The sequence below is a fragment of the Tupaia chinensis genome, unplaced genomic scaffold (genome assembly GCF_000334495.1).
Source record: "Tupaia chinensis unplaced genomic scaffold, TupChi_1.0 Scaffold000404_1, whole genome shotgun sequence".
Lineage (NCBI taxonomy): Eukaryota > Metazoa > Chordata > Mammalia > Scandentia > Tupaiidae > Tupaia > Tupaia belangeri.
This window is the reverse complement of record NW_006159906.1, coordinates 94,689-162,116: the sequence shown is the minus strand read 5'-3', so window position 1 is coordinate 162,116 and position 67,428 is coordinate 94,689. Positions and strand designations below refer to the sequence as shown.

At 42.2% G+C, this 67,428-nt stretch overlaps 1 protein-coding gene and 1 pseudogene across 1 annotated transcript; one reads left to right on the top strand and one right to left on the bottom strand.

Annotated features, from left to right (window-relative positions):
- Positions 1-10,737: 10,737 nt before the first annotated feature.
- On the bottom strand, positions 10,738-30,475 carry LOC102495736 (FERM domain-containing protein 3-like; annotated as a pseudogene).
- An 11,872-nt stretch (positions 30,476-42,347) lies between these two features.
- LOC102495321 (spermatogenesis-associated protein 31D4) lies at positions 42,348-48,428 on the top strand. The gene is made up of 4 exons (XM_006154329.2): positions 42,348-42,572; positions 43,330-43,375; positions 43,977-44,037; positions 44,315-48,428. Exons 1-4 carry the CDS (start codon positions 42,387-42,389, stop codon positions 48,303-48,305), a joined length of 4,284 nt encoding a protein of 1,427 aa, XP_006154391.1. The 5' UTR covers positions 42,348-42,386; the 3' UTR covers positions 48,306-48,428.
- Positions 48,429-67,428: the final 19,000 nt, after the last annotated feature.

Below are 67,428 nucleotides of genomic sequence, written 5' to 3'. Positions count from 1 at the left end.
TGTGTGTGTGTGTGTGTGTGTGTGTGTGTGTGTGCACCCAAATGAGATGCACACATTCGAAACCTAGCCTATGGACTGTGATGCATATGTACGAGCGCACCTTACCTTTCTCATAGAGGAGTTGATGAATACTCTCATTATACCTGTATGTAAGCTTTCTGCTCACAGGTGGATGTAGAGATGAAGATTAGGGAGCTGGTATACCTGGTGTCTGTCATGTTTGAAGCAGTTTAATTTATCCCCCAGTCCATATTATTTTATTTCACCACTTGGTGACAGAGCTATCCAGAGCAGCTGTTTCTCTTTCTTTATCTCCCTGTGTTCCTCCTTCTCCTGCACACTTTCACCTCCCCCCTTCCATGAACTGTCTCTTGCAAAGATCACAGCATTCCACAAGACCAGTCTCCTGATGAGACACTCCGGTGTCTTCTGTGATTAGGCTTCTCTCCACCATCTGGAGTTTTCACTGGCATCAGTCCTCACTCAGGTATCCTAATTTGCCTTCCATCTTGTAGAAAGTGACTTTTCCATCTTCATTGCTGATATTCTTTCTGTGCTCATGCCCTGAATGAGACATGCCATTACCACATAAGATCGTGTGAAAAGACCAGTCTGCTAGATACGTGAAGGACTCCATGCCTGCCTTGAGGAGCACTTCTCCCTACAGGAGGAAGGAATTGGGGACAGAAGCTGAGGATGTCTGAGAGTGATAACATGAACAGTGTTGCACAAAGGTTGTTGGATCAGGCTTGACATAGAGTGGAGCAGGTTGAACTCTTTTTTTTAAAAAAAATATTTTGTTTTATTTTATTTATTCATTCATTAATTTTAATTTGACCAACAACACACACACACACACACACACACAGAGAGAGAGAGAGAGAGAGAAAGAGAGAGCACCACCAGGTCCCAGATTTGAACCGTGGTCAGCCATGTTGAAGTGTCCAGCACTTTCACTACCACTCCACCTGCTGGTCCCCAGGTTAAACACTTAACTCTAGGATTTGGTGTCATCATCTACTTGGTTCTGGGGAGCTGGGAATCTTCCCCAAGCATCCCTGTGTCTACAGAGCCATGGGGGAGGAGCTCTCACTGGATGTGTCCACAGCGAAGCAGGCATGGACAGGTATCTTCCTGAGCAAAAGGGACACTTCATCAGGATGGATTGGGCAGGCCCAAAGGTGAATGTGAAAACAGAGAGTAGGGAGTTGCTCACCAAATACCTTAGCTCTCCTTTCTGAGCACACAGTCAGGTTGCAGTCCACCTTTTCTCTCTGTGATGAATGTGTCCCATTACAGTCAATGGAATAAGAGCAGAAGAGATAGCTGTCACTCCTTGTGATACTTCATGTACTCCCCCTTACTCCTGCTGGATGTGGCAGGTTCGGAGATGTTGTCTTGTAGTCAGGGTTGGAGGCAGAGCTCACATTCTGGTTCCACAGGCTGGGCACCGAATGGCTGTGTACCTGGGACATGGTTTTCACCTCCTGGACCAGACAGTGATGAGCACAAGATGCTTCTGTGTTTCTTTGCTCAATAAGTAGCCGATGAGAAGACACAGGTCACAATGTAGGCCTGACTTACACTCAGGGTCAATTAACCTCAGCATCATCAAGTTTTATCATAAAAATACAACATGAATCAATTACAATGTCCAGACCCCTGGCCTAAGGGACACTAAGGCAGGGCCCCCTGCCCCAGCTCCAGCTTCGACTGCCCCAACCCAAACAACCATCTTTCACTGTCAGCAAGGACTGCCCCCAGCTCTCCAGCAGAGACCATTTCCATCTCCAGACCCCAGGCCTAGGGGACACTGAGGCAGGGCGCCCCGCTCCAGCTCCAGCTTCGGCTGCCCCAACACCAGTGAACTTCTTTCTCTGACAGCAAGATAGGCCCTTTTTCCCCTTCTTTCTTTTGTCAATTTCCCATTTCTTTTTACCCCACAGGACTGCCCCCAGCTCTCTAGCAGAGCCCATTTCCATTTCCACACCCCTGGTGAAACTGTGGGGCGCACTAGCATGCGACTTTTTCTTTATTCTCTTTCATACTCTTTTAAAACTTTTCCATCTTATACTGTCATCTGCTAATCCTCCATGCACCATAAGGGGCTAGACAGGTCTAGAATAATAGATTTCAAATACCCTGGCATTGTGAGGCTCTCTGGGATCCTCCCTTTTACTTAAACACTTGCAAAAAAGGAAAGATTGCTCTTCAGATTCCTGAATAGAAGACTCCTCCTGTGCAGACCACATTGTAAAACACAGCAGAAGAGAGACTTCGGCCCAATCAGTCCACAGTAAAAGGGAAGCACACTTGCTCCCAGTCAAAGAAACGTTCTCCAGAAAGGTACCCAAAAGTGAATTTCTCTTCCCATGGCTAGAAGTAGAAGAGCCTCAGGTCTGAATAAACCAGGAAATATGTCTCCATCAAAAGAACACAATAACTCCCCTCCATCTATTGAAAAAACAGATATTACCAAAATGTCAGAGAAAGAATTTAGAACACACATGGTGACACAATTCTATGAGATGGAACAGAAAAGACACAAAGAGTTACAGGAGATTAGGAAGTCCTTCCACGATATGAAAGAAGAACTGGACACTCTAAGAAAGAATCAGATGGAACTATTAGAGATCAATCTGTAAAACAGGAAATCAAAAACTCTCTTGAAAGTATTACAAGTCAGTTAGATCTGGAACAGCAGTTGGCATAATGGCTATGTCCTGAACTCCCATGTAGGTGACCAGAGTGCAAGTCTCGGACCTGGTGGCTTAAACTCATGTTGGGCATGTGTGCATGTGTGGCCAAGATCCCGAGAGGAGAATGGAGGAGAAGGGATTGTGACATGATTTCCCACCTGGGGCATAATTTCTCATTTTCTATCTCTCTTTCTGGCAAGCACATGTGCTGTATAACAAAAATCACTCAAAAAAAATTTAAAAAGTCTATTAGACCATGCTGAAGATCGAATCTCTGACATAAAAGATAAAACCTCTGACCTAGAATAAAACACCAAAAAGACAGAGAAAATAACAACAACAACAACAAAAAAATAGGATAATATACAAGAGACATTAGACTCAATTAAATGTCCAAACATCCGAATAATTGGTATCCCCCAGAAGGTGAAGAAACTAATAAGGCCATGGAAAATCTATTCCATGAAAACCTGAAAGTAAACTTTCCAAGTCTAGAGACGCACTCACACATCCAGACCCCAAGAAATACAAAGGACTCTGAATAGAATTAACCAAAGAAGATCTTCCTTAAGGCACAACTTTTTTTTTTTTTTTTTTTTTTTGCTATAGGGCACATGTGCTCACCAGAAAGATGGAGAGAGACAGAGAGACAGAAAGTGAGAAATCACCCTCCAGGGGGATGGCCATGCCGCAATCTCTTCTCCTCCATTCTCCTCTCAGGATCTTGGGCATGCACGCACACACGCCCGGCGTGAGTTTAAACCACTGGGTCCGGGACTCGAACTGCGGTCGGCTACATGGGAGTTCAGCAACATAGCCATTACACTAACTGCTGGTCCCCCTAAGGCACATCTTAGAAGGGCAGGCCAAGCCCACAGATAAAGACAAGATACCAAAACTGGCCAGAGAGAAACAAGAAGTCATCCCATCAGGATAACTCCAGACCTTTCAACAGAAACAATGCAAGCAAGGAAAGAATGGGAAGACATATAGAAAGGGTTAAGAGAGAGACAATTTCAACCAAGATTATCATATCCAGCATAATTATCCTTCATATGAGAAAAAAAAGATTAAAATCTTCTCAGAAAAACCAACCCTGAAAGAAACTGCCAAAACCAGACCAGCTATTCAAGAAACTCTGAAGACAGTCCTGTTTCAGGAAAACTAAGAATGAGCAGCCCGAAATAAGGGAATGAAAGACAACCAAGACAATGGCCAACTTAAAGGTAAGGACAAGTCCAGAAATATTGATAACAACATTGAATGTTAATGGATTAAATTCTCCTATCAAGAGACACAGACTGGCTGACTGGATTTAAAATCAGAAACCGTCTATCTGTTGCGTACAAGAAAGGCATCTCATGGATAAAGACACACATAGACAAAAAGTGAAGGGCTGGAAAAAGGTATTCCATTCAAATAGAAACCAAAAAACAAAAAACAAATCTGGAATAGTGATACTAAATTCTGACAAGATAGACTTTAAAACAAAAACTGTTCGAAGAGACAAAGAAGGGCACTATATTGTAGATAAAAGGTTAATCCTTCAAGAAGATATAACACTAATAAGTATCTATGCTCCTAACACAGGAGCACCCAAATATGTGAAGGTAAGACTGTTAGATCTAAAAGGAGAGATAGACCACAACACACTAGTTGTTGGAGACCTCAACACCCCACTATCTCCTCTGGACAGATCATCTAGACAAAAGATAAGTAAAAAGGTAAAGGATCTAAATAATACCATATATCAAATGGACTTAACAGACATCTTTAGAACTGTCCACCCAAAAATCAATAGATAAAATTTTTTCTCACCCCCACATGGAACCTTTTCAAAGACTGACCACATGTAAGGGCACAAAGCAAGCCTCTACAGATTCAAAGTCATAGAAACTAAATCCAGCATATTCTCCGACCATGACGGAATTAAACTTGATTTAAATTTCAAGAAAACTCTTCAAAAATAGACAAATACAAGGAAACTAAATAGCATACTTCTGAATAACTTTGCAGCTACTGACAAAATTAAGACTGAAACAAAAAGATTCAAGGAAACCAAAGACAATGAGGACACGAGTTTCCGTGATCTTTGCAAAAGCAAGATCTGCAAAAGCAGTCATAAGAGGGAAGTTCATAGCAACTAGTGCACGGAAGAAGAAGATGGAAAGAAGGCAAATGAATCACCAAACATCGTGCTGTAGGGAATTGGAAAAGCAACAGCAAAAAAAAAAAAAAAAAAAAAAAAAACCACTCCTCTGGACAGATCATCTAGACAAAAGATAAGTAAAAAGGTAAAGGATCTAAATAATACCATATATCAAATGGACTTAACAGACATCTTTAGAACTGTCCACCCAAAAATCAATAGATAAAATTTTTTCTCACCCCCACATGGAACCTTTTCAAAGACTGACCACATGTAAGGGCACAAAGCAAGCCTCTACAGATTCAAAGTCATAGAAACTAAATCCAGCATATTCTCCGACCATGACGGAATTAAACTTGATTTAAATTTCAAGAAAACTCTTCAAAAATAGACAAATACAAGGAAACTAAATAGCATACTTCTGAATAACTTTGCAGCTACTGACAAAATTAAGACTGAAACAAAAAGATTCAAGGAAACCAAAGACAATGAGGACACGAGTTTCCGTGATCTTTGCAAAAGCAAGATCTGCAAAAGCAGTCATAAGAGGGAAGTTCATAGCAACTAGTGCACGGAAGAAGAAGATGGAAAGAAGGCAAATGAATCACCAAACATCGTGCTGTAGGGAATTGGAAAAGCAACAGCAAAAAAAAAAAAAAAAAAAAAAAAAAAACCAAAAAACAAACAAACAAAAAAACCACTTCAAGAGAAAAGAAATAATAAAGATTTGAGCAGAGTTAAATGAACCAGAAAATAAACAAACTATACAGAAAAAAAAAGTAAGTAAAAAAAGGTTCTTTGAAAAGATAAACAAAATCAGTACACCACAAGTGAGACTTATGAAGAAGAAAGAAAAGAACCAGGTAAATTAAATTAGAAATGAAGCTGGCAATATAACAATAGGCATAATATAAATACAAAACATCATTAGAGGATAGTATAAACAACTATATGCTCACAAAAAAGAAACTCTGGATGAGAAGCACAAATTCCTTGACACATATAATCTACCAAAATTGAGTCTGGAGGGAAAAAAAATCCGAAAAGACCCATAACAAGCCAGGAGATTGAATCACTAATAAATAATCTCCCAACAAACAAAAGCCCTGGTCCTGATGGCTTGTCTGAGCTCTTTCGAGTTTAAAGAAACAATATTGAGCCTGGACCGGGTCCACGTTAGAATCCGATCTGCTATTTAACTGAACTGGCTTCACTTAGAGGGCTCAGGTCTGGGGAACACATTTTTAGACCTTGGGGGTAGCAGAAGGGACCAAACCCACACAGGTCTCAAGAAAGGAGTTGCTTCAGGTTCATTCTTTCAATGATCTACACTTAAGAGAAGGAAAGAAAACATCTTGGGCACAGAAAGGTGGAGTTGGGGGGGGCATGGTGGGCTTATCCACCCCATTTACTGAGAAGTGGACCTTGGGTCTGATTCTCAATAGAAAGAAAGCCGCTGAAGGGTCGGAAAGCCAGTGGGAGAAGCTTGTCATAGACCGAGGCTGGAACGTGGAGAGCCGAGTCCTGGCTGGGCCCACCACGGGCAGGTCCTGTTGGGTCTGTTTACTGCATGTAGCCTGGAAGCCCAAAGGCAGGTCCAAGAGAAAGGGAGAGAGAGAGAACCAGCAGGAGGACAAGTAAGCAGGGACCTTCAGCACATCATCTCCACCCAGTAGAGAAAGATGCCCAGAGAGACTCAAGCCCATCCACTGCTACCACCCCAAAAGTCACTCCAGACTGGAAACCTCTCCCCAGAACTTTCTGGGCTAACAATATTGGCAGGAGACCCTTTCTCTATCTGGATGAGCAGAAATTGTAAGAATAATGGCAAAAAAAAAAATTCCCTCAAAAAATGAGTTGGGTCAGAAAATCAATGAACTGTTTAATAAGTGAGTGGACAAGAACCATTTTGATGAGCCTTTCAACTCTAACCCAAACAAAGACACTGGCTAGAGCAGCCGGGAAAAGTACTCCAGATCTGTAAGTCACCTAGTACTTGAACACTAGCCATTTAACTCTTTTTCTTGCTTGTACTCTGGAGCTCATTCTTCTGAGGAATCTTGATTAAGAACCTGACAGATCTGTGAGGCAATCATAGTGGAGGGTAGGGGAGCAAGGGGGCAGGGGAGAGCAATTCCACTTGACATCAACAGTATTACTACTATAAGGAGAGGTGCCCTTTTGTTTCATTGAAAGTTACTAACTTTGTGTCAGACCTAAGCAGAAGACAGACTCAGGGCTACCCTATGGATGGAGTAGGGGAAGACAGAAATGGCATGTTCTTCCAGGGCCCATGAATGGAAAGAGAAGTGTGGTGCCAAATGTCATCCACTTGAGCTCTCTCTGAAATAAGAAGGCACGTTTTCTAGCCAGTAGTGATGACATACTAATTTCTAGTACTCTGAAATCCTCCTACCTGTCGCTCTGTTCTGTTTATGTTTTTCTATTTATTGAATTAGCTTACCACTCTCCACTAGACCATAGCCTTCTTTTGTGTTTGAAGGCATTTCCAGTGCTAATTTAATCCTGGATGACATCCACAGGGGTTAATCTCATCCCCTACCTGGGATTTTTTTTTTTTCATACTATCTGTATTAAGATTTCACCTCATGTCATGGTCCTAGAGAGACGATCCTTCTGTAATTTCCAATAGGCTGACTATGTAATTTTAAGTAAAACTATATGATTGCAAAAATCTTTTACCCCAGAGTATTTTTATTAGGGATTCCTGCCACCATATTAACATATAAAACAATCTAGTTGTTGACACAGAAATGCAAATTTCACTATACAAAGATAAGGCTCCAATCACAGTAACATGGCCCCGTATCTCTAGTATTTCAATGACTCAACTCATTGTGGATTCGCCCCAGAGTTGTTTTTATAAATATTCAACAAACCACAAAATATAGTTCAAATACATAACATTTTACCATATGTTCCAAGCACAGACAGAAATGCATGGTACTTTGCCTACATGGTTTCCATGATCCAGCTTGCATTAGCACTAAAGACAAGATTACGTGCGTATCTGTATTTGCCGTGTGTGTGTGTGTGTGTGTGTGTGTGTTTGTGTGTGTCTGTGTTCTACCACAAATGTACACACGGTGGTTTTCATGGAAAATTCAAACCTTTGAGTCTATGAGTATTACCCACCATGATCTCTGAGAGGGAAAGGAACAATATGTCAAATTCCCCAACTGGAGCAAAAAAAGCACAGCTATGTTGTGTCTATCAAATACACACACACACACACACACATATATATATATATATATATATACAGATTCATATATAAACACACATGTACCAACAATATGGAATATACATATACTCAACACACTTGCTTTGAACTCTGAATCTCACTGTATCACATACACTGCTCACCTTTAGAAGCAGTCTTTTCTTCATTTGGTTGCGGCAACTGGCGACTATCTTCTAACAAAACTGAAATGGGTGTTTCCTAAAAGGTTCTGATTCTATGCCGACCAGTGGCATTTTAGAATCCCACTTCTAATTTTTTTAATTCAGCAGACCTTATTCTGTCAGCTCCTTCACTTAAAAACATTTCTGTTCAACAATGGAGGTTTTGCCTAAGAGAAAAGAGATGTTATCTGGAAATGCTAAAATAATGCAGTTACTATTCCTTAATATAAATCTGCATGGTTAGATCATGTGTGCTCTTTACCCTGTTATATTCTTCAAATGATTAATAATGGAACATATATTACTATCATAATTTTAAAAATATTATTTAACATTATTTTCAAATGTTGAGGGCTAGATGATGTTATAGTTAGAATTTCAAAGAAAATTATATGAAGTGTAATAGAAGGGGGGCTAAGTTTGTGCACACTGATGTTGGGGCACCCTGACATCATAAGCAATGACTTGCGGTCATATGAGAAAAGAAGGGAAAAACAGAAACAGCAATTTCACAGCTGGCTATCTGAAAACTCCCAAAATAAATGGCTGAAGGTTTCAACCATCGAAAAGAGATTTCTGTAACAGTATCAAATTTCAAGTATTAAACATTCTTCATTAAAAAGCAAACTAAATCACCAAAAACCCATGAGAATGAAAACCCTGTAAACTTAATAGCAAATATAGAGTTTGTCCAATTGAAGGCAGGAGCCGACAGTAAAGTACTTAAGCTCACATTGTACGAGGGGGACCAGAACACCCGATTTGGAAAGTAAGCTAATGATAGGGCTGGAGTGTCGTTAAAGTTAGGGGGAAGTTACAGGCAGGCCCCATCTCTCTGGAAATGAAAGCAATGGAGCATCTTCACCCATGGAGCAATCCTATGCTCCATGTTGCTAAGTGCCATACTCTTCTTTCTCACTTACACCACAGTATTGGTTACGTTCTCTTCGTGAACCAAGATCAGATCCTTTCCACTATGGATTTAATGATATGATGAAAGGGACTAGAGCCTCTGTTCCCTCTAGTCTGGCTATTTCCCCCTCTACTGTTTATTTCAAGTTGAATTGATATACGAGCCCCTTCCTTTTTCTCTATGGAAGCCCCAATTATGCATAAATTAAGGTCTTAAGGAAACCAGGAAAGAAGAGAACTTAAGTATGATGATGATCACAAAGAACTATCACTGATATTTATTTTAGAAAATCATTCATTCATTCTCTTTGTCTATCTCTCTTCCTCTTTCTCTCTCTCACATACACACACACACTCATATATACACACACTTTTGAAGTTTCTTCCACAGAATCACAATGAATGGCATGAGGAACCGAATATTTTACCTTTAAGTTTCTCCACTTTTATTTAGATCCACTTCAACATGTTTATGTCAACCTGAACAGCGAATGCACTGTTCTTTACATTGTCAAACACCTTGCACCATCATTACTTTCACAAAATAAACCATATACCTACTGCCACTTGCCTACCAGCCTCACCAGAAATCTTTTTTGTTACTTTCCATTTGTCCAATTACTTTCTGCTTCCATTCAGGTAAAGTTGAAATAGTATGCAATTAACTGGTATCTCTTTGAACATTTTTTCCTTTAAAGTTTCACTTTCTTTTAAATACGTCCTGCTTCCCCAGACAAATTATATGGACAGAAGGCAAATGAAAGTAACAAGTCATCTTGTTCAAATACTTTGGAAAATGGACCACCCTATGTCCACTTGATGCGCTCAGTTTCTACATCCTCTAGTCCCATCACCTCTGTTGGGAGCTTATTTACTACAGTGTCTTTCTACCCATTTTCTATCTTGTATGCAGGTAATAACAAATTATGGGATTGTTCAGCCAAAAATATTTTTAAAAACAAACCAGTGCCAAAACATTTTTAAAAATTTTCAATATATCCTTTGTGCATTAGTCTTACAATCTGTACACTTAAATAACTCCAAGAGGCTTCCTTTTTCTTTTATTGCTAAAAATTTACCAAAATAGTTTGGACACATAAAAATATTTAAAAAAAAAAAAACAAAACCAAAACCCAGCATAAATTTAGTTGTATAGGCATTGGTTGGAGGACATTATTTTTACTACGGATTATATTAAAAAACTCTCTTGGGTTTTGACTAAAATTTTGATTCTGAATCTTATAGCCAGTAATGGTATCAACTACTAAAAACAGGAAAAATCTAATTCAATCCAATTATTATGTATTATGCTATAATAGATGAAGAGTTTACGTGTATGCTATAATAAAAATAAACATATTTTTGGTTATTTAAAGGCCATCTCCCTGACCTGTAACTAAAATAACAGTATTTCATTTAAGCTTATTTAAGTGCAGTGAGTTATGGAAAGCTAACAAAAAGTTTAAATCATCAGTTATGAGTAAGGAACACCTGTTGATGGCCCCATGGCCATTCAGAATCAGGTATTTACCAGAAAAAAAAAAAAAGGTCACTAGTATTGAATATAGCCCTTAGTTACACCAGATGTTAACTTCATGAGCAACCCAGCATATAGAGGAAGAGGCTGACTTTCCCAGCCACCCACTCCTTGAGGGGACAGTAGTATTCATAGTGAAACTGCTCAAACTCGGGTGTCTGGCGGATTTCACATAAGAAGGAGAGATCAATACCTGACTCCAAAAGCAGGAGGAGCAGGGGAAATACAAAGAGCAGCAGTCCCAGGCCCACCACAAGGAGCCTGGAAAAACTCCTGACCAGTGGGTTCACCCGAATATGGCCGGTCAGAATGTCATAGCCTCACGACAAAGCTCGGCGAGCCTCCTTCAGCTCCTCTTCTTCAGCAATCAAAAAGGCATTTTCATCTACTTCCAGTTCCTCAAATGAATCTGTGTCTTCTCGCTCCAACTCAAGCCTAGATGGACAATCAAAGAGCATGTCAATCTCATCGTCATCAACGGGAGTGGGGAGCAGGCTGGCACTTGGGTTGTACGTGAGTTCAGAGGTGGTTAAAGGTTCTTCTTTTAGTTTATCTTCCTCTTCACTTGGGGCATCTTCATACTCCTGGACTTCCTTCACTGGTGAGCTGGACACCAAAGGGGCAGAAACGTCGTCCTCTTTAGGCAGTGGAACACCTAAAAAGAGATCTTTTTTTCCTTAACTTTAAATTTCAGATTTTCTTTTTCTGCAAAATTCTATAGGTAGAAAAAAAGTCAGTAAAATTCAAGGAACCATGAAATTCTTTTGTGGAATCTCACTCGCAAAAAAGTCATGTTATGGAGCCAGGCAGTGGCACAGCAATAACAGAAACACAGGAAAGGTCCTGGGTTTGCATGCTTGGCCCTTCCTGAGCACATGGGGTACACGCACACACACACCCATGGTCTAGGCTGGCTGAGACTGAGGGTGGGTCACAGAATAAAGATCTTGCTGGGTTGACCAGCAGATGGTGTGGTGGTTGAGGCACTGGACTCCCATGTGGCTGACTACAGTTCAAGTCCTGGATTCATTGGCTTAAAACTGCACTGGGAGGGCGTGTGTGCATGCCCAAAATCCCATGTGGAGGATAGAGGAAAGGATCACAGCATGGCTATCCCCCGCTAGGGAGTGATTTCTCACTTTCCCTCTCTTTGTCTTTCTGCCTCTCTCTGACAAGTGCACACACCCTATTGCTATGACAAAACTGAAGAAGAATGAGAAGGAGAAGGAGAAGAAGAAGAAGAAAGAAGAGGAAGAGGAGGAAGAGGAGGAGAAGGAGGAGGAGGAGAAGGAGGAAAAGAAAGAAAGAAAAAGAAAGAAAGAAAGAAAGAAAGAAAGAAAGAAAGAAAGAAAGAGAAAGAGAGAAAGAAAGAGAGAGAAAGAAAGAAAGAAAGAAACTTTCTTCCAGTAAGTGAATAAACATTTTTAAAAAGAGGCAAGGGGCAAGCTTTCAGAAGAAGACTCCTCCATGGCTCCTGAGAACTAGTGATTTCAGTGAAAAAAGAGAAATGAAGATTTTCTACTGATAATTCAGCCTCCAGCCCACAAACTCGAGTGGTAGGGAGCCTTTTCTTTTTTTCTGCCTCTTTCTCTGTTTTTTTTTTTTTTTTTTTTTCTGTTTTTTTTTTTTTGAATTTTTCCTTTTTAAATTTTTTTTTTTTTAGAGGTTTTTGCTAAAGGGTGCATGCGCTTGCCAGACAGAGCGAAACAGAGAGACAGAAAGTGAGAAATCACCCCCCAGAGGGGATGACCATGCCACAATCCCTTCTCTCAGGATCTTGGGCACACACACACATGTGCCCGGCGTGAGTTTTAAGCCACCGGGTCCGGGACACGAACCACAGTCGACTACATGGGAGTCCAATGACATAGCCATTATACTAACTACTGGTCCCCCTTTTAAAAAATTTTTAAGGTAAAGTGTTCTCTGGTCTTCCAGCTCCTCCTTTTTCTTGCTAATAATCCCCTTTCCCCACACCCATCCAGGAGAGGCAAGGGGCAGGCTTTCAGAAGAAGACTTCTCCATGGCTCCAGAGAACTAGTGACTTAATGCTGCATGGTTTTTTATTTTTTGCTTTTTAACAAATAAAATAATTTTTTTCCTTCTTTTTCTCTCAGTTTCTTTGGGGATTTTTTGTTTCTCTCTCTCTCTCTCTCTCCCGCCCTCCCTCTCTCTCTCTCTCTCTCTCTCTCTGACACTTTTACTAATTTTATAGCCACTCTGTGTGTCTGTGTTTCTAGACAGATCTAAGGGAACCATAGTCAAACATCCAAATACTATTAGGGTTAACATATTCCTCAATATCCATTAAATCTGCTGTACAAAGGGATAAAAATGGAATGGCAAAGAGATTCCAGGTACCAGCAGTTAGCGTAACGGCTGTATCGCTGGATTCCCATGTAGTTGACCGCGGTATGAGTCCCGGACCTGGTGGCTTAAACTGATGCCGGGCACATGTGCGTGCATGCCCAAGATCCCAAGAGAATGGAGGAGAAGGGATTGCAACGTGGCCATCCCCCCTGGGGGGTGATTTCTCGATTTCTGACTCTCTGTCTCTCTCTGTCTGTCTGGCGAGCACACACGCCCTATAGCAAAAACCTCTCCAAAAAAAAAAAAAAAAGAGAGATTCCAGATCACATCCTTCTGCACGCTCCTGAACGCTCAGACTGAACTTCAAGAACTAAGAAGAAACACACCATCCAAGAGACGACTAGAAATCACCACAGGGCCACAAAAAATATGGGAAAGCAAGAAAATACCTCTTCTCCAAGGGAAAAGAATAGCACTTCTTCATCATCAGACAGTTCAATGGAAAGCATGGAAATGTCTGATAAAAATTTTAGATATTCATAATGATGAAGCTAACAGAGATGGAAGAGAGACAATGAACTGTGGAAGAGGCAAGAGATAGGAGCTGACGAGTTTCAGAAGGTGAGGGAATTCTTGCAAGATCTAGAAGAGGAATTACACATTTTAAAAAAAGAATCAAATGGACCTGTTAGAGATGAAGTCTATAATATAGGAAGTCAAAATCTCCCTTGAAAGTATTAAAAGCAGACTAAATCATACAGAAAATAGAACCTCAGACACAGAAAAGAAAATTGCTGGCCTAGAAAAATCCACAACAAAGACTGAGAAAATTGCCCCCCAAAATGAGAATAATATACAAGAAATACTAGATACCATCAAATGTCCAAACATCCAGATAATTGGTATCCCAGAAGGCAACAAGACTCATAAGGGCATTGATAATCTACTCCATGAAATCCTGCAAGAAAACTTTCCAAACCTAGAGAGGCACTCAAAGATCCAGACCAAGAAATACAAAGGACCCCAAATAGAATCAACCCAAGAAGATTTTCTCCAAGACATGTCATAGCCAGATTGACCAAAAGCACAGACGAAGACAAGATACTGAGATTGGCAAGAGAAAAATGGCAAGTTACCTATAAAGGAGATCCCATCAGGCCAACAGCGGACCTCTCATTGGAAACAATGCGAGTGAAGAAAGGATGCAAAAATATATTCAAAGTGTTAAGGGAAAAGTAATTTCAACCAAGAATATTGTACCCAGCAAGATTATCCTTCATATGGGAAGAAAAGACAAGAACATTCTCAGATAAAGAATTTACCAGCACCAGACCACATCTCCAAGAAATTCCCAAGGGAGTGGGAATTTTAAATGCAGACAAGAAAATTAAATGCAGACACATGGAAATAAGAGTTAAAAACTAAGAAAATGGCTAACTTAATCATAGGGACAAGTCTGGAGTAAAATATTATATCCCAGAATTTAATCAGGATGATCAAACCACAACAGAAGTACATGAGATGGAACTGGTGAAATAGCATTTTATGACTTTTGATTAAAACATTGCTGATTGTTTTCTAGGCTTTGTTTTCTGATTTTAAGGATTTTTGTCCTGTCTTGAACTGTAAATAGGTTCATGTACCTACTATTTGAACAGAATCCTAACCTGTTTCCTGGCTTTAAGTTTTTTGTTTGTTTGTTTTGTTTTTTAGAGGTATTTGCTATAGGGCGCGAGAGCTCGCCAGACAGAGAGAGACAGAGAGACAGAAAGTGAGAAATCACCCCCCAGGGGAGGATGGCCATGCTGCAATCCCTTCTCCCCCATTCTCCTCTCGGGATCTTGGGCAAGCACACACACACGCCTGGCGTGAGTTTTAAGCCACCGGGTCCGAGACGCGAACCGCGGTCCACTACGTGGGAGTCCAGCGACATAGCCATTACGCTAACTGCTGGTCCCCTGGCTTTAAGTTTTAAGCAAAGTTCTTTAGTATCTCTTTGATTTATTAAAGTTAAAAATACTTTTTTTGAAATTACCAGCTGAACTTGCTACTGAAAGTAGTTCTATTATATAAGAAATTGTGTGATCAATAAAATGTGTGGGGGAATGGAATGGGAAACAACTGTAGACACCAAAATATATATCATGCATGTTATTGTCCGAAATTAAAACTAGACATGGGAAATTCTGGACAATAACATGCATGATTAAGCCACTATGCAGTATATTCTGGATGGGAAACTACATTTTGCATGTTGTGACAATGCTTAGGGAATGAACGTAAATTAATCCATTAAAAAATGTTTCATAAAAAAGCTCATCGAAATACATGTAATGGGAAAACTATGAATTTCAAAAAGCTTTTGTACCAAAATAAATTCATACTTTAACTGTAAAATGTAGTTTAAAATAAATAAACAAATAAATAAATAATTTAAAACAAATTCTTTAAAAGAAAAAAGTCCTGTTGGTAAAAGACCTTATATCATAGATCCTAAAGCTAACATGCTAAACCCCAAATAACCAACATTTTTCAAATGATTGGCAATATTTACAACATTTTGCAATTCTGTTGTGCAAACCTCTAGCTCTGGTCATGTTTGCAAGAATAAAATAACAACAAATCACTATTATGTCACAATTATGAGTGGTATCTTCTAGAAGTTAACACTGTCACCCAATACAGTATTACAGTAAAATGACAGAATCTACCATCAGTGATAATCACTGCATTACACTGATGATGTGAATCAATAAAATATGGGGGGAAAAGGAATGGAAAACAACTGTAGACACCTAAGATAGTGTGGGAGGAGAGTGAGAAATGGCAAAGGGTGAGAAATAGGAGTAAAATACACACACACACACACACATACACACACACACACCTCTATATGTGAGAAACCAGAAATAGAAAATTAATGACAATAATATGCATGATTAAGCCACTATGCAGTATATTTTAGATGGGAAATCACATTTTGTATGCTGTGACAATGCTCAGAGAATGAATGTAAATTAATTAATTAATTAAAAATGTTTCAGAAGAAAATTACAGTGCATTTATAACTAGATTCTAGCTTTGTCCATAGTTTTAGTTCAAGGTACTTTGTGAATCAATGAAATGTGGGGAAAAATAAATAAATCATCTGCAATTCTCATTTAACAAGACTAATCTCCTAAACAAAGACTTTGGAGTGTGAGTTCCTGGGGTTTAACTCCAACCCACTAGACAATGTCTTTCCTAATGGGAATCTGCCACTGTTATTGCAGTCGTGGCTGAAATAGAACAGGCTCACTTTGCAGGGGGTGCTACTTCAGCCTTCATGCTCCCTCTGCCATGACACCCGATGCTCGCCTTGGGAGCATGATGTTCCGTGCTGGGATGCTTTGGCAAACAGCATCTGAAACCACCATTCTGGTTCCCTCTGAGGTACCCTGAGGCTCCCTGTCTGATTTCAGGTTATAGAATGCCCTTCAAAGTAGTGAGTGAAGGAAAGCAATACCACCATTTGACTGGGAAAAAGGTTGTTTCAGGAAAACACAGAAGCTTTTACAAGTCATCACAACGATTGAAGGGGCTAATGTCACTTCTTGGGTTGGAGTCAGGGATGCTAAGACATCCTGAAATGTGTAGGATGATTCCAAGAAATGAAGAATGATCTGGCATCTTACACAATTTTCAAGTGTCAAGTATCACATATTATCCAAGTTGACCAAAAAATATATTTACATTCATTTGCACCTAGAACACATCTGTTCTACATTTAAGTCTAAAGCACTTGGGCTCTAATTTCAACATATCTTGAATTTTTCAGGAATGTGACTACTGGGTAAATTAAGGAACTGTTTTTTCTGAGAGTAGTTTAGCAGTTCAGAATATCACATCATCACCACAAGGGATGCCTCTAGTGTCCGAGTTGCTGTGTAGTCACACACATCATCACCCTGCTTCTGTTGGGTAACTCCCTCGATGCCTGTTTCCCTGCTACTCTAAGCATGTCACTCCTTCGTTCTGCCTCCTGGTGAGTCATGCTTGAGAAAAACATTTGTATATTCTTATTATTTTATTATAAATTATTTCCTTTTAATTTTTCCTTATATTAATGACAATGAAAGTGTTGTTTTGACCTCAACATTATGTGCAGACTGTGTATCTTGTGAGTTGCATCTCAAGAAGGCAGAGAAAACAGTTTAAGATGACTATTATTAAAGGGAGACACTGGCAAAAAAAAAAAAAAAAAAAGAAACAAAAACCAGAGATACTACCAGAGTGAGGCCCTGCTCTCATCCCACCATGCACACACAAAATGCTACGAAGCTACAACATGACCTAGTGGTACAACCATGATCTTGGAACCAGAGAAAACAGAGCAGCCTGCACCTCAGGTAACAGATGACAGCAGGAAGGCTGTCCCCAAAACCAGGCTTTATGTTTGTTTTGTCTTCCTGACTGGATTATTTCAGATTTTTTTCCTTGATATAGTCTATTGTTGAAGCACTCAGTTGTATATTTTTATCCTATTCATGTAATCCTTTAACCCCAAGGTTGCTATTTAGTTCTTCTTCTTCTTTTTTTTTTTACTTTCAATGATACAAAGCTCTTTGTTATCAAGAATAACAGTTCATGATATGAATGACATACACTGACATGCACAACCCCCAGGACCTGAGGAATGACACTCTATACCCGCTTGACTAGCAGGACCATTACATGTCACATATGCCACCCAGAAACTGGGGAGCAACCTCTCCAGTAGCATCACCCCCTAGACTGATGGAACCACTGCATGCCAAAAACATATCTCTAGTCTGAGAAGCAGCCTTACTCCTCCACAACGTCTGATGACCCTCCTCCCTCCAATGGGAGACCCACTACTGATACTACATGCCCCCTCCCCCAGGGGCTGACCAGTGTCCCCATGCCTGCCACCTCCAGTGACCCCACCTCATGGCTCTCCCCCACATACACACAGGGCTAAAGGACTGGCTCTTCCAGCACCTCATGTCTCCCACCAAAGTTTTGCAACTGCCTCCACAAGCACTCACGGTCAAGATCACTGAAGTACTCACAGATACCTCACAATGTCAATCGCTGACATTAATTATAGTCAGAAAAATCACACAGAGACTACACTACCATGCCCACACAGAATCAAAACCAAAGTATCTACCCAAATGACATAATAGGCCACATTTTCAGGAAAAAAATCTATCCTTACAAAGACTACTCTGAAAATCAAAGAGTAAACAATTTTCCACCAAATGTGCAGATATCAACATAGGAACACAGAAACAAAAAAGCAGTAAAATAAGACTCCTCCAATGAACACAATAATTTATGAGTAACAGACTCCAAAGAAAAGGAAATCAATGAAGTGCCTGGAAAGGAATTCAAAATAATAATATTAAGAAAACTCAGTGAGATATGAGAATGTAGACAAATTCAACAAAATCAGAATAACAATTCATGATGTGAATACAAATTTAACAAAGAGCTGTATCATTAAATAACTATAGAGAATGAATGTAAATTAATTTTAAAAATGTTTCAGGAATAAATAAGTAAATACAATAAAAAACACTAAACAGCAACCTGAGGGGCTGAAGGATTAAATGAATAGGATAAAAAAAACACAACTGAGTGCTTCAACAACAGACTACAAGAAGAAAAAAGTTCTGAGATAATCCAGTCAGGAAAACAAAATAAAACACAAGAATATCAAAGAACAACCATAAAAATAAAGCCTATACGACCAATGGTATACCAGTAAGTGAACAAATAAATTCATTATGGGAGTTCCTGAGGAAGAAGAGATGCGAAAATGCTTAGGAAAACTAATGAAATATTAGCTTAAAATATCCCACAATGTGGAAGAGGCATGGACATCAAGATTCAAAAAACTCAAAGATTCCCAAATAGATTCAATTCAAAAAGATTTTCTAGAAGGCACATTGTAGTTAAACTTCAAAAGTGAAAGATAAAGAGAATCCTAAAAACAGCAAGAAAAAAGTGTCAAGTCACTTAAAATCTTCTTTAGTCAAACAGCAAGTTTTCTAGGAGAGACCTCACAGTCCAGGAACCAGTGGGATGATACATTGAAAGTGCTGAAGGAAAAGAATATGCCAACTGAGAGTAAAAGGGGACTAGAAAAAGTCATGGGGAAAAATGGAATTAATATACGTTTATTTTGCTGCAATAAATTTGAAATCCCTGCAAAGATCTTTTTCAGAGCATATGTTTTTCATGAACTTTTTGAAGATTTCTTGTACTATAGTCAGCAAAGTTATGCTTTGGAAATGAAGGAAAAATAAAGTCCTCACTAGACAAGAAAAAAATGAAGGGAATTTATCACCACTAACCAGGCTTCATAGAAAATACTTACAGGTGTTCTAGCTCTGGAAGTGAAAGACAGTAACTACCACAATGAAGACGGACAAAAGTATAAAACTCTGGCAGAACAGATATACAGGTGAAAAAGGAAAATAAATCAAACCTTATCTCTACAGAAAACTATCAAACAGTAAAGACAGTAAAGATAAAAGATAAGAAAGAAAGGCTTTAGACAGAAAGTGGAAGAATATGGAAGATTTACTGCTGAGTGAAGCAAGCCAGGCTATGAAGGAGAGACACTGTATGTCCCCATTTAATATATATCGAGTGTCTGCACTCTATGACTGAAACTGATTGACTAAAGGATATAGAAATACAGTAAAATGGTTGTGAATACCAGATATAGTGTGTGTGAAAGAGTAGAGTCTGAGGAAGGACATTTAGAAGAAAAATAGAGAGGCAAAGCATTAATGGGACAAAGAAATGTGGTATTATCTGTTTGAAGATACTTTTATAGTTTTATCAACTGGAATAGGGAGAAAGGTTCGCATGTTGAAATATTCAGTTTGTAAGCTAAATAATGTGATTGAATGTAAAAGAGAAAATGAAATTTTAAAATGTTAAAAAAATTAAAAATAAAGAAAGATTAATATATAATTTTAAAAAAGCACCCAGAAAACAACTGAAACAACAAAATGAGTAAATTCTCATTTATCAATAACACCTTGTATGTAAATGTATTAAATTCCTCAATTGGAAGATTTAGACTGCCTGGGCTTCCACACAATGGTGTCAATCATCATGGGCTCTTTGAAGATCCTGCCTTGGATACTTGGACCTAGGTTCTACCCATATCAACTTCTGGATTTGTGACTAAAACTCCTGCTTTACACCAAAATAAGGAAAAGAAGGACACCTCTGTGAGAGAGACATGGTGATGAGCACAAACCTAGGATTTGGAGTGGAATAGATGCAAGTACAAGTCTCCACTCTGCTAATTTACTCTATCATGAAACTTCTGTGGAGCAACTAAGGTGTGGAGGACATGGAGTTGGATGATGGAAAAACATAGAAATGGGATACTGCTCATGCTTTTAAGAAATTCAGAGTCTAGTAACTGTATTACTTAATTTCTCTGAACCTCTACTTTTTTTTTTGAAGAGGTTTTTGCTATAAGGCGCATGCGCTCTCCAGAAAGACAGAGAGAGACAGAGAGATAGAAAGCAAGAAATCACCTCCCAGGGGGGATGGCCACGCCACAATCCCTTCTCCTCTATTCTCCTCTCAGGATCTTGGGTACACACGCACAAGTGCCCGGCGTGAATTTAAACCACCAGGTCTGGGACTCAAACTGTGGTCGACTACATGGGAGTTCAGCGACATAGCCATTATGCTAACTGCTGGTCCCTGAACCTCTACTTTTTAACTGAAAATTACAAAGGCAATTAATTTTCTTTTCCTTTTCTTTCCTCCTTCTTACTTCTAAAGGGTCTTAGATTAAGAAATTAATTTCTTGGCACCAGCAGATGGCATAATGGTTACATTGCTGGACTCCCATGTAGTCTACTGCAGTTCAAGTCTCAGATTCAGTGACTTAAAATTCACGCCGGGCATGTGTGTGTGCATGCCTCAAATCACAAGAGGAGAATGGAGGAGAAGGGATTGCAGCATGGTCATCTTCCCTGGGGTGTTATTTCTTGCTTTCTGTCTCTCTGTTTCTCTGGTGAGCTCATGTGCCCTACAGCAAAATATCTCTCTGGAAGAAAAGAAAGAAAGATTAATTTCTAATGGTCTCATTTTTTTTCTTTAAATAACTACATGGTTTTAAAATGATCCAGGAAGTCAAATCCACTTGTAATTTTTTTTTTTATTTTAAATCACAAACAGCCACATAAACAAATGAGTCCAAGTACTTGTTCTGAAACTGATGTTAATACTCTCACTTATCAAAAGATCAGATTGTTTTTGTTCATTATCTTATATCTTTTCACATGACTGTTTTGGGGACCTAGTCTCAAGAAGATAACTTTAAAATACAGGGAAATGAAAAGATTGCTTCAAATGTAAAAAAGAAAGAAGATATAGACTCTCTGAATGGATTTTTTAAAAAAGACTCAGTGATAAGCTGCCTTCAAGTAACTTACATTTCCTGTAAAGATAGAAACAATTTAAATGTGAATGACTAGAAAAAGATACTTCTGAAAGGAAACTAAAGTGAACAGGAGTAACTATACTTACATCAGATAAAACAGATGCTAAATCAAAAACAGTAAAAAAAGAAAAAGATTATTTTATAATAATAAACTGAGCAATTTAGCAAGAGGATATAACAATCGCATGTTAAGTATGTGTGTATATGTATATATGTGTATATATACATGTATATATGCATATGCATGTATAATACACACATATACACAATTATATAAATACATATGTGTGTATATATACATATATATTATATATATTTATATGTTTAAAACATTGGCTTTAAACTCCATAGTAGGCCAAATGGACCTAACAGATATTTATAGACAAATTTCTTCCAACAACTGTAAGATAAAAATTCTTCTCATCAGCACATGGAACATTCTCCACAACAGACCCTATGCTAGGCCACAAAAATGTCCTAACAAATTTTTAAGAATTGAAATCTGTTCAAGTATCTTTTCTGCCTACAATAGACTAAAGCTAGAGATCAACAACAAGAGAAATTTGGAAACCATACAAATGCATGGAAATCAACATGTTCCTGAACAACCAATAGGTCATTGAAAAAAAAAAATAAAAAAGTAATTAAAATTTTTCTTAAAATAAATGAAAAGGGAAACACATAACAAAGCCTATGGGATCTAGTAAAAGCAGTACTAAGAAATGTATAGCAATAACAGCCTACATCAAAGAGTGGAAAGATTTCAAATAAAGAGCTTAACAATATAGTATCAAAAAGTTAGAAAAGCAAGAACTAAACTCAAAATTAGTAGAAGGCAAGAAAAGCTGGTGACTGTGCCTCCACCTGCTGGCCGAATTCATCCAGGGGATGGGGTGAGGGAATAGCAGCCTCTTTTCTTGTACAAAGGTCAAATTTGGAAAAACAACAAGTTTTAAGAAAGCACTAAAAATATTTTAGATGAAGACTACTACAGCTAATAATAACAATACATTGTTACTAATATACTAGAGGATTTGAAAAGTTTGTGAAAAAATGGAATTAACATGTGAATTTATTTTGATGCAAGAAATTTAGAAATTTACACTAGTTTTTCATATTACATGTGTTTTATGAACTTTTTGAAGACTCCTCATACTTGTTCTCATGATTCTCTAGCATAAGTATATAATCCCCATCTTATGTTCTTGGAAGAAATATATAAATTTATAAAAAATGATCAGAATAGATATAAATGAAATTGAGACTAAAAAAAGTACAAAGAGAGAAGACCCAAGTAAGTAAAACCAAGACAAAATGGGACACATTCAACTGATACTACAGAAATAAAAAAGATCATTAGAGACTATTATGAACAGCTATATATAAACAAATTGAAAAACCTAGAAGAAATGGATAAATTACTGGATAAATACAAGTTACCAAAAGTAAATCAGAAAGAAACAGAAAATCTGGACAGACCAATAGCGAGTAATTGGTAATAAAAAGTCTCATCTTCGAACAAAGCAAAGCCCAGGGCCAGACTGCGTCACTGCTAAACTGTACAAAACTTTTTAAAACAACAAATGCCAATTCTTCTCAAATTATTTCCAAAGATTGAAGGAGAAAAATTCTCCCAAATTCATCCTATGAAGTAAACATTACCCTGATATCTAAACCGGACAAGGACAGAATAAAAAAAGAACACTACAGACCAATATCCCTGATGAATATAAGCGTAAATATTCTCAACAAAATACTAACAAACCAAATTCAACAGTACATCAGAAAGATTATACACCATGATCAAGTGAGTTTTTTCCCAAGGTTATAAAACATATGCAAAGGATGTTAAACATATGTAAATCAACATACACATACGACACTTCACACCATCCAAATGAGAGACCAAAACCATATAATCATCACAATAAATGCAGAAAAGAACATTTGATAACATGCAATATTCATTTACGATAAAAACTAAGAATAACTAGATATTCAAAGAACACAGCTCAACAGAAGAAAAACTATATATAAAAATCTACAGCTAGAATAATATTTAATGGGGAAAAGTTGAAAGCTTTTTCCTCTAAGAACTGGAACAAGACAAGGATGTTCACTTTCACCAGTCTTGATAAACATAGTCCTGGAAGTCCTGGCCAGAGTAATTGGTCAAGAGAAATAAATGAAGGACATCCAAATTGGAGTGAAGGAAGTCAAGTCATCCCTGCTTGTACATGACATTAAAATATATATAGAGAGAAACAGACATAGATATATTTTTGCATAGAAAATATGTCATGACTTTTCTGATAACCCAGTAGATAGAGTCCTCTCTCCCAAAAGATCTGATAACTAGGCCCACAGATGGTATGGAAGTGGCTAGATCTCACATGGCCAACTGTGGGGTTCAAATCCCAGACCTGTCAGCTTGAAATTCATGCTGGGTGCATGTGCGTGCACACCCAAAATCCAGAGAAGAGGACAGAGGAGAAGGGATTGGGGATGCGGCCATTCCCCCTTGGAGATGATTTCTCACTTTTCCTCCTCTCTCTCTTTCCTTCTGGAAAGTGAACATGCCCTACAGAAAAACTAAAAACAAAAACCCTTAGAACTATATAATAAATGAATTCAATAAAGTTACAGTACACAAAATCAACACACAAAAGTGAGTAGCATATTTATACATCAGAAGAAACCTAGTGTAAAAAGAAATTGAGAAAACAATCCCATTTACAATATTTACAGAAATAAAAAAATAAATGAAACACCTACGAATAAATTTAGTCAAGATGAAAGATCTATATAATGAATACTACCAAATAAAAATAACTGATGAAAGAAATATATAAGCATACAAACACACACACACACACACACACACACACACACACACACACTGAAAAGCTATCCCATGATCATCACAGAAAAATTAATATTACTTGGGGCCAGCAGGTGGCATGGTGGTTAAGGCACTGAACACCCACATGGCCTACTATTGTTCGAGTGCCAGACCTGGTGGCTTGCTTTCTCTCTCTCTCTCTCTCTCTGGTGAGCACATATGCCCTATAGCAAAATAAAATAATAATAATTCATAAAATTAAATAATTCTTTGAAAAATTATTATTAAAATGTTCATGCTAAGTGATTTACAGGTTAAATTTAACTTCTATCAAAATACCAGTGGCATTCTTCACAGAAATTGGAAAAAGTATCATAAAATTTGTACAGAACCACAAAAGCAGTGACTAAAGTAATCCTGACCAAAGAGAACAAAACTGTACACTATATGTTTCAAAATACACTACAAAGCTATAGTAACCAGAACAGCATGGTATTGTTTATATTTGTATTATTAATATAGATTACATATAAAAATAAACATATAGACCAATGAGACAAAATAGAGAACACAGAAAGAAATTCACATATATATAGCCAAATGACTTTGCAAAGGTTCCAAGAACATTCACTGATGAAGCAAAAGACTGAATCAAGACTCTTATTTTTCATCATACGCAAAAATCAATCAAAACTGATCGAAGACTTAAACATAAGACCCCAAACTATAAAAGCACTATAAGGAAACAGCAGAAATGATTCAGGATATTGATCTGGAAACTTTTTTTTTTTTTTGATAAAACCTCAAACACACGAACGGACAAATGAGATTATATCAAACTAAAAAGCCTCTGCACTACAAATAGAAAGTAACAATAGAGGAAACAGATAACCTGAGAAATGGCAGGAAATATTTACAAACTAGTCATCTGACAGGGGATTTATATAAAAAATATACATGGAACTCAAATAACACAGCAGCCAGAACAAAACAAATGATTCTGACAAGAAACTATCTGAGAAGACTTTTTCAAAAAAAAGAGAAACAGCCAAAAAGTATATGAAAATATACTCAGTATCAGAATCCATCAAGGAAATTCATACAAAAACCACAATAAAATATCATCTTTCCCCAGTTCCAATGGCTTTTTTAAAAAAAGACAAAGAATTACAAATGCTGGCAAGGATGAGAGAAAAGGAAACTCTTTAATACTGTTGGTGGGGATGTAAATTCGTACAGCTATTAAGAAAAATAATACCGAGATCCCTCAAAAGAAATAAAAATAGAACAGACACATGATCCAGTAATCCCACTATTCAGTATATGTCCAAAGGAAAGGAAGTCACTTTGTCAGAGAGACATGTTCATTGCAGCATTATTCACAATAGCTAAGATAGGAAATCAACCCAAATGCCTACCAACAAATGAATGGACAATGAAAATATGGTTTATATAAACAATGGAAAACTACTCAGTTATTTAAAAGAACAAAATTCTGGGACCAGCAGATAGTGTAATAGTTACATACCTGAACTCCCATATAGATGACAGCGGTTTGAGTTCCGGACCCAGCGGCTTAAAATTCACACCGAGTGCAGGTGCGTGCATGCCCCAAATCCAGAGGAAAATGGAGGAGAAGGGATTGTGGCAAGGCCTGGGGGCAGGGGGAGTATTTCTCACTTTATCTCTCTTTCTCTCCCTGTCTCTCCGACAAACACATATGCCCTATAGCAAAAATCTCTTTAAAAACGAAAAGAACAAAATTCTGTCACTTAAGGCAAAATGGATGAAACTGGAAGCCATGATGTTAAGTGAAATAAGTCAGACACAGAAAAGGAAATATTGTGTGTTCTCACTCATATACGGAAGCTGAAAAAGTTGAAGCAGAAAGTGGGACAACGGTTACTTGAGCTGGGAAAGGTTGCAGGGAGGGGGAAATAGGGAAATACAGGTTAGTGGGTACAAAATTAAATCAGTTAGGAGAAATAAATTCTAGTTTTCTATAGCAAGTAAAGTGCCTGTAGTTAACAAAATTGTCATACATTTCAAAGTTGCTAGGAAAGAGGATTTGATTTTTTTTTTTCAGGGAGATTTTTGCTATAGAGCATGTACACTTGCCACAGAGACAGAAAGTAAAAACTCACCCTCCAAGGGGGATGGCCATGCCGCAATCCCTTCTCCTCCTTTCTCCACTCGGGACTTTGGGCATGCACGTGCATATACCTGATGTGACTTTCAAGCCTCCAAGGGCTGGGACTCAAATCATGTTTAGCCACATGAGAGTCCAGTGACGTAACCATTATGCCATCTGCTGGTCCTGATGATTTGATTTTTAATGTTCCCAACACAGCATAATAGCCATTCTGGTGACCAATATGCTAATTATCCTGATTTGATCATTACACATGGCATTCAAGAATTGAAAAATCATACCATATCTTATATATACAACTAGTATGTGCCAATTAAAAATAATACTTTGGACCAGCCCCATAGCACAGTGGCTAGGTTCTATGCATTGGGAGCCAGATCCCACAGGTCTGACTGGGATTCAAATCTTGGCCCCAGCAGCTTGAAGAACATACTGGGCACATGTGTGAGCATGCCCCAAACTCTGGCAGGAAGGAGAAACAGGAAAAAGGATTGTGGTATAACCATGCCCCACTGGGGTGGTGGAGAGTGGGGTGCACTCTCTCTCCCAAGAGCTCATGTATTTTCCAGCAATGAAAAATGATAATAATAATAAGTTTAGAACGGTGGAAGAACACTGAATCTGAAAGGGTTGACAACCACAGTTCAAGCATACATGAAATCTTCAGGTCTCTATGGAGGTCACATATTTGTTGCTTACTGACCAGAACCTTCCTCCTTAGGGTGGACTTAAGTCTGACTGATCTATTTATGTGGACCAGCTTGGCAATATTGGCTCAGGAGTTTGTATTCATCAAGAGGGTAGGGAAAAGAAAGGTGAAGGATGAGTGACAGAGGAAAACAGAACAGGTCACCACTCCACTTGTGGTAAATACAATGGAGCAGAAACAGCGGTGGTCTAGAATTCAGGACACTGGATTCATTTCCTCAACAAGCCACGGCTCCCTGAGCAACATGAGCTATCTCACTTCAGTTCTAGTCTTAGACTTTCCACCTGTGAACTAGACCAGTTCCAGCATTCTGTGACTCCATCTCAGATTATGTCTGTCAATCAACTGTCCCACTTAAAGTTACAGTGGGGGGGAGGGGGGTAGACAAAGGGACCAATGTTTTCAATGAATTTCAATGAGACCGCATACTTTAAAGTGCATCAGCAATATTCATCGGGAGAGATGAGAACACTGTGGCTTAAAGAGGTTAAGAGACTTGCACAACACAAACTAGGAAGCGGCAGAACAGTTCATACGCGAGTCAATCTGATTCCAAAGCCCATGCTTCTTCCACATCACCAGCTTGCCCGAAGAGAAGGAACCTGAGAGCCCAGAGAGACACCCCCAACACACACGCACACACACACACAAACACATTTTTTTGGAGATGTTTTTGCTATAGGGCCAGTGCATTCACCAGAAAGACAGAGACAGAGAGACAGAAAGCAAGAAATCACCCCCCCAGGGGGGATGGCCACGCCACAATCCCTTCTCCTCCATTCTCCTCTCGGGATCTTAGGCATGCGTGCACATGCGCACAGAGTGAGTTTAAGCTGGTCCCCCCACACACTTCTTAACTAAGGAGGAAGAACCTTCTCTGTTACTGGCCCAATTTCATTTGCTGAAGTCACTGTGTCATTGGACGTAGGTGACCATTTAACCCCCGTGCCTTGGAAGGGTTCTAGTCTATGCCTCTTGTCTTGACAGCATTATTAAAATGCCCCTTTCACTACCCAACATTTTGCCTAATAAATCTTATAATCACTTCATTACAGGTCAGCTCTTCTGTGATTATCTCATAGCCAACATAGAAGCCACAAAAGAAAAAAATAGGATCCCTTGCTGTTGTGGGGATTGATCATTTAGGTGAGACACAAAATTTCAATTTTATGATTTTCCAGCAGTTAGCATAATGGCTATGTTGCTGGACTCCGATGTAGTTCACGTCCCTTAAAACGCAGCCCAGGAGCGTGTGCGTGCGTGTCCAAGATCCCGAGAGGAGAATGGAGGAGAAGGAACTGTGGCGTGGCCAACCCCCCTGGGGGGTGATTTCTCGCTGTCTCTGTCTCTTTGTCTCTCTCTGTCTGGCGAGCACACTCGACCTATAGCAAAAAAAGTAAATAAATAAAGGAAGAAATAGAGACAGAGGAGGAAGGAGGAAGGTGGCGTGGTGGGTAGGGGTGCTGGACTCCCCTGTGGTCGACAGCAGTTTGAGTCCTGGACCTGGCAGCTTGGTTTATCACTTTCCTTCTCTCTCTCTCTCTCTCTGTCCCTCTCTGGTCAAAATTTAAATAAATAAATAAAGTTAAAGAAAATAATTCTTAAAAGAAACAAAAAGAACCATGGACTCACAAGTGTCCTAACTGGAATCTCATGGGTGTGGAATGTAACAGGCATCCTGGGGACACTCTGAATAGAAAGACTTCTTAGGCCATTATGATTAGCTGATGCCTGGCCCCTTCCTGATGTCACTAATATGAAAGAGACAGAGTGTTAGAGGGTCACCCAGACCTGCCAGACCACCCAGAAGGACACCTGGAGTCATAATACCCTTACCCAGGAAACCTCTCCTAGCACAGGGAATGGCAGTCTGGGGGCAGGGGCGAGACAAGGCCACTCCTGCAGGGACTGCTTTCTTCAGGAACAGAGCAGCTGTATTCAGGACCCCAATAAGCACCCCCCCCCAGAACTGTCAGCACCAGAAGAAGAGCACCCTTGCAATCTCCCAGTCCTAAGTGCTTAGACAAGTCCTTCAAAGAGAAGTGGGAACTGTTCCTCAAGGGTGCTAAAGAGGCAGCCGGGAGGGAGGAAACACCCGGCCAGCGCTGTGGCTGCAGGGTACGGTGGGGGAGCCTGACCTGTGTGTCAGCCAGCGCTGTGGTTGCAGGGTACGGTGGGGGAGCCTGACCCGTGTGTCAGCCAGCGCTGTGGGTAAAGGGCACAGGGGGGGCCTGTCCCCAGCTGTCAGCCAGCACCACAGCTTAGGGTACAGGGTGGAGCGGGGACCCCGGTGGACGCCCAACAGGCAACTGCCGTGAGCAAACGACCAGCATGTGGCCACGTCGACCTGGCAGCACTGGGGAAATGAAAAACAAATGGCACTTTGGGAAGCATAACCTTGAGGCTAGGGGCCCAATGCCATGGACCCCACAGAGGGGCTGCAGTAATCAGGAGGTGGGGAGGGGTGCTGAGGCGGCTGTCCACATGTACCCTGTGCTTTGCTGGCTCGGCCACTATGCTCCTGACCCCTGAGACCAAGGGAGCTGGGAAGAGGTGGGGACTGGGTGGTTGTCCCTTAGGATGGGCAGTGGGTCACAGACCTGACCTTCCACGTCCAACCTAATGAAGGCGGTGGAGTAACTGCTGCCCCCACTCTCACCTCACAACACTGGTTGGGGAGAACATACTCCCCACGCTTCATTCTTTCCTCAGCCTCTTCCCCGAGCCAATCAAACACAGGAGCTTGTGAAAAGACAAAGGAGACCTCGGAGGAGGGAGGAAGGCATTTCTCCCTGTTCACTACACACGGCACCTTGCTGGAAGGCTCAGGTCTAACTCAGGTCCAGATGCCTGTGGTTTCTGGGAGAGGCAGCCCCATGCTGAGGGACACGGTAGCCTCAAGTTCTATGCAGAGGCAGTGTGGGGGCTGGGAGTCTAACTCTGCCCCATTACCCACTCAGTGGTAGCCCGTGGAGGTCACTCCAGGCCCAGGGACTGGCAGGTGGAGGAAGCCTCTGCCTGCACTGCCAGCTGGCTGCCTGCACGTGCTCTCATGGGCTTCACTGGCATCTGCAGAGATTGTGCTGGGAGGCTTCTGGTGGCTAGCAAGGAAGGGCCAACAGAAGGGGACGGCCACTGCTGTGCCCCTCCTGTAGCTCAGCAGAACACACAGAGACCCTACCCATACCCTTGACCCTCTGCCTGCCTTCATCCCCTTGGCAGCGGAAGACACCCTGTACCTCCATGACTACCATGTCCTAGAGCCACAGTATAGTGCGAAATGCCACTTCTGATCTGCTCTCTGCTGTGGACACCCTCCTCACATCTCAGGGATCGTGTCTGACATGCCTGTCCGTCCAGCACTGAATACCCAACCCTGCCAGGTGACACCCTCCAAACTGATTCCCAAAGGTGTTCCAAATTAGTCCTCATGACACTTCTCTAAGACCCTCAGGGGAACTTTGTTCACTTCCTTATCATTTTTCTTTTTCTTTTTTTTTGGGAGAAGTTTTTGCTATAGGGCGCGTGCGCTCACCAGGAAGACAGAGAGAGACAGAAAGTGAGAAATCACCCCCCACGGGAGATGGCCATACCACAATCCCTTCTCCTCCATTCTCTTCTCGGGATCTTGGGCATGCATGCACACACGCCTGGCATGAGTTTAAGCCACTGGGTCTGGGATTCGAACCGCGGTCAACTATATGGGAGTCCAGCGACATAGCCATTACACCAACGGCTGGTCCCCCTTATAATTTTTTGATCTGATCACTCACCATCCCTCACCAATGAGATACCTTACAATCTTCCCCAGCAGGAACAAAAGCACCACCATCAATAGAACAATCAAAATCAAAGTACCTATGAGTGCTTTGAGGTGTCAGAGACCATGCCAACACTTCCCACTAGTTTTCTCTGGAATGTTCTATCTTCTGAGGTCAATTCCCTGATTACTCCTTTTCACAGATGGAAAAATTGAGGCTAATTAGGAACTGACCCCCTCCTCCCAGTGGCATTGGGTTCAGCTCCTCTCTCAATTCTGGGCTGGGGAAGGGCCGCCAGAGGGCATCATCAGGGGCACCAGTCTGAGGGTTGCTACAGGCAAGAGGGATGTGCTCTTGGGAGTGCAAAGCCTTTTGAGAAGCCAGTGAAAGAAAGTCTCTCCCTTTACAGAGGCTAGTGCCAGTACTCATGAGTTAACATCGGTCTTAGGGAATTTGCAGCATCCTGAGGCTTCCCATGACCTTCCAACCCCTTTCAGTAGGAGGAGATGACCTGAGGGCTGAGGACCAGCCACTCTGGAGTGAAAGATAAGGAAAGGGGGTCAGGCTGCCTGGGGCACCTCTGCTGGATCCCCAGTCTCTCAGAAATGGACATTTCCCAATAGCTCTCCCAGGCCCTGTACCTAAAGCAGGCACCTATGGGAAATGCAATTGTGCTGAAGGAACTGGAAGTACTCAGGGGTCACTAGGAGCACCCCCAAGAACTCCTGGAGACCCTTACTTGGTGCCTAATTGGTCCCTGGTTCCTCCTGGCCCTTTATTTAAAGAGGCTGCTCAGCTGAACAACAACCAGATGGTGGCAATGTGGATGGTGTGTATGTACACCAGGCCACAGAGGTGCTGGCCCTCAGAGCTGCCATTCTGCTGGCCAAGGTGAAGAGCATAGGCATGTCTGGCAGTCCTGAGGCCAGTCAGATGGCCCTGATGCACTTCTTGGCGCAGCTGTGGGACATGAGGGTCTTGGCCTTGAAGAGGTGGCAGATGACCAGGTAGTTCACACTCAGATTGGCCACATTGATGGCTCTGGCATAGGTGCAGGAATCACACAGGAAGTAGCACCCATGGCAGATGGTGTTGTGGAAGGCCCACGGGTGTTTCAGCCAGATGAAGCTGGAGAGCTTTATGGGCATGACTAGCAGCAAGGTGAGCAGTTCTGACAGTGCGACACTGCCCAAGTGACAGTCACCATGCTCTGCAGGGGAGGCAGTGACTTCTTATGTGCCTGCATGAACACTGTCACTGATTTGCCCACCATGGCCTGCATGAAGTGGGCCAGGTAGAGGGCCATCACTTGCACTTTGAAGTAGATGCTGGTGTTCATGCCCAGGTCACTGCTGCATACCCAGAGGACTGACCTGAAGAGTTGCCAGGAGACTTGCTAAAGCCTGAGACCGAGGGTGCTGCCTCTAGCCCCAGCTGTGACCTTGGGAAAGGTGGGCACCTGAAGCTGCACTGTTGATACACTGGTGGGCACACAGGATTCTCCCATGACTCCAGGTCTGTACGTCCGGGCAAGGGTGTGTTTACCATGTGCAGGGCAGATGAGGAGTCTAAGCTGAGCTTGCTGGAGGGCGAGTGGACAAGATGGAACACCAGACCCGGACCCGGACTTTACAGCTCGGGTCTCTAGGCCCAGCTTTACTCAGGGCTCTGAGCTCTAGACTCTGAGGTTCCTTGGGCTTCCTGATGGCTCCACTGTTGCTCAGGCCTCTGAGTTACCTCTAATCTCCACACCCTGTGGTTCTCCGGGCCTAGGGATGACAGTGTGATTTCCAGAGGACAGCAATTCACCAGGTGTGGGCAGCACTGGGCCAGCGTGTGGAGCTGAGCAGAACACAAGCTACTGCCTGATGTGCTCACCTCCCTGGTTCATGCTCTGCTTCTATGCTCTCACTCTCCACAGACCCTGGCTCAGCACATCTCCTACCCCAGAAGCATCCTCCAGCTTTGCAGAACTGTACTGAGCTACAGCTACCAGGAGGACTTCCCTGGGTTTATTTTGTCTGAAAAGCTGGGTCTAGAGAAAAATGAGCAAAAAGCATGAGTAGGCACTACTCTGAAGAGAAGATTCAAAAGACCATAAAAAGTGAAAAGGTGTTCAGCTGGTAAGTAATCCGGAAAACACTAATTAAGAAACAAGATACTATTTCCTACCTATGCAAATGGCAAAGATTTTATTTTGACATTTCCAAGGGCAGTGTGTCAAGAGAAACTTGAAACTCTCATGCACCTCTGGTAGGTGAGTAAATGAGCACAACCATTGCAGAAAAGGACCTGCTGTTGCCTAGCAGAGAGGTACAGGTATGAACGCCGAGTACTTCACTCCCAGCAGAAAGTCCAGAGCACGTCTGTCCCTGGTGCACCAGGAGATGCATCACCAAAAACCCTTCCCTCCCTAGGGAGGATTAGAGGGTGGGTTCTGCTTATTACCTCTTGCTCAGCCTAATGACATTGAATGACAGCCTGCACCTTACACCTCACTGACCACCTTGTATCCTTTACAGCACCAATGAAAACAGGTCTTCCATATTTGAGGAGAGGGGCAAAGACAGGAATATTGTTCAAAACACGGTACGTTATTTACTTTTCAAAAAAAGCTTTCAGTGACCAGAAGATCACACAGGCGAATGAAGCTTGAGAGGCAGTGTTTGGGATGTATCACCACATTGGATATGGGACTGGTTGGGAACACAGTAGGTGCTGATAAAAAATCTGTCATATGAGACAGATTAATATGTTGGGGAAACATTTTGATCTTGTCATTGACATTTCCTGTTGGAATTTTGCCTTGGAAAGTGGTTCATGTCTCCCAGTTTTTCTTCAAGCTGCCTGGATTGATGACATTCTGGCAGAGCAAAAGACTCTCCCAGCTATCAGAGGAGGGAATGTTGTCCAGCAGTCACCCACCTCTGAGGGTAAAATAAAGCTGAGAGTAAGGAGGATGCCCTAGAGGGGGTATGAAGTGAAGAAGGAAATGAAGAGGGAAAAGAATGACCTTGCTCATAGCATAAATGTTGATGACCCATCACCCCCATATCACGACCCTGTTCCGCTCTGTATTTTCTCATCTGGTCCAGGCAGCTCTTCCTTGAGGCTGGTCAAGACTCTGCTATGCTCACAGATGCCACTTTGGCAGAAGTTTACATGGGGCTGTTCCTTAAGCACTAAAATCCTATCTGCAAGGGAGTCAACATGCATGGTATATTTTTCTTTAGGGAAGGTGATCTTGAGGCCTGTCTTCCAGCCATGCTTGATGATGGCTTTCAAGATCTTCCATCAGTGCATGCAGTTCACCTATGAGGATGGAGGTGCCACCTTTGAGCTTCATGAGCTATGGGGAACCATAGTACACCTTTCCCAGTATGTTCACCTGTGGCTAGTGATCAGAGGTGATTCTTGGACTACACACTGGAGTCTCACATGGACCTTCATGAAATGCTCCTCTTGACGGAGAGTACCATGTGCTCACTTTTAAAGTAAGACTCTGCAGGACAGCAATGCCAGTTTTACTAACTGGGACTCAAACACAGAGTGAATTTCCTAGCAAACACTTGCGATAGTTTTTCCAGAACAATTTGTATATTAAATTTGAGGTGTCAAAATACAAACAGAAATGAATCAGATGTGCATGGTAATCCCTCCCACCATACATCTGTCTTCTAGTCCAAGGTTATGTCATTGACCTGCAGTGTCTGAAGCTTAGAATTGCAGAAAGAATGCAGATTCTGTGAAGGCTCTGGCAAGGACAAAGAGCAGAGAATCAATGGAGGACCCCAATGTCCATGTGGACAAACCAGCCAATAACACGGTCTCCCATTTCCTCTAGTGTCCCCTCTTCGAATTCTTTACCTCAAGGAATATCTCTGCCATCTGGAGTCATACAGTTGAACCTCCTACCCATTCGCCTCCTTCTCCTAGTATTCCAGCACACACCTTTAAATCATCAGTTTTTAAACTTTGAGCCCTTAATTTTCCCATTTATCTATCCAGCAACTTCTTGCCTTCGATTTTTTCTCTTCAAAGAAGACTGTCTGGTTTTTCGGTAACCAACATTTAAAAAGCTCTACTCCAAATGGGCCTCATCTAACCCCACTGTATCCTTCCCCTCTCGCAACATCCCACCTCTATACCTTTTCCAGAAATGCCTTACTGTAACTGACCAATCACAATTTATTTACATCTCAAACTTGAGTGAGTACAGTAATGGTACCATGATAAATTAATGGTCACACAGAGATGAACACATTTGCTATGTGGCCTTTACAGAATAATGCTGACCCTGTTCTAAATATACTTCTGTACATTCATTAGCAATGAATTAGGCTCGAACTCCTTGAAAACACTTGACATCTATGATTTCTCTTTGCTATTTCATATATATCTTGTTGGAAAGAAATGCTTAAATTTCGAAGGAATGAAAGTAACCTGATCCAGCTGTATAAATAATCGAAACCTTACAGAACATTTGAAAGAACCACTGAAGCCAGCCATGGAAAAATTACCTGTCAGACTAATTTTGGGTTGATTTTCAAGAATATCAGTATCAATACGTCAAATTCTGCTCTTGGTGTACTACAAAGAGTTGCTTCTGTTCTTATTCCAGCTATCAAGGGATGGGAAGAGATCATTGCAACTTTTGTTATTACAAGAGAATTTTCATGATTTTCACGTAATCAATACGGTTCAAGTCCCAGACCTAGCAACTTAAAAGTCATGCTGGGTGCATGTGTGTGTGTGCCCAAGATCCCGTGAGAAGAATGGAGAAGAAGGGATTGCGGCATGGCCATCCCCCCTGGGGGATGATGTCTTGTTTTCTGCCTCTCTGCCTCTGTCTCTCCAGTGAGCGCATGCACCCTATATCAAAAATTCTCTCTTAAAAAAAAGAAAGAGAAGAAAGAGAAACAGAGAGAGAAAGAAAGAAAAACAGAGAGAAAGAAAGAGAAAAAAGAGGAAAGAGAAAGAAAGAGGGAGAAAAAGAAAGAGAAAGAGAAAGAAAGACAGAAAGAGAGAGAGAGAGAAAGAAAGACAGAAAGACGGGAAGGAAGGAAGGAAGGAGGAAGGAAAAAGAAGAAGAAAAGAAAAAAGAACAAGCTTGTTTGAATACGCACTGGGAAAGACTGAAGACAAAAAATCACCACGGTTACTTTCCTTAATATCTAAACCAGGGGTTGCCAATACGCAGCAAATGTATTATCGCGCTGACTGTCCCTCTCTTCTCAAGGAAAATGCCACTAATAGATCACTGAATCCTTTCTGACAAAGCCTCAGTATCTTTCTTCAAATGTTCTAGATATCCACAACAAATTAGTCTTGGTACTTGAGATAAAACCTTACTTTTTAGTGCTAACTTTTCATTACTTCTGAATGTGAGTTCTTTTTTTCTTTCTTTTTTTTTTTTTTTAAGAGATTTTGGCTATAGGGCGCGTGCGCTCAACAGACAGACAGAGAGAGACATAAAGACAGAAAGCGAGAAATCACCCCCCAGGGGGGATGGTCACGCCGCAATCCCTTCTCCTCTATTCTCCTCTCGGGATCTTGGGCACGCACGCACACGCGCCCAGCGTGAGTTTTAAGCCACCGGGTCCAGGACACGAACCGCGGTCGACTACGTGGGAGTCCAGTGACATAGCCATTACGCTAACTGCTGGTTCCCCCCGGTGTGAGTTTTAAGCTACCATGTCCGGGACGCGAACTGCGGTTGACTACATGGGAATCCAGCGACATAGCCATTACGCTAACTGCTGGTTTCCGTGAATGTGAGTTCTTATTTCACCTTTATTTATCACTTATTTCCTCCTGTGCTGATTAATGCAGGCCTTGAAGGCAGCATTTGGGGAGGCCTGGCAAACCAAGACATTCTGCTCAGAATGCAGAGCACAGACCATGAAAGGAGGGGACCAGACTGAGTATAGCAGAGTGAGCACTGCTAAGTCACACGACAGGTTGTGAAAACATAAGGAGCCAGAGCAAGGAGGGCATTGCTATGTGGAAACTGCTGAGTTCAAATGTGCCATGGGGCCAGCCTCTGACTGGTGGATAAGTAGGGTGGATTTCATATGGCGGACAACATGGTTGGAGTCTCAGATCTGGAAGCTTGAGAAGAAGGCCCAACCTATGTGTGTGCCTGTCTAAAATCCCAAAATGGAGAAGACACTGCAGTATGACTGTCCCCAGGCAGGCAGGGGCTCCTTTCCACTTTATCTCCCTCTCTCTGTTTCCACTCCCCAACCCACAGTGAGTAAGCACATGTGCACTCCTCTGATTAAAAATAAAAATAGGCAGTGCAGGCTGAAAATTCCGACAAGAGTTAATGTTACTGTCTTGACCGTGATGGCACTCCTTGATATTTACACAAGGGATAGGAACATACTCAGTTGGAAAGATATCTACACATCCGTGCTTATTTTAGCATTATTCACAATTGCTAAGACATGGAATCAACCCAAGTGCTCCAAACTGATGACCGTATTGAAGAAATGTGGAACACATACGCCATGGAAAACTACTCAGCCATAGAAACAGTAGGACCCCAGCATTTGATTTGGAGTGGATAAATAAAGAAGACTTAAGACTAACTGAAATATTGAAATAATGAAAGACAAACACTGTGTATTCCCATTCCATTTATATAAAATGTCTGCATTCTATGGCAGAAGTGGAAAACTCCAGTGATATAATAGTAGGGAGGACAAGGGTCGTTACCAGAGACTGTAAAGGAGGGGAGAGGATAGTAGATGTGTGTGTGTGTGTGTGTGTGTGTATGTATGTATGTATGTGTAGTGTCAGACATGCACATTGCTCACAGCAGGGAAACAGGGAAATTGAGAAAGCATCACACACCCACCCCCCCAATAGGGGATGGTCAGGCCACAATCCCTTCCTCTGTCTCTTTCTCCTGTTGGAATTTTGGGCACACACACATGCCCAAAGTGTTTTCAAGCTGCCAGGTCTAGGAATCAACCTGCCCAGTCAGCCAGGTAGGATCCAGCTACCTTAACCACCATGTCACCCAAATGCCTGAATATGTATGTTAGCTTTTGCTATAGGGCACATGTGCTTGCTGGAGACAGACAGAGAGAGAAGAAAACTGAGAAATTACCTCCCAGAGGTGATAACCAGACCACAATACCATCACTTTCATTCTCCTGGGATTTTGGTCAGGTACGCACATATGCCCAGTGTGTTTTCCACGCCACCAGGTTCAAGACTCAGACTATGCAGTCTGTTATATGGGACCCAGCTGGCTTCACTCAACTCAGTCTGTTTGCCCATCATGCTATAGTTTTTAACAAATATAATTGTTTTCATTTTTTGTAATCTGACCATTACGTTTTTCATTTTATGACTTCTTTAAAGGACTTTTAGCTTAGGAAGTCATCCTTTAAAATATTTTAAAGTTCACAGATCTTTCGATTATCATGTTTGAGTAGATATCTAAAAAGGGTACTTAAAAAATTTGAACCTATTAATAGATCTGGAATTATTTTTTTCTATGTACCATGAAAGATAATATTAAATGAATTTTATTTCCCTTAAATTTCTATCTCCTTATTCTTATACAAGTTAATGAATTGTTCTTTCTCTCTAGAGATGTCACAGGGAAATTCTTAATGTGGAACTAAATTAACTTCAGAGCTATCTATTCTATGTCATATATATATATATTTTTCTTCCTTCACTAGTACCTTGTTTTAATTTTCATAGCTTTATAAAACATTTTAATATTTAGATTTAGTGTGGCTAGCCTCATCTCAAGACACCTATTTTATTTTCAATTTTCTTTGGTAAACTGATTCTTATCTGATTTGGTAAACTGATTCTTCTCTTCCTAAGAACTGATTTCAGATTGTTCTTATCTTCCTAAAAACCTAGTTAGATACTCTAAAATGATCTTGTAATTTTAATTGGATTTGACCAAAATCTTTATGGGCATTCATATATTCCTCAGGGTTGCCCAGAGAAACAAAATCAGAAGGAGATTTTATATACATAAAATATATATTTATATATTTGTGTGTGTATGATTATTTATATATATATATATATATAATAAAATAAACAGTAAATTGAAATCTATATCAATATCTATATATACATATGCATGTGCCCTAGAGAGGGAGAGAGATGTATTACAAGGCATTGGCTTACACAATGATGGAGCCTAAGAAGTCCCAGAACCGGCTGTCTGCAAATTGTAATCCCAAGAAACTGGGTGGTGTAGTTTGAAGGTCTAAGAGGTAGAGAGTCTATGATGGAGGTTCTCGTCTCACTCTGGAGGCCTGAGAACCAGGAGTTCTGAAAGTACAGAAAGAAACATGTTCCAGTGGTAATCTCCTTCAGAAACACTCTCACAGGCACACCCAGACATGATGTTTTAGCCAGGTAGCTAGGCATCCTGTGACCCAGTTACCTTGACAAATAAAATGAACCATAAGCAGGATTGTACTGAATTTACACATACACACAAGTTCAATCTACTTTTCGATGTTCTGACTGTAGAGCACAGGTAAGAGTCAAATCAACAAATTTGCATAAAATAATGAGGACTTGGGAACCAGCAGTTAGCATAATGGCTATGTCGCTGGACTCCCACGTAGTCGACCGCGGTTCGTGTCCAGGACCCGGAGGCTTAAAACTCACGCTGGGCGCGTGTGCGTGCGTGCTCAAGATCCTGAGAGGAGAATGGAGGAGAAGGGATTGCGGCGTGACCTTCCTCCCTGGGGGGTGATTTCTCGCTTTCTGTCTCTATGTCTCTCTCTGTCTGTCTGGCGAGCGCACGCCCCCTACAGTGAAAATCTCTCCAAAAAAAAAAAAAATGAGGACTTTTTTTTTAAATCTCAGTTGCACCTTTTCTTTGAACGTTTTAATTGTATAAACAGTCAAATCAAATTTAATTATTCTTCGTTTTTCTACCAAAGTGATTTGCTGGAGATAGATCCAACAATCAGGATTACGATCACTGACCTCAGGGGACAGAATTAAAAGAAAAATGGTAAACATATTCAGTGTTAGTATTCAAAAATTCTTAAATGGTAATTTCTATTTTCTTTCCTCCTTCCATTCCTTTCCTCCTTCCTTTCTCTTTTCTCCCTTACCCTCTCCTTCCCTACCTCCCTCCTTTCCTTCCTTTGTTTTTTCATTGTGAGAGGGTACATTTACTCATGAGAAAAGTAAGAGAAACAGAAAGTAAGAGAGGGAGAAAGTATCCCCCAAGGAGATATGGTCATACCACAATCCCTTCACCTCCATTTCTCTATCCTGTCAGGTTTGGGGCACAAGCATAGACACATGTAACATGTTTTCAAGCAGTCGGGGCCGAGATATTAAACCATGGCCTGCCATGAGGGATCTGACTCCCTTAACCACTAGACTATGGGGCCAGCCTAGTAATTTGCATTTTAACTTATTTAACTTGCATTTTAAATACTTATTCTCCTAAATGAAAACACATGATCCCTTTCTGTAAGGAATGTCTGATGCTTATTTATAAAAATTTAATGGGAGGAGAGCAGATGGTGATGCAGTAAAATATGATGCTCTGCAGAGCATCTTTCATTAACATGGAAGGATTCCATGTTAGTATCTGAAAACTCCCTGAGTATGGTTTGTACAGGGGTACCCTTGGGTTGCCTGAGGCTGAAGGTAAATCTCAGCATAGAGATCTTGCTGGGGGTGTTATCTCTCTGTCTCTGACTCTGTTTCTTTTGATCATGAATTCAATAAAGAAACATTAAAAAATGTTTTCTCCTATCTTTCCCCTTCTATGCTGGTGGTATCTATATGTGCTATTCCCCAGGGACTGGCTAATTCTTTGTATTCTTGAATCTCTTCTGACAATAGAAAACAGTAGACAGGTTCAATAACTCAATGGAAAGGTACTCTGATCAATTCTGTCCTGATGCTTTGACACTTCTCAGTCACCTGAGCCACCAAGGGTGGGGGTACCAATCCCTCGGCACACATTAACCTTTCCCTGGTTTGGGGGAGTCATGTACCTGTTACAAACTTGATGCAGAAGCTTAGACAGTAAGTATTTATGGTAGAGTTAGAAGAATTAGGGTCAAAATAATGAATGATAGATTGAAAAAAAAGAAAATGTGATTCTTGAATTTGAAAATACTGACTTGATTTGTCAAAGGAGGTGTGTGAATATAGAGACTTTCTCTTGTTTTTCTTTCTTTCTTAGTTTCTTTCCATCTTTTCTTTTTTCTTTTTAAATTTGGCTGGAGAATGTGTACACTCTGTGGAGAGAAGAAGAGAAAAATAAAGAGAAGTAAAGTGAGAAAGCGACACCCATGGGGAATGGTCACACTACAATAAATTCTCCTCCATCTGTCTCTCTTGTCTGGGATTTGGAAATGCATACATGTACTCGGTGTGTTTTTAAAGATTTCATCCATGACTAAAGCAATGCAGTAGGTCATCTGGGATCCAACCGCCTTAAATACTATGCCAGATGAAGGTCCCAAAAGTCTTTCAACAGATTAAGTTTCAGTAACTTCAGGCATAATGACTATGTCGCTGGGATCCCATGTAGTCAACCGTGGTTAGAGTCCTGGACCTAATGACTTTAAACTCACCCAGGGCTCGTGGGCATGTGTGCCTAAAATCCCGAGAAAAGGGAAGAGAAAGTCCATTCTGTCTCTCTGTCTCTCTGTAGAGTGCATGCACCCGGCAGCAAAAATCCTCCTAAAAAAGAAAAGAGAATTACTACTATAAAATCACCCTCAAGAAAGCTTGAAATTTCAATTCTACATAATTATTTCATTTTCATTTTGGTTCTGTGAAGGTTAAATAATGATTAGTTTTAATTATTTCACTTGACCTTCTGAAGACAGTAAAGACTGATTATAGCAAAAACAAAAAACCCATGTAATTTAACATTGACAAAACTGAGTAAGTGAAAGGAAATGAAGTTTTATAAGGGGGATATTGTAAGGTGAAAAAATTTTGTACATAAAATCAATTTGGGGACATATGTGATCCTGAGAGTGTCAACGTCTGGGTACTAGTGCAAATCCCAGGCAATTTTTCAGACTTTCAAGACAGTGGAATTGGTGGGGCTCAAGTCATGATGCTCAAATAGTAAAGGGTGACTCATGTAACATCTGGGATGCAACTGGAACAAACAGAAGATGTTAGTAAGAAAAGGTCAACATATGATATGAAGAAAGGGTGGAGTTGGGAAAAGGGATACAGCAAGGGGGAGGGGCCTGCTAGGCTGGTGGATGGGGGAGGGGCTGTGGACACACCCTTCCCTGTTGTCCTCATCCTCAGCTTCAGAAACCCTTTGTGACTCTTCCATGCTCTGTGATGCAGGCCTGGAACTGTAGTCAAACCCTGAACTCAGAGCTGGGTTGCCTTAGGCATCCCTGTGATTCAGACAATGGAGAATATTCTCTCATATCTGAAGAGCTATACTGAGCCAGGCCTGAGCTTGGGCTCAGTGTTCTTAGCTGTTGACCCCAAACTCACTTTTCTGAGTGTGTTGGGGTTGCTCCTTTTGTATGTGTGCTATCTGGTGTTGGCATCACTTCTATCAACCCTTGGAAGAAGTCAACATACCCAAAAGGTAAGACATAATGGATGAACCACCGAGAGATTACATGCTGTAGTTGTTTTTGTTTCTCATGCCTATTTTTACATTTTAAAATGAGTTTGGTTGGATCAGGAGGTTCTCCTGAGATTGAAATCTGGGAAGAAGAGGGAATATATTTCTGAGGAGAAGCCTGGGCAGAACTAGGGACTAAGTGAGGACTAAGTTTCCCATCTGAAGTGCAGAGACTATCTGGTGTGGTCAAGGAGTTCAGGACAAAATCCCAATCACAGTGATCTTGAGGTCCTGGGTTGCCTTAAGTGGAGGGGTTGGATTCTCAGAAGGGAACAGTCTTGATCATGAGTCACATTCCATGTCAGGCATCACTTAGTCGACTAAGATTTCTTTCATGTTGGGCTGATCAGTAGAGCAATGCTGAGCATTGAAAGACCCTGAGCAGAGGGTGGGCCCTGTCCTCTGTCCCAGAAAACAGGGTCTTCTGAGGGAGAACAGAGGTGACCACTGGCTTCGGGTTCTATGTCCTCTTGAGCAGAGGACTTCCAAATGATAATGTCAAGTGTATATTTCTAAGATAAAACATTTTCTTCAGTTTCTAAAGAAAGAATAATAGAAAAAAATATGACCTTTCAAAATTAATAAAAGGAAAGATTTATTATTAATTATCATGAAGAGCCATATTATTCTTAGATAATGAATAACTGATCTTTTAGAGAGAGGAGTGATGTGAATGAGTAAGTCCTGGTCCCTCACTTTTTTTTCCCTTTCATCTCAGAGTCAGGGCAGAGTGAAGAGGAGAAGGAAAGGTGAAACGTCTCGAGGTAAGTTTCTTTCTATTTGACCTGAGATCCTCCAGGTGACCCTTCCTGTCCTTCCATGAGGTCCCAGGTGCATGGCCTCTGAGGATGTCAGTTGCTAGAAATGATCCCTCTGAGAAACATAGCCCATGAGACAGACTCATGGGAAGGCAGTCAGATCTGAGACACTTCTCTGAGTCCCTGGTCTGGCCATGGAGTCACGTTGGACCTGGGCTGCCAATAGGTCACCATGTGAGAGGAGAGGACCAGTGGTGGGTTTGGTATCGAAATTTCTGCCTCCTGATTGATGTAAGTATTCTGAGTTCATGAGTGCTCAAACTCATCTTTGAGCTAACCACTGAACTCCGTGGTTTGAGGAGTAACATAGAATATCATATGAGAACATGTATCCAAAGGATTTTAGAAAAAAAACCAGATACACGTGAACCTTGACAATATTATCATTGATCACTTGACCCTAACTACTTATTCATAGGACTTTTAAAGTTTCATTCCTGCCCGCCTGCCTGCCTGCCTGCCTTCATTCCTTCTTTCCAAAGGGACTCCTGTCTGATCAAAACACTTCTACTTTTATTTCTTATAACCCACTGTCCTGATTTCCCAGGTCGAAGAATTGGATGGAGAAAGGCAGAAGGGGAAAGGAAGCTGATTTCCATTCTGAAAAGGTGATTAATCTATCCCCTTCCTTCCTGGTCACCTTTTTAGCATTTACTAGGCACTTCTGGGATCCAAAGCAGTCTGCAGCTGTCATGGGAGGGGAAAGCCACAGGAATGGGACTGTGCATGAAGGCAGGGGGGAGGGGCCAGGGAGTGTATTGTGAAGTCATGGTGTGGGGCCCTGTGAAAGGGTATCAGGCTCAGGTGGCCCACCCCATAGTCCAGCAGGCCCTGCTTTGCCCACTCTGGTCCCGGCTGCAGCTCTGTATTTCCTGTCTCCTGCAGCCCCCTGGGCCCGCATCATGATTCCATCCGCTTTCGTCAGCTGTTGTGCCCAGACCCCCTCTGTGAGGTGTGTAACAGATCGACGGCTGAGGTCAATCGCCTGCTGGACCAGGTGTCCATGGAGGAGGCTGCTCCCTCTGTGTCCCTACTGGTTTCCACAACGTCTATGACTGAGTCATCCATCTTTCTGCCTTCCACACTATCATCAAGCCCTCCAGCAGATCTAACTACAGGCCCTCTGTCTGAGCCTTCTCCAGCTCCAGCCTCCAACCTGCCACCTAGTCTGACCACACCCTCCCCTGATTCACTTTCACCCTCACCACTGAGTGAGGCTGAACCACCAGAGCCTGTGCCACGCTTAGATGCCAAATTCCCAGCAGACAGTTTCCCATCCTCACCATCCCCTTTCTCTAGAATCACTCCACATCACACTCAGAGAGAAGACGATTCTGGTCTCCAGCCAGGAGTCACTTTTTCTCAGGTGGATGGCCCTGCAGGGTTGCCCACTTCTGTCCCAGCAGTAAGGGATCTTGACCAGTCAAGGGTCACAATTTCACAAGTGCCCTTACCTCCTGCCAAAGGCTCACTTTCCTCCAACTTGGCACAAAGTGAACTCAAGCAGGAGCTTCTTACCCACCATTCTTCTGAGGCCGCTTTTGAGAAGGCCACTACAGCCAACATGGCAGAGTCACGTAATCTTTCCTTTCTGAGCCCTGAAGGGAGACAAAGTCAACAGAAAGGCAATGCCCTGATACAGAAAGGGAAGGAGAAGACAACAGGCTCTTTCTCAAAACGACTTAGCCCAGACTTCCAAGTAAGTCCTTCAGGGAAAATGTCAGAGTCCATTGCTGCTCAGCAGGACTCAGCATCCTCCCCTCCTTTAAGCAGTGAAGGCGAACCAGAGCATCTGCCTGTGCCTGAGCAGTCCCCATATCTTAAGACTGATGAGGATCCCTTACAGAAAAAGTCTACCTCATCTCTGCACAGGGAATCTAAACACCCTACTGTCCCTGTCTCAGGTGACAGCTCCTCAACCTTTGTGCTCAACGGAATCTCCAAGGCTTCCATAACCGAAGAAGCGCCAATCATTCCTCATCACCAACCTCAGCCCATGGCTGAGATCTTACCTCACCCCATGTCCCAAACTCTGCCACAATTTGAGTCTAAACGTGTCATTCAGGTTCAGTCGAAGGACCACTTTCAATGCCTAGATCAAATCCTGCCCCCTTCTTCTCAATCCCAGATTATGATCTGTGGAGCACGTTTTATTAGGCCCCAGTATGTTGTACAGTCTCTTTTGCCTTCTGAAATTGACCACCTGGAATGGAACGTGTTGAAGAAAGAACAGGAAAGTGTGTGGGGTTTACCCTCTGTGGTCCAAAGTTCTCAGAAAGACTTCTGTCCTTCAGCTCCCAGCCTTGTGTCAGTCAGCCAGTCCTCCAAGGTCCAGGTTCGAAGTTCCATCCTTCCTAAAGATTTCCCCCTGATCAGTGACATTCAGCAGAAACTAGGGGCCCACTTTCAGAAAAGGTTCCTCCAACACCAGGGAAGCCTGCCCCTCAGGGTACAAGAGTCTCTGTCACAGATGAATCTTCAGAAAGAAACTACCGAGACATATGAGTCAAAGAGCAGTTATGGACTCTCCTGTATCTCTTTGTTTAAGAGTCAGAGCAGTAGAGAGATAGATGCTTGGGGATTGAGCTGCCCTGGCAGCTCTCATGGGAAGAGCTCAGAAATGCTTCTGCTAGGGAAGCCTGTGGGGAAGGATCAGGAACAGAGTCCAGAGAAAGGTGCAAATGATTCTCTCTCAAGTGAATCAAAGACATTTTCAGATAATAATCTAGTATCCAACTCTAAGAAAGACCTAGAGATTCCCATGGTGAGTCTTTCAGAAAATAATTCAAGAACCTCAAAAGTGAGCCAAAATTGGAAAGAAATTGCAAAAGCCTTGGAAGTACATCTGAGCAAGAAATCTGAGGAAATCCGTGAGGGTCAAATGCCCAGCATTGTGACTAGTTCATGGCATTTTATCAAGCACACATTGTTTCTTTTTGAGAAATCCCACAGTCAAATGACCCACAGAGATTTGGCACCATCTTTGGGTGGGGACCAAAGCCTGAATACCTCTGAACCGATTTCCTTCATTTCTACCAGCAAACAAGATCTATTAGAAGGTCATATTAAACAGTTTCATATGAACATGATGCATGGCCTTCCCCCCAAAGTCATTAAATCTATTCAAATCTTTAATGAAAAGGAGGATCTCTTTAACCTCCATTTTTATGCTAACTTTTCCTCCCCAGATAAGCTCATTTCCGGGGTGGATTACAAATCTAGTGTCTCTAAGCACCAGAGAGAAAGTGCTAATGTTCCTTATAGAGACAAGGTAGGAAGAATAAATGATGTCCCCATTCTTGATGACATTCTCCATTCTACCTCAACTGCAGAAAAGGGAGGACAGGGGACACTCCAACAACCAGCCTCTGAGAGCAGCCATAAGGATGTAGAGAACATTCAGGGTGTTCAGGAGGGCAGACAGCCTTTTCTGCCTGGCACAAACAGCATCATGAACAAAGATAGTCAGAAAGTAAAAGTCTTAGCAAATTGTCACAGCCCAGAGCTGCCCACAAGGCAAGCTGAGACTGAACTTGAGCTCAAGGATAACAGAGAGCATTCCACTGATACAGAAGAAAATTCTCATGACAAAAGGTTAAAGAATCTAGAACACTTTTTGCTATCCAACATGTCTAGGGAGATATTCAAGGCAAAAGAGCTGTGTGGTCGTCAATCACTATGTAATGACATATTGACAACCTGTGGATCAGAAGGTTTCCCGATGATGGAGAGGAACTTAAGTAAAGTAGAAAATACCCAGACTACTGAAAGCTCCCTTCAAGGAATGTCAGATCTCCAAGATCCGAAGTCATCAGACTTTAAAAATCATCTGTTGGCGGAGCTAAAATTTAACTTAGAGATCAGGGAGCAGAGCCAGGCTCATGCCTGCTCAGTGGACATGTCCTTTGCTGTTGATAGCCTGCCTGACAAGGCTGCTCTGAATCCTGCTCAGGATGTTTCCAGCAGGGACGTGGCACCTTCCCCGATGCTTCCTGTCCCCTTGGATGATACAAGGGTCTTTCTGGACCAGCCACAGGAGACCCGGGCCCCTAATCGTGACTTCTTGAACACCCGCATTAAGAAACCTAAACGAGATGGGAGGAGAGTGAGCCCTCTGGTACCCAAAGGAGAGCTGGGTGGAGGGGGTGCAATCTTGGATCCATCGGGACTTAGAAGGACAAGTCATCTTCCTCAAGGCAAGGTGTTTCCAGAGACACAAGCGAATAAATCTTTGCCATCCCCAACAAAGAAAAGGCAGCCTCCTATTGAAAGCCTTTTTAGAAAGCAAATGAAGCACTTTTTCCAATGGCTTTGTACAAACATGAAGGACAAGGGGCAAGAAAGTTCCCAGGAAAAGGGCAGCTCCCTCTCATCACCACACAGCAAAGGCCTGGTGAAAAGGGCAGTTGCCTTGTCAGGAACCACCAAAGCTCAGAAATACACAGCAGAAACTAGCAAGTTCTTTGAGAAGAAACAAGGCTGCAGATACAAAATTCAAAGCACCTGTCCCGGAGAGGCCCTCTCCTCTCCTGTGAAAATTGATCAAACTCAGCACAGTGCAGAACTGCACATCCGGGAAAAGCCCACTCAGAGTTGCCACTCTGACTACAGGGCTCCTTCCTATAAAGTCACAGGTACTAAGTCCTGTAGCCAGGGAGCTGCCTCATCTGTCCTGAGTAATCCAAATGAAACTACTCGGGTCCGAGAGCAAAACAGACAGCCGCAGAGAATCGTGGCACTAAAGGACCAGGTACAGTGTCACAGGCGCTTCCTATCCATTTCGCACAGGGAGACCACATCCCATCGAAGAAGCATGTGCCCATCCAAGAAGGCATCAAGTCAGCCAGGTGCCTTCAGCCGCCCTTTCCATTCCTGAAGGCTCCTTGCTGATGGATTTCCTATACATTTCGAGAGATTCCTTCTTCACATTTAAAAAGTAAAATTCTTACACACTACTGTTTGAATATTCTCACTCCTTATTAAAAATATTGAACCCTTCTCCACAAATAGTGCATTTGTTGTTGAAGATATAGATTACCTCAATAATATCGCCAATAAGAGCAGTAATTTGTGTGTGTGTGTGTGTGTGTGTGTGTGTGTGTGTATGTGTGTGTATGTGTGTGTTCTTCGCTGGGGGCACCAGGTCTGAGTAAACCTGGGCTTGGACTAAAGGAAAGGAAGTGATTTATTAGGCTCTTACTATTTGCCTCTTTCGGCTTCTAGAAGAGGGCCAGTCTCCAGGAGATCTTGCTGCAAAATCATGTGCCTCAAAAAGCTCCTTCCCTCCCTGATGAAATTTGAGGGGATGAGATCATCTTCCCAACTGTTAGCTTAACCTTAATAACACAGTATGACAGCCTGAATTTTCTCATTGATAAATTCATAACATCTGCAGCACTACAGTAGAGAGGTCTTCCTTATTTGAAGAGAGGTCAAAGACAGTTACATCCATGAGCAGAGAATCACACAGGTGGCGAGCCTTAGCTGAAATGCTGAGGTTATTTCAGCAGTGATACCAGCCTGGTGTGGTAGCATGTTTTGACGTCACTGCTGAGTTTTCCCTACTGAAAAGTCATCTAGCAAAAGTGGTTCCTCTCCTCAGGTATATCTTCAAGCTGCATGGAATGACACTTTTTTTAAGAGTTAAAGGATCACTAGGTTATCAGTGTTTGGAATGTGGTCAGGCAGGCACCTACCTCCCAAGGCAAAATAAAGCTGAAGGCACAGAAAAGCTGCCTTATAATAGGAACATAGGAAAAAGATGGAGTGGGGAAAAATGGCATTACTGGTAGAACAAAGGTTAATACTCCACCCCACTATAATCCTATCCTGCTCCCCATTTTCCCAGTCAGATCCAGGCATCCCTTCCCCAAAGCTCAGGGAATTGTATAGCTGACTGAGACAGAGGTGTCCATGTGGCTGTTCCTTGAGTCCTAAAACAATGGCAACAGGGCTGTTGTCAGGCACGGCAGCCCTCACTCTGGGAAAGACGATCACGGTGCCTGCCTTCAACCGTGCTTAATGACCACATGCAGAATCTTGTCCATAGGGAGTTCATGTCTCCTATTAGGAAGGACGTGAAAACTGTGAACTTCATGGGCTTAGGAGAACCATGACACAGCTTCCCCAGTGTAAACATCTGCAGCTACTGACCCACAGGTTAGTTTTGAACAATGCACTGGAATCTCACAGTGGACCTCCATAAAATGCTCTTTTTGGCCAAGACAGCACACATATCAACTTTAATTACAGTTCTGGAGGGAAGGCAACTCCACTTTCACAGTCCAGGACTCAACTAGTAGGTGAGTTTCCTAGAGGACCCATGAGATTTTTTTTTTTTCAGAAATATTTCTGGATAAACTTTGAGCTGGATGTCAAAATAAAAACAAAAGCTAGACAGATGTCCATAGAGCCCCCTCTGCCACACTCCAAACTCTTGTCCTACATTATACCGTTGACCTGAAGAGTCGGAAGGTTAGGGTTGAAGAATGAATACAGACTGTGTGAAATTCCCAGGAAAGTCACAGGGTGGGAATCAGAGGACCCCAACATTCATGTGGGTACTAGCCAGTGACATGGTCTCCCATTTCCTCTGTCCCCTCTGAACTCCTCTTGTGTCCTATCATAGGGTCCTTCCCCTTCACTCTAGGTCACTTACTTCTACATTACAGAACTTATCACCAGGAACACCTGGGACATCTGGAGAAATCAGCCTCACATTCTACCCTTTGGCCTTACCTTCCCTGCTTTCTGTATATGCTGTTAATCTATTAATTATTCAACTCTTTTTCATTAGTTTTTCCCCTTACTAATGTATCCACTAAACTTTTGGTGGTAGACTTCATGGTTTATAAGGTAAACAACATTTAAGAGTTTGCACATCAAATGAACCTCTTCCAGTTTCCTTTATTCCTTATACCTGGCAACTCCTAGGAATCTCTGCCTTTCTAGAAATACCTTATGAGTGAGCAATCACTATTTGATTTGTGGCACCAACATAAATTCATGCTCATATCCAGGACTACCTGAATACTCTTCACTCATGAACAATTTCTACATGTTAACTAGCAGTGAGCAAAACCAATGGAGCTTAGAGATGATATGGTGGGATCATATTTATGGATTTGCAAATATATCATTTTTTTAGAGAGGTTTTTTGTTTGTCTTTTTTTTTTTTTCTTATTTTGCTATAGGGTGCCTGCGCTCACCAGAAAGACAGAGACAGACAGAGAGATAGAAAGCGAGAAATCAACCCCTGGGGCGATGGTCACGCCGCAATCACTTCTCCTCCATTCTCCTCTCAGGATCTTCAGCACACTCGCACACGTGCCCGGCGTGAATTTAAGCCACCAGGTCCAGGACTCGAACCGCGATCTGCTACATGGGAGTTCAGTGACATAGACATTACGCTAACTGCTGGTCCCTGGATTTGCAAATATTGAACCATCTTTACACCACTTGCTTAGTCCACTCTCTTCCATGTTCTTAAATCTATTTCAAACATCTTCACTTTCCTCAAACTTAGACCATCTCCACTTGCTCAGAGATGTGGTAGACTCAATACTGACAGGAACTAGAAGACATCTGGAGGAAACTTTTATCTAATAACCTTCAAAATACTGTATTCATCCCTCCTTTATCTTTTCATTCAAAGCACCCAGACTAAAATAATTGCATTTCAGTAAGTGTCTTTATTTATAGAATACTAAACAGTAGTTTCCATGAACTGATCCAGACAATCCTTATGACCCTCTCTCTCTCTCATCATAAGGCACCCAATCACTTAGTTTTAGAATTTGTTTTAGATTTTTTGCCAGAGAGCACTTGTTCTTGCAGTAGAGAGACAAAAAGAGTAGGAAAATGATAAATCACCCACGATGGGGAATAGCCACACTGTAATCCCTTCTCCATTCTCTCAGGATTTTTTGCATACACACATGTCAGTGTGTTTTTAGGCTGCTGGGACCAGAACTTGAACCGTCTGGGATTCAGCATCTTAACAACCATACCATCTGCTGACCCTAGAATTTTTTTATTATAAAAAATAATAAACAGAGACCAGCAGCTAGCGTAATGGCTGTGTCGCTGGATTCCCATGTAGTCAACCATGGTTCAAGTCCCAGACCTGGCAGCTTAAACTCATGCCGGGTGCGTGTGCATGCGTGCCCAAGATTCTGAGAGGAGAATGGAAGAGAAGGGACTGCGGCATGGCCATTCCCCCTTGGGGGTGATTTCCCGCTTTCTATCTCTCTGTCTGTTTCTGTTTTTCTGGGAGCGCACGTGCCCTATAGCAAAAACCTCTCCAAAATAAAAGAAAAACAAACAAACAAACAAAAAAAACTACCTCTCAAAAGATATAACTCCCCATGTGCCCAAACCCCCACTTCTACAGTTATCATGGCATGTGTGATGCCCCACTGCTTCTACAGAGATTAAAGTGCCAAAGTCCATTTATTTTTATTTATGTATTTATTTATTTATTTTGGAGAGGTTTTTGCTATAGGGCGCATGCCCTCACCAGACAGACTGAGAGAGAAAGAGAGACAGAAAGCGAGAAATCACTCCCCGGGGAGATGGCCACACCGCAATCCCTTCTCCTCCATTCTCTTCTCGGGATCTTGGGCACGCACGCACACGTGCCCGGCGTGAGTTTTAAGCCACCAGGTCCTGGACTCGAACCGCAGTCAACTACATGGGAGTCCAGCGACATAGCCATTACGCTAACTGCTGGTGCCCCACAAAGTCCATTTAAACACCTTGCATTCCTTCTTTTACAAGATATGCTGCACGCCTGGGTCAGTGCTTTCACTCCCTTTGCTGTTTACCACACAAGGAACATGCTGACCCCCAACACTGTACACAGCATCAGTGACTGAAAAATATAACTCTCTATAGGGTTTTGCAATCAATTTTGCTCTGGTTTTGGTAAACCTTGAGGAGTCAAAGTAAATCTCTCCCCCTGCTCCACACATGAAAGAATGTCACAGAAAAGATTCAGTACCCAACATCGCAGTCTCTTGATCACACAGTTTAACGTGGAAAACTGTATACTGATAAAACTTGAGCTTGGTGTATAAACATTTTCAAATATTTAGCAGAAAACAAAGTACTTTTTTTTCTGTTAGACTTTTAAAATCAGCTATTATGTTTCTAGCTAAATATTGTAGGTCAAGTACACTTGACCTCCTCACCTTCCCAATATGTCAGTTAAAGTAAAGAACATGAAAAGATCCTTGACCTCATTTATAGTCAGGAAAATGAAAATAAAACCCCCCTGTGATAGCATTGCACATCTTCTAGGATGGCCAGAATTAATAAGTCAGATAAAAAGTGAGAGAATGTGGAGAAATGGGAAGCCTCCTAGACTGCTGGTGGGAAAATAAATGGTGTAGCTATTTGTAAAACAACCTGGGAGTTCCTCGAAATGGTAAACTGAGAGCGGCCATGTGACCCAGCAAGCCACTTCGTATCTCCACAGGGGAGTAGAAATATATGTCCACATAGAAACTCCCACACCAATACTCAACAGCAGCTTTGTCATAAGAGCAAATGGTGGGGGGTATCAGCAGTTGGTTATGTAGCTGGACTCCCACGTAGTCAAACATGGTTTGAGTCCTGGACCCAGTGGCTTAAAACTCATGTCTGGCGCATGTGTGTACATGCCCAGGATACTGAGAGGAGAAGGGATTGTGGCATGCCCATCTCCCCTGCAGGGTTATTTATCATTTTCTGTCTGTCTGTCTGTCTGTGTGTGTCTCTCTCTCTCTCTCCAGCAAGTGCACATGGTCTATAGCAAAAAATCTAGCAAAGAATTAAAAAAGAGCAAAAGGTGGAAACAACCCAAATGTGGAGTGTCACAACAGGAGTAAAGTATGCATAAATGCCACAAGAGCCTTAAGAACATTATGCTATGTCCAAGAAGTCAGTTGCAGGAACCAGCAGCTGGCGTAATAGCTATGCTGCTAGATTCCCATGTAGTCAACCGCGGTTTGAGTCCCGGATCCAGTGGTTTGAACTCACGCCGGGCACGTGTGCGTGCGTGCCCAAGATCCCGAGAGGAGAATGGAGGAGATGATATTGCAATGTGGACATCCTTCTTGGGGGGTGATTTCTCGCTTTCTATTTCTCTGCCTCTCTCTGTCTGTCTGGCGAGAGCACGCACCCTATAGCAAAAACCTCACACACACAGAAAAAAAGAAGTCAGTTGCAAACAACCACATATTACATGATTTTGTTCTTATGAAATGTCCACAAGAGGGAAATCTATACAGACAGAAAGATCTGGGGCTGCTTCGTGCTGCGGGTAGGGTGGGGTGGGTGGTGAAAGATAGTTAAAGACGATGGGGTTTCTCTTTTTGAAGTCATTAAACGTTTTCAGGCTGACTGTGGTGATGAACGCACAACTCTGGGACTGCACTAAAAGTGGGTAAATTGCACTGCATGTGAGCTAGGATTCTGAAAAACTGTTCAAAAGGTAAAGTATTTAACAAGAGTAAGTGCTTGAGGGTGACAAGAACTAGAGGGGACAAAGAGCCAGCACATATTTGGGAGCTGGGAATCTGGAGGAGGGGAGGGAACTGAAAGTAAAGCAGAGGAAGCACCTGCAAACCAGTTCACACCAGAAAAGACGGTGACAGTGACGTGGTGGCACCAAAAAGAGAAATTGGAGTTACCTAGTATGGATATGGCTTTTTGAATCTTTGGATGTTTGTTTTTATTTGTCATAGATTATGTGTAATTAAAAGACAACAAAAAAAATCTTTGGGTGGCGCCCTTTTACATTATTTTGTAAAACCCTGTGAAAATGCCATGATGCTTCAAATACAGAACGATTCCAGGTGCTTGCCTGGGACAGAATCTGAGAGAACTCTTTTCTTTTTTTTTTTCTTTTTTTTTTTTCTTTTATTTCTTTTAAGCTTGTTTATTTATTCAAGAGGGTGTTGACATCACAACCTACCCTCCAGCTGCAATGGGTCTGATACATGGCAGCACATAGCCCAAGGTACTCAGGCCTCTAGACTCAAACAGCCTACCTTCCCACGTGGGTCCGGCACACAGAGGGATGCATTTTACCACTGTGTCACCATCCTGCTTGAAACTGTTTAACGCTGGCATTACAGTTCTGGGGGCTGGGTGTGGTTTTGGTGGCCATGTGAATGAAAGCCCCAAATCTCAAAGGCTAGCTAAAACTCAGGGCACACAGGCAATGATCCTTTTAAAAGGTATATTTGAAAGTAATTAAACTTGTGGAGAAGTTGCAACAGGTGAGGTCTGTCTAAGGGCAAGGGCAGCTTGTGGGGCTGAGGCAAACATGGCTGCAGAGGTGGCCCCTCCCACAGCTAAGGGGCTCCCTCTAGGGAGATGGGGGCAGGCCTGTGAGCTCTCATCCTTCCCTCCAGCCCTGGTGGGTCTGAAGTTGATGGGGCAGAGGGCAGAGTGGAGGAAAGCCCCTTGGTACAGTCCTTCTCTCCTCTTTTCTCAGCAGCTCCTTACTACATCCCGCCCAGCAGGGAGCCTCGTAACAAAGGGGAAAGAAATGTTTTCTTAGGGAAATTTGCTGGGTTTTGAGGATTTGTTTCAGCTGCTCTTTTTTTCTTTGTCAGGTGGGACAGGCACTTGTCCCTTCAGCTGTGTCAAAGTCCCCTGGACAGTGGGCAGTGGTGGTAGAGGACAGCATCTATCGGACGTGGGAGCCCATCCTCACTGGCCCTTCCTGCTCTCCTTCCAGTACTCTCCCCACTGCGGCCCCTCTCTGGGGAGCTGGTGCTTTCTTTTCTCCCCTCCTTTTATTTTTATTTTTTCCTAGAGGGAGCTAGGAGAGAAGGGCAGGAAAATGATGATTCTTGATTCTAAGAGGGGAAAAAGTGAGATGTGACTAGGGACGGTATCAAGACAAAGGTTGCATCTTCATAAGGCAAGGTTGTCTGGAGCCAGGCCCCAAACACCATCCTATCTGAGACTCGGTCAGGGGGAAACAAAGTTGAGGGGAGTGAAAGAAGGAGCCATTAGAGCCAGAGATAGAACAAGAGAGGGAACTATGGGAGGGGAGGCAGGTAAATGAGAGGATCCGAACATTAGATGCGCTTCCTGGGGGTGGGGGAAGGCAGCCAGTGTCTCCCCTTCCCTCTTCCACTGCAGCTCCAGTCCTGGTCTTTTGCCTGCAGCCCTCCTCTCCAGGACAGAAGCTGAGGCCCTGGCCTGTCATTGTGTTCCTGTGTCCCCTGATTGTTCCCACCCTCCAACCCCTCCTTTCCTGCAGGCCCCATTGCACTATGTTTTAAATTAAACCCTGAGAGTAAAAGAAAGAAAAGTTGCATGGATTGTGAATAACAGGATACCTTTATCGAGATGCAGCTACTGTTTTTGTTTGTTTAGAGAATTTTGCCTTAGGGCACATGCACTCACTGGAGAGAGAGCGAGCGAGCGAGTGAGAGAGAGAGAGAGAGAAAATGAGAAATCTCCTCCAGGGAAGGTTACCACGCTACAACCCCTTTTCCTTCATTCTGCCCCTGGAATCTTGGGCATGCACACGCAAGTGCCCAGAGTGATTTCCAAGTCACCAGGTCCAGGACTTGAGCTGCGGTCATCCATGGGGAAGTCTAGTGACGTAACTATGCCATCTTCTGGCCCTAGATGCAGCTACTGTTAATAGCACAGTGTCCCATTTATGATCTTTCTCCTTTTTCTCTGTTGCTCTTTCTCTTCTCTTTCTCTCCCCATCTCCCTTTCTGCTGTCCTTCCTCTTTGCACATGCACCGCACACACACACACACGCACACACACACAAAGAAATACATATACGTTCCTGAATATTTGAAAATATCCCTCATGCATCATGTACTTTCTCTTTAAACATTTCATTGCAAATTTCTTAATGAAAAAGTTTCTTGCATATTCAATTGTCTCCATCATTAATTTTAACATTGACATAAATCTTGTAATATTTTGTCAATATTCATCTTTTCACTTTATCGATCTTTCCAGTGGCTTAAAAGAAAAAACTCTATTGAGATCTAGAGTGTCTTGCAGTAGTTGCCATGTGTCATTAGTATCTTTTAGTCTACAACAGTTTCTCGGTCTTTCCACTTTTCTGTCATAGCCTTTTTTTTTTTTTTTTTTGGAGAGATTTTCACTGTAGGGCGCGTGCGCTCGCCAGACAGACAGAGAGAGACATAGAGACAGAAAGCGAGAAATCACCCCCCCGGGGGGATGGTCACGCCACAATCCCTTCTCCTCCATTCTCCTCTCGGGATCTTGGGCACACACGCACACGCACCCGGCGTGAGTTTTAAGCCACCGGGTCCGGGACACGAACCGCGGTCGACTACGTGGGAGTCCAGCGACATAGCCATTACGCTAACTGCTGGTTCCCTGTCATAGCCTTTTTTAAACTTTTTTTGCCATAAGGTGTGTGCTCTCACCAGAGAGAGACAGAAAAAGACAGTGAGAAGGGAAGTAAAAAATTACGCTCCAGGGAGATGGCCACACTGCAGTCCTTTCTCCATTCTCCTCCTGGGTTTTTGGGTATGCACACACACGCACCTGGCATGACTTTTAAGCCAGCAGGTCCAGGACTTAAACTGCAGTCGGTCATGTGGGAGTCCAGCAGCTTAACCATCAGGACACCTGTTGACTTTCACAGCCATTTTTGAGGAAAACTTTATCCAAAGTGCCATTTTTATAACTCTTCCTCAACTATAATTTTTTAGCTTGGCTTATTTTGTTCAAACTTTAAAGATTGTTTTCACTTCTGTGAGTCCTGGGGACAATAGGACCAAACTTGTTATAAAGACACAAACAAGTGCTAGGCCAGCACATGGCGTTGTAGTTAAGGTGCTGGACTCCCAAAATGCCTACCGCTGTTTGAGTCTTGGACCTGATGCTTGAAAATCACACCCGGCAGATGTGCATGCATGCCCAATCTCCCAAAAGAAGAATGCAGGAGAAAGGATTGCAACATGGCCATCACCCCTGGGTGTGATTTCTCACTTTCTCTCTTACTGCCTCTCTTTATCTCTTAGGCAAGTACATGCACTCTAAGACAAAAACCTTTAAAAAAAGAGAAACACACAAAATATAAATAAGGACTGACCCTGTAGTCTGGTGGTTAAGAGAGCTGAATCGCACATGGCCCACCGTAGTTCTAGACCTGGCCCGAGCAACTCAGAAAACAGACAGGATGCACACACATGCCTGTTACAAAAATCTGTGAGGAGGATAAAGTGAGAAGTAGGGGTTGCAGTGTGCCCTCACCCATTGGGACATACTTTATCCCTCACTTTCTTTTTTTCTGTCGCTCTTTCTCTGGGGAGTACATATGTCCTCTGGCAATTTAAAACAAGTGAAAGTGCCCTTTGTTTATGGAGGGATTTTTCTAGACGAAAGCACCTGCATGGGAGGGCAGATGAGAAGATGCAGGGGCTTGGAGTGTTCCTCCCTTCGGTTAGAAGGGAGAACCTGTGGATGCAGGACAAGAGAGACAAAAAAGGGAGCAGTCCTGACTGTAACCCTCATCATATAAAAAGGAGAGAACCAGGTATCTGGGGCCAAGGTGAATTCGTCAGTTGGTGAGGAAATGTAGGCAAAGTTGGGAAATGGCACATGGATGAACTTCAGCAGTGTATAATCTAATTTTGGATGTTTTAAGTGTTACAAGTCTTAAGTGACACAACAGTATGAGGGGATTTTATGTATTTATATGTGCACACATATTAAATGGATATAGATTATGTATACACACTATACACACACACACACACACACACACAATATCAACAAAAATGACTTTTTTTTGGCGACATAGCCATTACTCTAATTGCTGGTCCCAACATCTTGGTTTTCAAAAGTATGGATCATCTGATAAAAATTTTGGTGAACAAGAGGGAAAAAATCATAAAACTTTTTATGGAGAAAGTGATCACAGGTGTGATTCCAAATGAAAGGAATTCCTCAAAATAGTTCCATTGTCCTTGTTAGAGGTTATACTCCACTGAACCAGGATGAGTTTGGTTGTGTGGCCTATGGTGCTGCACAATTGCTCTGTGAAGCTGAGGCAGAATATAGAAGCCTGGAAGGAGAGAGGGGTTTGGTCAGAGAAGAGGGAGGAGCAGGTGGGACACTGCATGGTAGGAGGTGCTAGATGTGAGAGTCCCTGGGGCAGGATCACCTTACAGGGATTTGGCTGAGAAAGAATCAATACATTTTCCATCAATTCCCACAGGTGGCCAGGCCGCCTCCCTTTCTGTCATGATTTCTGTTCTTGGCCAATGCCACGCTTCTCTCTAATCATTTTTGGCAAACTTGGATCCTTCTGTGGAAATATGGGGGAGGGAGATTGCTGTTGAGTCTATTTGTGGTTTTGTATAGATTTAGACACACACACACACACACACACACCCCACTGTGTATATGGAAACTGTATCTGTGGCCAGAGCAGATCATGAGGGTATAAATCATGGACCCGTGTGTGCATGGACAAATCAGGTTTTCAAAGATTATGGACAGTCCAGAGGGAGATCACCAAACAGCAAAAGGCTCCCAGGGACTGCGTATGTAACAGGTGGAATAAACACAAAATTCACTAAGGTAGTGCTGTGAAATGTGTCCCCCCAAAACCTATGTGGTGAGATTTCCTTGTAACTAGATGAGGAGGGTGAAAACTTGATCTAGTTATGGTATGAAGGGTGGGGTTTGGGCGAGGAGATCAGTGACTAGGTGATGAAGATGGGGCCCTCAGAAATGACTCCTGGTGCGTTTATAAGGAAAGGGGTTATGAGACACGTGTGGACACAGACCATACTCTCCTGCCCTCTCCCATGTGGTGGTACAGCCAAGGTCCTTCACCAGAGGTGGTCCCTGGACCTCAGACCTCTAAACCATGAGTTGAGCAAACCTCTGGATGTATAAATCACCTAGTTTCAGGTATTTTTTGTTATGAGCAACAAGATGGAATAGAATACACATACAGAACAGTGAAAGAGTGAAGTTGAAGGTTCAAGTGGGGAGACTGAAAGAGCCCAAAGGGATAGACTCATTGGGTGGCTGAATGTGTTGTCTCCCATGTGTTGTCCCTTCTTCCGTGCTCCAAGTTTCAGTTTGTTTTTCAGTTTCTCAGAGGGTACATGCACTCACCAGAGACAGAGAGAGAGATAAAAGATAGAACACTCCCAATGAAGAATAATCAGGCCTCAGTCCCTTATTCTTCAAATCTACCTCCTTTCAGGATTTTGGGCACACACACACACACACACACACACACACACACACACAAACAAGCCTGATGCAGGCAAATGAGCTCAGAGTGTTTTTAAGCCACTGCTTGCAGGACTTGAATAATGCAATCAGCCCTGTTCTAGCCAGTTGTCTCCCTACTACCATGCCACCTGCAGTTTAAAATAAAAGAAAAAACTTTCTTTTTTGGAGAGGTTTTTGTTGTTGTTGTTGTTGTTGTTGTTGTTATAGGGCACATGTGCTCACCAGAAAGACAGAGAGAGACAGAGAGACAGAGAGCAAGAAATCACCCCCACGGGGGATAGCCACACCCTAATCCCTTCTCCTCCATTCTCCTTTTAGGGTATTGAGTATGCATGCACACGCGCCGGCATGAGTTTAAGCCGCCTGGTCTGGGACTCGAACCATGGTCGACTGCATGGGAGTCCAGTGACATAGCCATTACGCCAACTGCTGGTCCCAGTTAAAAATATTTTAAATTTCTCTTAATATTTCTTTTATTTATATGATAATAGCTTTTGTTTGTTTTGTTTTTACTTTTCTATTTTTTTAAAAATTTCCCACTCACCAGAGAAAGACTGAGTCAGAAAAGAGAAAGTGTGAATGGCCACACCACAATCCCTTCTCCTTCAATCTACTCTCAAGATTTTTGGGCATCCACATGTATCCTGTACAACACTGAGGTCACTGAGTCTGGCACCCACACTGTGCTCTAGGCTGCATGGGACCTAGTGCCTTATCCACCATGTCACTCACTAGCCAGATAACAGTGTTTTGTTTTATTTTTTCTTAATCTCCAAGTATTTTGCTATTTTCCAGCGATCTTTTTGTTATTCACTTCTTATTTATTTTTATTGTCTGAAAACACGCTTTGTGTGATCTTTTTCATTCTACTTGTGACGGTGTATTTTACAGCCCACGGTATGGTCTATGTTGGTGAGTGTTCCCTTGTAACTAGAAAAGAATGTGTCCACTGCTGTTGTTGAACTCAATACATGCAATTAGACTGAGTTGCTTGATGTTCCTGCTCAGGTCAATTGCATCCTTACTGATTTTCTGTCTGCTGAGTCTGTTTGTTACTGACAGGGACTTGTAGAATAACAGACAATTCATTTTCTTTCTTCAGTTTTACCAGTTCTTACCTCATAAATGTTGACACTCTGCGAGATCATTACAACTTCTACATAAATAGCTCCTTTATTACAGTGTTATGTTGCTTTTCATCTCTGACAGTTTTCCTGGTCTGAGGTCTGCTTTGTCTGAAAACAATGTAGGTATTCTTGCTTTCTGTTGATTAGTATGGCACAGTATATTTTTCTCTACCCATTTACTTTAAATCTGTAAGTCTTTATATTTTAAAATAGGCATTTTGTAGACAACCAGTTTAGTCTTGATTTTTGCCACCTGTGGCAATCTGTCTTTAATTGGTGAAAACGTGTTCACATTTAACGTGTTTTCTTGTATAACTGGGCATTATCTGCTATTTACCATTCAGTGCCCTGTGTGTGTGATTTTTACTTCCCCAATTGTTATGTCTGTGGTTTTAAAGATGAAGTAAATAGCTAACTTGTCATTTTTTTTTATTCATGATAAAGTATTTATGTGCACAGATGGGGGTGGGCAGAGACAGAGAAAGAGAGATTCTCCATAGTTCAGCTCTGCTATGATCCCCTTCTTCTAGTCCCCCATCCTACCAGAACCTTGACTCTGAAGTATTTTCAGGCCAATCTGTCTCGTGGGCTTAAACTGTGGTCTGCATGTAGCTTCCAGCTTTGTAGTCTGGTATGGCACAGACCATGCCACAGAGGCTGGGCCTTAATTAATTTTTAAAAATGTATTTGCTTATTTAGTGATGCAGGGTATCTTTACAGGATTTCAGTAATCCATCATCATTCTCCCAGCCCACCAGGATCACAGGTACATACCGGTGTTTCCAGAATGTGCAGGCTTAAGTGGGATCTAGACTCAGATCCTCCACGTAGTTTCAGCATCATGCAAAGGTGCCCTGCCACCTGCACCAATTTCATTTATGTATTATTTACATGTTACTTTATTTTAAAGTATATGAACTTAAGGTGGACACATAACGTTTTGATAAACTTGTACATAGCGTAATCTTTACTACAGTCAAGGCAATTAACCCAGTCATTATTCCACATCATTCCCCTTCTTTTTTTGGTAGTAGAACATTTAAAGTCTACTCTCAGCCAACTTCCACTATGTAACCCCTTACTCTTAACTACATACTCATGCTGCACATTAGATGTCTAGGCTTACTCACCCTACATTCCTACAACTTTGCCCAATTGGACATCTTTCCATTTGTTTCTTCCACCCCCACATTTGCTAACCCCTTTTGTATTATATTTCTTTAAATGCAATCTTTTTCTTTTATGTCATCACAAGGGTTATTATCTATGTATGACTGATTTGTCAGTAATTTTAAAAAAATTGCAACAATTATATTCAAACATTTCTTCTGATCCGGTCTCTCTTCTCTTTCTGGTATTCCAACTTCATGTATTTACACATTTTGACACTGTTTAGTTTTTGAATGTGCTGGGTTTTAAAAGGAAATTCTGTTCCTATTTCACTTTTTTTTTTTTTTGAGAGATTTTCACTGTAGGGCGCGTGCGCTCGCCAGACAGACAGAGAGAGACAAAGAGACAGAAAGCGAAAAATCACCCCCCAGGGGGGATGGTCAGGCCGCAATCCCTTCTCCTCCATCCTCCTTTCGGGATCTTGGGCACGCACGCACACGCGCCCGGCGTGAGTTTTAAGCCACTGGGTCCAGGACACGAACCGTGGTCGACTACGTGGAAGTCCAGCGACATAGCCATTACGCTAACTGCTGGTTCCCCCTATTTCACTTTGAATAGTTTCTATTGACATAGAGTCAAACACCTTTTCTTCTTGAACATGCCTATCCACTGAAAAGTCCGTGAGAGGAAGCACGTCTTCATTTCTCCTTGGTTTATTATTTTGAACATTTCTTTTTGATTCTTCCTTAGCTTCCATGTCTGTTAACATTCCTCACTTGGTCTTGTGTCATGTGTACATTTTCTTGTGAACTCCTGACACCTTAATCACAGGTTCTTTGATTTCCATGTGTCATGATTCCAATATTGTCAGATATGAGTGTGGATCTGACACTTGCTTTATCTATTCAGACAGTTATTTCTTGCCGTTTAGCAGGCCTGTGGTTCTATTTTTGTGGAAAGTCAGACATGATGGATTGGATAATAACTGAAATCGTTAGGCCTTTGGTGCTAAGATTTAATGTAGCTAGGAATTGGGTAGGGTTTAATATTAGTTGGAGCTGTACATGTGAGGGGCTTCAGTATTGTCTAGGGCCCCTGTCTGTCTCCCCTAATGTCACAAGCTCTTCTTAGATGACCTTCCTCAGCAGAGCCTACACCTTGCAGCTCTTATAGCTACCACTCCCGTTACTATCTGGACCCCTGCTAATGCAGTGAGGACCTCAAGCGGGTCCCTGTCAGGCCGTGATGCTCACAAGTGTTTGTAACCATTTTTGTTTTTCACCCTTACGTGAGACTGGAAGGAAGGGGGCTGGAGGAGAAATGGGTAACTTCCCTCTCCCATGTGGGATAAAGCTCTGGTAGTTTTCTCCACTTCTGAGTAGGTCTTATATGGAGAACACACAGGGTATATTTCAAAATGGTTCCACTTCCTCTCTTTTTGCAGGAAACAGGAATTTCTTAGGACTCTTTGCTGAGAGAACTTGCTGGGGCTCCAGAACATAAAAACCTATAAAAATGCAGGGAACTCCCTAAGACCACGATCCAAGACATCTCACTCCCCTGCCAGCTCAACACAATCCTCTGGCGATTCATCAAAATGCCCATTTAAGTGTTCTGCCAGGTTATAGCTCCAGAGACTTTTCCTCAATGGAAGCTGATCTCAGCTGTGACACTCTTATCTCGTTTTTAAGTGTATTTATTTATTTATTCCATAAGAAAAAGAGACAGGGAGCCACAGAAACCTCAACAGGATTTTGATGCCACAATCCACCCCCAGATTCAGCCAGCTGGGGATCATCAGTACATTCAGGGAGTTCCCCCAACATGAATCTAGAACCTGGTCATGTGAGGCAGCCTCACAGAGCGCCATGCTTCCCTGCTGCACAACTGTCCAGACTCCAACTGTGATTCTCCATTCACTTTCTCAGAGAATTTTGAGGATCATCTGCTCTGTGACCTCAGTTTTCTGATGGCTCCAGGTAAAGTCACTTTCAGTTTGTTAATCTTTTTGTTTCTTCTTCTTCTTTCCTTGAGAGGTTTTTTGCAATAGGGTGCATGCACTCGCCAGAAAGACAGAGAGAGACAAAGAGATAGAAAGCGAGAGATCACCCCCCATGGAAGATGGCCATGCCACAATCATGGAAGTTGGCCTGGCCCCAATCCCTCCTCCCCCATTCTCCTCTCGGGATCTTTTTTTTTTTTTTTTTTCCCTCTCGGGATCTTGAGCACATGCACACACATGCAACGGGCATGAGTTTAAGTCACTGAGTCTGGGACTTGAACCACAGTCCCAGAACTATATGGGAGCCCAGCGACATAGCTGTTATGCCAACTGCTGGTCCTGATCTTTTGCTTCTTCTAAATATGGGAGTGGTGATTTCCGAGTTCTTTAAATGTCAGAGCTAGAACCAAAAATCTCCCCAAGAGAACGGTTCTTTATTTTGTTCTTATATTTTTTTTAAAAAAATTGCTTTTTTAGTTAACTTTATTTTTTTGTTTATTTTAATTTTTACCAGAGTAGGACAGAGAGAGTGTGAGAGAGAGAATGAAATTGAGAGAGCACGCTGCCAGGTCCAGGACTTGAACTGCAGTCGGCCATGTGGGAGTCCAACACCCTTAACCACAATGCCACCTCCTGGTCCCCTCTTCTCACATTTTTAATGGTTTGGTTGGCTCAGAGGAAAAACTGAGATGAGAAGTCTGAGGAAAGGTGAGACTATCACCCTTCCAGGGGAAGTGGCCAGGGAGGGCTAGGGATTCAGGGAAGAATAAAGTTTCCATTGGAAGTACAAAAATTACCTATCTGTGCTTGATAGAGGATTCCAATATAAAATCCCCATTTCATGACCCTGGATGGGTTCCTTGGAGAATGTGTCTTTGTTGAAGGAGAACAGTCTCTCTCAACACTTGATCACAACTCAAATTCTCATGTCAAGTGTCACTTGATCAAGTCACTCTTCATGTGGGTTCATCAGGACAATCTCTGAACAGGGGACTGAGATTGGGCTCGGTGCCCAGGATACAGGGTCTTCTGTGAGAGCACAAATGTGACTAGCTATTTCTGTTAGCAACACAATGGTGGATTAAAATATGGGCCTGGCAGATGACACGGTGGTTAAAGTGCTGGACTCCACATGACTGATCACAGTTCAAGTCCCAGACCTGGCTTGTTTTCTCACTCCCCATCTCTGCCCCATCTCTCTCTCTAGTCAAATTTTTAAAAATAATAAAAAATAGGGACCAACAGATGGTGTAATGGTTACATTGCTGGACTCCCACATAGTCAACCGTGGTTCAAGTCCCAGACCCAGCAGCTTAAAACTCACACTGGGCATGTGTGCATGAGTGTCCAAAATCCCAAGGAGAGAATGGAGTAGAAAGGACTGCAGTGTGGCCATCCCCCGTGGGGGATGATTTATCGCTTTCTGTCTCTTTGTTTCTCTCTGTCTCTCTGACAAGCACAGGAACCCTATAGCAAAAAATCTCTCTAAAATAGTAATACTGAATTAAATTATTCTTTAAAAAGAATTTCTGTCATTACTGTCATTTCTGTCTTTTTTATCTCAGCACCAGGATAAATTAAGAGGAAAAGAAAAGGTAAAACTTTGAAAGGTGAGATTCTGCCTCTTTGACTTGAGCTCTTCAGTAGTGACCTTTTCTGTACCTCCCTTGAGGTTCCAGGTCCACAAAATCTGAGAATATGTGTTGATACCATCTGTCTCAGAGGCTCATGGGAAGGCAGTCAGGCCTGAGACATTTCTCGGGTTCTCTGCTCTTTTCACCCAGGAGCATGGAGCAATGCTGAACCTGGGCAATGCCTGCTATTCAGTAAGGGGCATGTCAGATGTCAGGAAAGAAAATGAGTTGGTTTAATGGCAGGACTTGTATCTACTAATATTGTATAAATACTCTGACTTCCTGGTGCTCAGCTATATCTTGTGGCTATTGACCCTTGTGCTTCTTGTGTTGGTTTTGATTACCAAGTGGTATCCTGGTCCATTCTATTGTTAATAACTGAAAATATAAAAATTTGGTTAATTTAAGAGAACAGAGGTTTATTTAGTTAATGGGGTAGAAGTCCAAAGGTCTGAGGGCCTCTTCTGGTGGGGTGCACCACAGTATGGCAGAAGGAAGGAAAGCATAGTATGTGTTCCAGGTTTTCCTGTTCTGGTCCCATTATCCCTGCTTCTAAGGCCAACAGGAGTCAGTTACACGGGCCCCACCTTAACTGTTTAATTAATCCCTAAATCATCACCTTTTAACACCATGCAGGTATGAAGTTTCCAATTAATACCTTCACAATACAACTAAGTTGTAACACATGAAATTTTGGGGGGACACCCCCCAAAAAGCCTCGATGATACATATGAAAGTACTATTGGTATAAAACCACATACATTAATCTTGTTAATATACTAAACAATGATTTTACCATGTCTACTAGCAATTAGGGCCCTCCAAGTCCAATACGCTAAGGAACTATTAAGAAAATTCCAGAGGCCAACAGATGGTGTATCAATTATATCGCTGGACTCCCACATGGCCAACCACAGTTCAAGTTCTGGATCCAGTACCTTGAAACTCATGCCAGGTCCATGTGCTTGCATGCCCAAGATCCTAGGAAGAGAATGAAGGAGAAAGGACTGCAACGTGGCCATCCTCCAAGGGGGTGATATCTCGCTTTCCCTTTCACTGTCTCTGTCCCTGTGGTGAGTACACGTGCCCTAAGGCAAAAAAGAACTCTGAAAATATATTCTATTCAATGCCTAATGAGATATTTTTGCTTCTAACATCATTACAGTCCTGTAATCTGCACCCTGCCAGTCCAAGTTGAAGAACTTGCCGAATATTGTGGGACCAGCAGTTAGCGTAATGGCTATGTCGCTGGATTCCCATGTAGTCGACCCCGGTTCATGTACCGGACCCGGTGGCTAAAAACTCATGCTGGGCGTGTGTGCATGCGTGCCCAAGATCCCAAGAGGAGAATGGAAGAGAAGGGATTGCGGCATGGCCATCCCCCCTGGGGGGTGATTTCTCACTTTCTGTCTCTCTGTCTCTCTCTGTCTGGTGAGCGCACGCGCCCTATAGCAAAAACCTCTCAAAAAAAAAAAAAAAGAACTTGCCAAATATTGTCCACTTACTCACTTTCCCCCATGCAATGAACCCCACTGATCCATATACTTGTCATCACACAACACCTGCTCTGTCTGCTTCACCACCTTGAGACTATACTTTAACTGTGACACTTGGTCCTGAATCTCCAAGATGCCCAAGCATCCATATCCATCTCATTGTTGCTTCTTCTAGAGATGTCATCTTCAGAGGGCCCTGGAAGGTTGTTCTTTTCTGTCTAATCAGATGCACTGACCTCTCAAACCTGGCAATCTCAGAATTTTCCCAGTGGTAGGCTCATGTCAGAAACATGTTCCTCCCAGATCACCTGTGTCTGACAAGTTAATAGCAACATCCTCTAAGCTTCACATGCAGGTGAAAATTTGTTACCCATCT

Excerpts from the sequence above, each read along its gene's own strand:
- LOC102495321 (XM_006154329.2), top strand. The coding sequence starts at position 42,387 with ATGGAGAATATTCTCTCATATCTGAAGAGCTATACTGAGCCAGGCCTG. Across the intron at positions 42,573-43,329 it reads GAAGTCAACATACCCAAAAG|AGTCAGGGCAGAGTGAAGAG; the intron begins GTAAGACATAAT and ends CTTTCATCTCAG. Across the intron at positions 44,038-44,314 it reads CTGATTTCCATTCTGAAAAG|CCCCCTGGGCCCGCATCATG; the intron begins GTGATTAATCTA and ends TGTCTCCTGCAG.